This window comes from Esox lucius, chromosome 8 (assembly GCF_011004845.1).
Source record: "Esox lucius isolate fEsoLuc1 chromosome 8, fEsoLuc1.pri, whole genome shotgun sequence".
NCBI classification, from domain to species: domain Eukaryota; kingdom Metazoa; phylum Chordata; class Actinopteri; order Esociformes; family Esocidae; genus Esox; species Esox lucius.
The window spans coordinates 22,042,551-22,114,639 of NC_047576.1; the positions used below are offsets into that span (position 1 = coordinate 22,042,551).

At 39.6% G+C, this 72,089-nt stretch overlaps 2 protein-coding genes across 4 annotated transcripts; both read right to left on the bottom strand.

Moving 5' to 3' along the window:
• Nucleotides 1-5,716: 5,716 nt before the first annotated feature.
• Nucleotides 5,717-34,432, bottom strand: rgs8 (regulator of G protein signaling 8). Of its 3 annotated transcripts, none has more exons than XM_010872295.5 (6): nucleotides 34,161-34,432; nucleotides 13,328-13,390; nucleotides 12,398-12,514; nucleotides 12,078-12,139; nucleotides 7,483-7,649; nucleotides 5,717-6,559 (listed from the first exon to the last, which is right to left on the bottom strand). In XM_010872295.5, the coding sequence occupies exons 3-6, from the start codon at nucleotides 12,508-12,510 to the stop codon at nucleotides 6,365-6,367; spliced, it is 537 nt and encodes a 178-aa protein (XP_010870597.1). In that variant the 5' UTR covers nucleotides 12,511-12,514; nucleotides 13,328-13,390; nucleotides 34,161-34,432; the 3' UTR covers nucleotides 5,717-6,364. The 3 variants fall into 3 exon arrangements, with proteins under 3 accessions (XP_010870597.1, XP_019904357.1, XP_010870596.1); XM_020048798.3 differs by lacking the exon at nucleotides 34,161-34,432 and adding an exon at nucleotides 28,091-28,146; XM_010872294.4 differs by lacking the exon at nucleotides 34,161-34,432 and adding an exon at nucleotides 13,707-13,896.
• A 14,592-nt stretch (nucleotides 34,433-49,024) lies between these two features.
• Nucleotides 49,025-53,950, bottom strand: LOC105011871 (thiamine transporter 2). Its single transcript, XM_010872302.2, has 5 exons — nucleotides 53,773-53,950; nucleotides 52,883-53,639; nucleotides 50,678-50,870; nucleotides 50,363-50,504; nucleotides 49,025-50,119 (listed from the first exon to the last, which is right to left on the bottom strand). Exons 1-5 carry the CDS (start codon nucleotides 53,947-53,949, stop codon nucleotides 49,964-49,966), a joined length of 1,425 nt encoding a protein of 474 aa, XP_010870604.1. The 5' UTR covers nucleotide 53,950; the 3' UTR covers nucleotides 49,025-49,963.
• Nucleotides 53,951-72,089: the final 18,139 nt, after the last annotated feature.

The window sequence follows — 72,089 nt, forward strand, 5'->3', positions numbered from 1 at the left end:
TTGTCCAACTATTTTTTGGACATGATCATCCCCATTGGAAATGGAATTATCTTAATACTCCTGAACATACTCATCTGCCTTAACAAAGATGCATCATTTGACACAGTTGGGAAAGAATATCCTCTTGGGTCAAATTAATGGACATGTTGATCGATATTTCAATCCTCAAATAGTTCACTGTTTACCGTTCCAACTGCACACATGTTGCCATAGGAAAGTCAGAACCCATCACAATCAACAAATAATAGTGGTGTCCCTCAAAGCTCTGTTCTAGGTTCAATCCTATTCCTCATCTACATCCCTTGGTTTCATTATTTTTTTTTAAATGGTGTCAAGTTCTGCTGCTATGTCAACAACAAATAGATCTACATAAAACAACCGCAGATTTTAAAGGTGCACCTGATCATCCATCTGAAATATCTTTCTATCTGAAAAATCCCACCTTGCAAAACAACAATTGGTTAAGAACCCAAAACAAGATTGACAATCAGTAGGAGACTATTAAAAACTGTTAAAGTAATGCATTCCATTACTCAAATGACCTCCTGCTCAACTGAACCAATTTCTTATCACTATTGTAATTGGTGGGGACCGGAGTGCACAGATGTTGGTTATCCTGATCTACACTCAAATCACATCAAGACCAATCCCCTTACCACATATAGTCCTGCCTTTTCACCACATTAAATGCTATACTCTCTAAAACTCAAAATTGAAAGAAAATGCTCAACTGACCAATCACTCCATTCTCAATTACTGCAGATCCTTTGTGCAAGAATGTGTTCACAGTTTAAAGAGTCTATGATTCATGTACATAAATAATAATGGCTAAACAAATGGAATGTGTAAAAAGTTATGTTTTTAGTAATGAACAATTACTACTGTTTTAGCACCAAAATATTCCACTCCATCTGTGGCGGCAATATGGTTCAATTTAAAGTTGGGGAGCCTCAGGTTGCTCATCTGTCTGGCAGGACCCAGGGGAGGAGCGGAAAGGAAGAGGTGGAGGAGGGTTAAGTCCCAGGGCTAACAGATGCTTCCTAGGCCTGGTTACACAATAATTACTGTACCACTCCACGGGGACAGGCATTATAACCTCTCTCCCTGGCAAACCATCACCTGAGATCTCACTTTAATCAAACACACATTGTAGCGCACAGGAAGCGGCATATGTAACATTATGTAAGGTTATGGAGCGATGAGTAATTACCATGTGTGTGTTTCCAGCACTCATAAAAACCTGCGGCAGCAAGGGATGCATGTTCCTTTGAAAATAGCCTGGCAGAAATGTTTTACTGTTGGTTAAATGGCCTTAAAGGGCCCATGAGAAGCATTGCTGAATGCACCAAGTGCGCAGTACCAACTGTAATCTATTAACAGACACAGTGGCTGGCAATTTCATTCTTTGCTTTGCTTGTCTTTGACGGGTCTTGTTGCTATGGTATGGACTTGTGACTGGTTATTTTCATAGCATACAGCTATGTATGCACCTTTGCACCTTTTTCTTTCCTTTCCAAAAAAGTTGAAAAGGAAAGTTTTGAAAGAACAGAAGAATTCAATTTGCAGTGGTTTCTTAATTTGAATCCTTCTGTTCCTCACTCAAAACCTTCCTTTTCGACTCGTAATTTTTTCCGCAGCTGTATTAAGGGATAATGGTAACTCAGGTAGGTCTTGTATAATGCAATGGGTTTTTGTCTCTTTTATTGCAATGTGATAAAATTGTTTCACAGCTTCTCAGCCTCAGAGGAGGGCCATACCATGAATTGGGTCCAGTTTATTGACCACAACAATTAAATCTCTGAGGTATTGATGACATCCTGTGCAGTGTTAAGCCAGAGTTTACCACTTTGTACTGGCCTCTTGTCATATGATCAACCTAGATTGGTAACATATTAGCCCAGCATGCTGATATTTTGTGTATATCTTCAACAACAAAATGGAAAGTAAGGTACATATGTTGATTGCAGGAATCCGATGGGACCCATAGCTGTAAACATCACATGACCATAACACTGATGTGCCAGCTGAAGTGAGGCAATAGCAATCCATGTGTTAGGTCTCCAACTTCAGGATGGAGGCAGACGTGTTTAAAGCTCTAGGGCTCCTGTTTCCCCGTAAATGTGATGAGGGAGGTGCTTGCAATCAAAACAGCAGAAGGCTCTTGGCAGGTGATTGTGTTTACTATTAATTAGGAAGTTACAGAGAGAGCGAGCGAGACAGAGAGAGAGCGAGAGAGAGAGAGAGGACACTGTGGTACATTTGTAAGATTTCTCATCGGCGAAATAGAACATGTGTTGCCTTGCCAACAGTTTGCTTTGGAAATCTGTGCAGCTGGAGTGTGCCACGTGTTTGTCTTACTGCAAATACATATCCAGTCAGTGGGGATGTAGGGATAGCATTCAAGAAAGGATGTCCAACACAAGATGTTCATAGCCTGTTTTATGTAAAAAAAAAAAAAGTGTCAGTACAACCTCTCTATAATGTACAACATTCTATGTTTTTGCCAGACTGCGTAAGCGGAGCCGGCCAAGAAGAGCGGATGTCTCTTACTGAGTGAGTGAGTGCCTGACTACCCACTGTTAGATAGCATAGTGATTGGAAACACCGACTGTCATGTTTGCGACCTGGGTTTGATCCTCGCCATGGACCAAACAAATTAGGCATTAGGATTTGTTCAGGATAGATTAGAATTTCGCTTGCTACAAGCTTTAGTAGCTAGATTTTGATAGTTCACATAGCGTAGGGGTATTCAAATGTCATTGTTGTCTAAAGAAATAACCAGCCATGGAGTGATTGCATATTACATGCACCCACACCTGTTATTTAAATAGTTTAGTGGTTAAAGACGCAGTCTGTCATATAGGAAACCACAGATCAAATCCAGCCTGGGCAACAACATTAATTTTGTTTATTCACGGGCCAACAGGACTAGGCATGCCTGATTCCTTTTATTGTTTCTATTCCAGATTAATCTTTTAACCCTAATTTGAGTAATTCTAGCCTTAAATAATTGCACCAACTCCCACAGAGCCCAGTAGAGTTGAAGATTGGGACATTCAGCCTCCACAACATACTCTGCCCAGACAATCTTCTTTATTTTCACACTGCTCGCTTAACACACTTGGTGGAATCAATGCTTTAGAGGTCATGCTCCCATGATTGACGGCAGTCAGTTAAGCTTGCGGGCACCCGATCCACATGAAGGCATCACTTGAGTGGGATGAGTCAATAAAACCCCTGTCCCACACTGTGGAAAGTGCTTGCTCGATATGCGGTGCCATTTATGGGACTCATATGGGATTCTCCCATTGTATGGCGATTAGGATATGAACCAGTGCAAAGCTGCCTTGCCACGACGGACACCCACTATTCAGATTATCATGATTTAGGTTATCATAATCACCATCAATAATACCTCATGTAGCCAAATAATGGCGCTTTTCCACTGCATGGTACCGGGTCGACTCTACTCGCCTTACCTCTACCCGCTTTAGCAGCTTTTCCATTGCATGGTACCAGCTCGACTCGGCTCTGCTCTACTCGGTTGGTTTTCCATTGTAGATAGTACCCTATACCTGCCCATAGTGACATCACAGGAAACCTGCCATGACTCCACCTCCAACGCGACACACACGGGAACAGCAATGGAGATATCTTAAGCTTCGTTCACACCAGACACGGCAATCTTTATGCGTTCCGGCGGAAGTCCATTCATTTCAATAGAAAGCAATCCGCATCGCTGCGTCTAATCTACCATACTCGGACAGATTTGGTTGCGGTACGGCAGGTGTGTCGCATGAGTTGAAATTTTCCAACTTGTGCGTACAGTATCAGAAACGGAAGTTGATGTGCCACCAAAGAAGAGCTAATATGTATCTGTCCCTGATGTTTCTCCATTTCTTCCTACAGTCGTCTTCTAATAGTAAAAAAGAAATATGTATCTTATGCACTTTAAATGTGTTGATTATTCATACTTTCTCTAGCTCTCTACCACACCTAGCAGGTTATTAGCCTATACAACGTTACGTGACAAACAAGAGCTGCTGTTGCTAGCATGATGAGCTAGCTATAACAAATTAAGAATTTCACAACTCTACAAACCTAGCTGGCATCTTTGCTTGCATGGCTACACTTTTCCACGCAGCATTTTTAACATTTAGGTCTTGGTAAACGTCCGTGGTAGTATCATACAAACAAGGGTGGCTAGACACTAGCAAAATGAGGCTCTCCTCCATCTTTGCGATACTGGTTATGAAGATGCGGAAGATTGATTGCGTTTTTTGCGTAGATTGATTGCGATGTTTGCGTTAAATTACCGTACGGTAATTTTATGACGTGTCTGGTGTGAACGAGGCTTTACACCTAATACCCGCGAAAAGACAACATTTGCCAACGAACGTAAACTCTGCAGTGAACAGAAAAATCAACTTATTTTAAATTGTAAAGCTTTGAACGTGGCAAGTCAAAGGTAAACAAAATCTGGATAAAATGGTCACATCCCCTGTTTGAAAAACTGTGAAAAAGTTGAATAGAATTATCGCCCTGCAGTATAACAGATGACGTAACTGCAATGTTCTGTTAGATTTAAGCCTATACACCCAACATTTCAACGCCAACACATTTAAAACAATCTTCATAACCCCTCCATCTCGATTAAAAGGTATACATAATTGCTTTATTAATTGCCGGCTATAATACCATGCCGACAGACTCAAGAGTAGCATACTGTAGCCTACACAACGCGGTGTTTATACTGGTAGTAGCAAGGAAGCACGCGTGATCAGTAACTTTGGCCTTAATACATTGCAGACTGCATAAATTGTTAGAAAGCTTGGTAGGCTGCTTATGTTTAGCTTGAGATTACTACTTTGACCAGTGCAATGTATGCCAATTAGCCTATAGAAAAACCCAGAGGAAAAATACGAGGTATTTTTGTAGGTTACAAAAACAGAGCGTCTTGTGGGTTTCATGGGGATAAAGAGTTCATTTCAGCGCCAGTGTAGGTCCAAACCGATGGGTTTTGGGAAAATACGATCGTTTCAATTACGAGTCTGGTCCTATGCACTGGCACTGAAATTAACCCATTTCAATGCAAGGACTTCTGGCACAGACGCGGAAAGTGGCGCCGTTCTTATAACAAAACATTATCTGACACTGGACCGCTAACACGTTTAATGAGACATTTTTGTCCAATCAGAAGTCTTCCGTGTTTTCACTGCACATTTTGGTATCGCCTCAGCTCGATTGAAACCACGATGAAGCAGGTACCAGGTACCATCCCAACTTTGGGCCAGTGGAAAGCAAAAAAGGCGAGCCGAGTCGAGCTGGTACCTTGCAGTATTTTTTTTTTATTGACCTACATCCGCCATCCATGTGCTATCCGACCCGTGTTGCCATGTGTCTATGAATGAGAACCCTGGCCTACATTTCCCCTGGTGCTCTTCCCAGCAGTGACTCAACACAAAGCAGGTAAAACTAAGTGGTGCACTGGGCAAGACCACTGTACATCTGGCCTACATATTAAAAGGGCAGAGATCTTGTGACTTGCAAACAACACAGAACTTTTTAATAAAACCAGTTTTTGAATAAACAGATGGTCTTTCTATTTCTTTCTGTCAGTCACATTTTCACTCTGTCATTTTCTCTCAGGTGATGTATTGTATTAATTGGTATTGGTGTGAGTCTGGAAGCCTCATTACGTATGAAACGATTCAGCTTGGTTTGTGGCAATTTCATTGTTCATATTTTCAAATCTTAAGAGGACATTCCAGGTATATAGAAAAATGAACAATTCATTGTATGTTGCATAATGCACATTTCCATTTATATTTTACTTTTTGCTAATCCATATTAAGTTAATATCTTCTAAAATGTGCATCTTATTAATATACTACATTGAATTTTGTATTGGTAATAATAATAATAAAAATATTTATGAGAAAATAATCTAACTGTATTCAGAACAACACGGCGTGCTGCCAAAACACAAGACACCTACTGTCTACTTCAGAATAAATCAGTGAAAGGAAGAAAAAAAAACATTAACAACAACACATTCTCTAATAAGAGATTTACAAATATGCACAGTGTGGATATTTTGTTAAACTAAGCACAAACTTGCTCAACATAGTTCTAAAATGAATTACACACAATGTCTAGGTTGTTTTAAAACATGATGAGAGTTATAGTTTGAATCAAAGTGTGTTGTTGATTGTTACATTGTATTTCTTTCATTTTGTCCAGTGCAAATCACATACCAAAATGTCAATCAAAATTACTCACATCCATCTATAACATCTACATATGGTCATGAAGAAGCATATCACATAACATATGTGGGTTGTTGGTATGTTAGTGGGTGTGTTTAAACAGAGTTCCTCTGATAGTGTGTGTACTGGGTTCTGAGTAAGTCCTGGTAGATTTTTGAGCGGAGAAAGCGTGGGTAAGAGTCTTTCTCCATGAGACTGTGGACCCTGGCCTGGACCTCGTTTAAACTGCATGGGTTGGGCTCCACAACGCTCAGCCTCGCCATCTCCCGAGTATGGAAGTCAATGTTTATCTGTGGGGACAAGAGGAAGTAGGAATGCTTATTAGATATCGAAAGTGTAGAAATACTTGTTTGAGGAAAAATTAGTAAAGAATAAAGTCATTTGTAAATTTACATAGTACATAAGCCCTGAAAAGTAAGATACTTTTTTTTGGTGCCTCGTAATTACATTTATCGAGATAGTGTCTTAAAATATCTATCATAAAGGATACATAAATCATGGGCAAGCTTTAAAATATTTTTTAGGTGCTGCCTCATTATAACGAGACAGTATCTCAAAATAACATAATAAATGAGGAATGAGGAATAGAACCAGCAGCAGCAGCATTCAGTATAGTGACTCTGTAGTTTATTTCTTCAAGAATATACGCCTTAAGTGTGAGTCCAAACAAAAGTGACCGCTTGCAAGCAGTGATAGTGCACAAGTCAGGCCTGGGAGTGGGTAGTTCAAAAATAACACGCTACTTCAGAAGAAAGTCCAAACTCTCCAATAGAGGTAGCGAAATAATCCGCTCACAGATGCACACGCCACAGGGAAACAATGATGAGCAATTTGAGGGGAGTCAGCGGAACCTATAAACACATGTAATTAACTACTATGAACCAGGTGTGAAGATGGTGACCAGACAAAACCAGACCGGGAATGGATAATGAATGGGATCAGGGGGCGGTAACTAGAAGGACGGTGACGGTGACGTCGACCACCAGAGGTGGAGTGAACAAGAGGGAGGAGTTGGAGCAGAGGGAGACGTGACATACATTTAAAGATGCAGCATCCAACCTTTTTTTTTCAACGTACTTTTCAGGGCTAAAAAATATACAATATGTGTAAAAAAAACCAATACATTTAGACACAGTGGTATCCCCACATTAAAAACGTCCCACTGTTTTTGACATTTATTTTGTAAACAAAGTAGACTGACGATGGAGCTCACCTCTCTGGGAGACTTAACATCAATAAACTCATTGTAGATCTTGTTGGCTTTGGTGACTAGTTTGGCAGGAGTCTTGATTTTTTTGTATTCCTCGCAGGCCATCCAGAATTCAATATTCTCATCACTGAACTCAGTTTTGAGAAAAGCCCGGAAGGCTGCCAGGCCATCTACGACACAATAAAAATCCATCTGCCAGTTAGAGGTAACAGAGAGCATGTGTTTGTGGTCTGTCTGTATTTCTGTCTTTCATTCTGTCTGTTTTAGTGTGTGTTACTGTGTGTGATCTGTCTGTATTTCTGTCTGTTTTATAGTGTGTTTGGATGTCTGATCAGTCCGTATTTCTGTCTATTTCATTGTGTGTTTGTATGTGTGGTCTGTCTGTATTTCTGTTGGTCAGCCTGTCTGTTTCTGTGTATGTTTCTGTGTGTGTGTGGGGGGGGGGGGGGGGGTGTATCTTGCAGTATTCACCGTCTCTGGCAGTGTGTGTGACACTTCACTATATATTGCTTTTACACATAAATCTTTTTACGGATAGTAACAGGGCTGTGTACCACACATTGATATTGTCTGAGACGCGATGTGCAGTCTTGTTCTCAGCACAGGAAACTGCTCTACAATTAGAACATAAACGTGTAGCCAACAACCCTCCAATAAGCTTTCTGTCTCTATCAATCAATGATAAGTGATCAATTTGTCTGACATAAATGATAACACAGAGGGAGTTTAAATTTTGCTACCATCAGTGTCATGATGACGTTTTCTCTCTCTTTCCAGTCCCCAACTTCCTCTTTTTCATAGCCGATATTTGCTCAACATCAGCAGGAGAGTAATCTACCAGGCTCTCATTCACATTCACTACACACTGGTTTCAGAAAAATGTGCAGCAAAAATGTAGCCTTGTCAACATTCACCATTAAACACAGATCCCAAAGGCATTGAGCCTTTCCATTAACAAATTTTACAACTGCTACATTATTTTGGATCAACTTGCATTATAGTGTTTTATGTGTTAATGTAGGTCAGTGTTAATTTTGTCACTTTATTTTAGATTATCCTCACAAATGCAGACACATAGAGTTGACGCACTAACGATCCACCTCATAGTGAAAAACATTCTGCAGAGATATATTTTGAGATTTCAAACCTCACGGAGACAATAAATATAACATATGGGTTACATAAAACTCTCACAGTTATGACAACATAATGCATCTCATCTATATGAGAGACGTCCTCAAAAAGTGAGTATGGAATGTTCTTTATCCTCCCCTTTGTTGGTGCTTTAAAATTATTTGCTTAGAATGTTCCTTCATCTTAATGTTCTTCTTAGGAATTGTAGTAAGGAACTACGGGACATCCAGGTGTATTAAACCTGCACACAAGTGGACTCCTTTCAAACACTTATGTGACTCCTAAAGACAATTGGTTTCACCACAGCTCATTCAGATGGGTGACAGCAAAGGGGGTGCAATCACTTAATTTCAGTTTGTATTTGCAATCAGTTTGTAATTAATTAAGAATGGACATTTTGTGTTGATGAGTGGTAAAAACTGTAGATTTAATCCATTTTGATTTTATGTTGTAAAAAATACAATTGAGTGCCACCGTATTGTCACATAATTAGTTGAATGGAGTCCACCTGTGTGCTCTCATTTATCCATAAACTTTCTAGAACAGACCATCCTCAAAAAATCGGTATTTGATGCATGCTGAATATCTGGACCAGAAGACTGTAGATAGGGAGGCCAGCAAGAGTCCCCTGGCAAGTCTTACACGGCAGAGCTGGGAGACACTGTGCATACCGCAATAATGGCCCAGGTGCTTCACAAAACTTTTAATGGGGGAGGGCAAAAAGAAAGCAACTCACATCAAATCTTGGCTAGAGTTTGCCGAAAGTGGGGGAATTTGATATCAGTTGGAAGAAGATTCAGTTTGACAAGACCAAAAAATAGCTTTTTTACATCAGTGCTAAGTGCTATGTTTGGAGCAAACAAAACACATTATCTTGAGAACACCAGCCCTACCATGAAACATGCTATGGGAATGCTTCTCTGTGTCAGGTCTTGGTTAAGGAAAACTTGTGAAGAAAGGAGGCAAAAAGTATGCAGCAAAGTACAGAACATTCCTGGAAGAATGTTCTGCAGTAATTCTTGGAAGATGTATCCTTTTCCAGCATGACAGTCACCCTAAACATACAGCCACACTGAAGCAGCTTAAAACAAAACAGGTCAATGTCCTGGAGTGGCTCAGTCAAAGCTACAACCTCAATCAAATGACGGGATGTGTGGAAACAGTTGAAAATTGCTGCTAATCAAAGGTCCCCAACCAACTTGACAGAGCTTAAGCAATGTTGTAAAGCAATGTTGTAAAGCAATGTTGTAAAGCAAGGTATGGGCTAAAATCCATGGACACGAGAATACAAAAAATATAAATATGAGAACAAACAACTCCAATAGATATGACAGCATAAGTGTCATAGAAACATCAAGATAACACTCCCATAGATATAAAAATATAACACTCATTGGGAGGGCTGTAGCCAACAGGAAAGGTGGGTATGAGTCACAGGGGCCATGGCTTGGCAGGGCCCACTGATCGTAACAATCTCAATGTCCTTATTAGATGAGGGGGCCCTGGCATATATCATTTCAGGGTGACTAGGGTTCCTGGTGAAGGCCCTGTTTATTAAAATGAGTAGCAACTAAAAACACATCATTACAGATAGGTAGTGTTAGGTACAGTACCCAGCCTATTGCAAAGGCCAATTACAAAATGTCTGTTGTTACATGAGCGTCCTGGTAAATGTGATAACTATGTTTTCCTGCTACATCCAATAAAAGCGCAGTCAGGAGACGAGGACAGAGCCGACGTGTTCCCAGACTGACTGCGGCCAGGCCTGGGAACAAACAGTACTGCTTTTGTTTGTTATACAATTATAAAGTTGTATTTGTGAGCTTCACGCCTTCATGTTCAGCAAAACTGGCAAAGTGTTCCCTTTGTCTGCGTATTTCAGGGATAATCAAATTTCTGGTAGAAAGCATACCAGAATAGCTTGATTCATAAGAGGTTATATGAAGATGTGATTCATATCCTGTTTTTACCCCATATTCCTCACTGGTTAGACCTTTTAACTACAGTCTGTAGGCAAAAACCTCATGATATTAGATATGTCAAGGCATGTTTCAAACCACATTCATAAGTGATACAAATCTGAAATCTCAGTATGTGTGTCAGGTCCTGGCTGGGGTGCCTCTTGGCATCTCTGCACTGCTGTTTTGATTGTCCCCAATTTGAAGCAGCTGCCCCACATTGCCTCTAATTGGGGACTCAAATTAAGTTACCCCTTTGGACCTTTCAGTTGTGGATCATTGTTTGTGCCAGTTGTGTTTTACCTCAGTTTGCGGGTTGCCGTGCCTTTTGTTGCTTTTGTCAGTAAAAAAATAAAATGATGTTACCCTGAACTCGCTCTGCGCCTTGTGTCCTGCCTACCCTAAACCGTGACATTGTGCCTTGTGTCTGAAAGCTCATTTCTAATTTATTTGGCCCAAAGAGCTTTTCCATCACCACCTATGTGACTTCATTGTCCGATGTCATTACTTGTTCACAATCAGGATCATTCATGGAGTCTTGTAACTATGACAACTGCCATGGAATGCACACAGTGGGGAATATTACAATGACAATGTAACTGGTGCATAATTTTTTTAAATTAATATTCATGATTCATCAAAACAGGCCCAGAATGTAATTACTTAAGTTTGATGTAGTATTTAATGCTGCTTTATATATATATATATATATATATATATATATATATATATATATATATATATATATATATATATATATATATATATATATATTTTAAATATTCAGATTGAGAAAGGGTTAGTGCCAACCGCTACACACCAGAGAAATAGCATTGCTAAGATAAGGAAATCAGTGGGTGTAGAATAATTTGTTTTTAGCTGAAATGCAGTGGACTGTTGACTATGACATATATTGGTGATGACAAGTGGTTTTGATCTGGGATAATTTCTTTAGGCCATTTGTGTAGGTCTAAAATGTAGGTTACTGATCTGCTGATATGAACATACAAAAAAAATTATTGATACCTCAGACAGCCTTCTTAACCCAATTGAACTTGTCTGTGTGTATTTGCATGTGTGTGATGGCACTTGAACATGTGTTTTAAGTTTGTTAGTGGGTAATCAATACTGAAGGTCACAATCAAATGTGCGTTGAGTCCTACACATACAGTATACACATCAATAAGCAAGGCTTATTACATAAGAACAATTTAAGGGGAGACAAATTAACTGATTTGGAGAGCCATCCTCAGACAGGGAACATAGGGACAATCATCTTGTCAAAGGAATTTGATAGGCAACAATATTGTCTACAAAACAGACAAGGTCTAGAATGGGACTGGAGAGAAAATGTCATTAGTACAGATTCAAAGTTTACAAACTGTTATTTAACAATACAATGTATTCCATGTGTTTTTTTTTGTAGCATAATAAAAAGTCAAATAGTTAAAAAGATTACCCATATTTCAATTTCTGCTTGGCTTTTAAATATATAAATATACTTACACTTGTGCGACAGAAGAACATCAAAGGAATCTGCCCATCGAACAACCTCATCTTTTGACAGCCTAAAGGAAAGACAGAGATACTGAGAGACTTTTTAAATAAAAAGGATTTTGCCCTTTTTCACAACCATTCGTTATGTGTGCTATGTAGCCATAACACAGTGTGTAGCAATTAGGAATCTAGTTTGTGCTTTTCCCAGGATGTCATATATCCCACATTACGTGTATCTCACCTTCCCTAGCATTGTGAGAAATGATACCAATAATCCATATTAATCAGAGAGATTGGCACCATATTATCATATTTAAATGCCTGCTTACTTTAAGCATCGTGGGGCCCTGTCCGGGGCAGGGTGCAGGAACTCAGTAAAGTCATTGTAGGAGTCAGACTTATTAGACAAGCAGCCTAGTCTGGTCTTCATGGTTCTGCCCATATGACTGGAAGAACAGAACCATATCAGAAAACACCACTCATTAGCATAACCACATATCAAATATGTCTCTGCTTCTGATTACTGATAATTTCTAAATACATAATATTAAATGCAGACTGTCCTCTGTGCATCTTTCTTGGTTACAGTTAACCAAACACTGGGCTATTATCATGTATAACTGGATTTGGATCTGAATATTCTTCTAGGAATGTGCTCAGATCTAAGCCTTGTGTTTATTAGCATAATGCTGATGGGAGATTGGATGTTGGAACATGGAAACCACAGGTTTGATTAAACAACATATCATTTTTGTTTAGTCTGCAACAACCTGATCACATGCCTTTTGCCTTCAAAGATTTTCTGCTTACTCAAAGTCACTATATTACACAATCAATCTCATCCATTTTGTCTATGGTGAATTAATGAAATGTCTCATTCATTCCATATTGTCCAGCTGTGGTAGGATCAGACAGACATTCTGATAGGTCCGATAAGGGTCTAAATAAATAGACCAGATGGACATAGAGAACAGCTGTAGTTAAATATGGAGCAGCCAACATGCATAGCCATCGGCTAGCCAGTCGAGAACATCCAATCTAGATATTGAGCCACTACATCAACTTGCCACCAAAGATGAATGTGGATAGTGAGAAGCTAGTCCTTCCAGCATCTATTCACGCTGAAAACACAGATGCCAAGCACACCAACCACTGCAGCGTAGTGACTGCTTAATATGCAGGAATGAGATTAGTGGAAATAGTTCTCCAATTTGTTAAGTTACATAAGTGATACCCCACTATAGTTTGTATGTACTCACTGTTGGTTTTTCCTCTTGGTGTTCTTGGAGATCTCTACGATCACAGGTAGTTGCTGTATTTCTCTGTTGGAGCAGAAAGAGAGTGGGATTCTTAATAAGTATAGTATGTGTTGTTACTGGAATAGTATTCGGTAAATCGAAAAACATGTTTTTAAAAACTACGGATAACACATGAGCGCTACTACATAACGTGCGAAGGACAGGGTGTTGTTCTCATGTAACATCAGCTCAATGACCGTAAGTGTGACAAAAAAGCGACTGCGTGACGACAGAACTAGAAGACAATATTAATCAACACACAACATTGAGATTATTGGATGGAGGAGACTAGAGAAGCTAGTTAGCTAAGCTAGCCAGCTATGCTATTTGCTTAACTCACCGTTTTCTGCACTCGAAACCTTTCGATTCCACAGCTGAACTTTACATAGCGTTTTGTGGCCAAATAGTTTTCTTCAGTAAATATAATTCCATCTTCCCTTGAATTAGTTGACTTTCATCCACTTGATAACAGTAGGCAGAAAATTATATATTGTCATTCTGACTGACTGGGCCCGACCATACCTCTTTGATTGAGGACCGTAAACAACACGTGCGAGGAGCGCATATTATAAAAACGAATTAAAACGGTATACTTTTAAAAAAAAATGTAATGTAATAACGTCATATATAAAACATTTTGATTGAAATTTTAAAAGTATTTAGAAAAATAACATTAAAGTTTATTTATTTCAACGAAAAAAAGTATTTGATGCACTGCCGATTTTGCAGGTTTTCCCACTTGTTTTTTGTTTTAGATACCGTCACTCACAGTTGAAGAGTCCCTATGATAACAATTACAGACTTCTACATGCTTTGTAAGCATCCAATTAATCCAATTATGTCCAGCATCCAATTAATACATTTCGGTCAACTTTGGATAGATGTTTTTTGTATTCTGTACCAATACAAATTCCGTCTCTCACAGTTGAAGTATACCTATGATAAATATTACAGACCTCTACATACTTTGTAAGCATCCAATTAATCAAATCATGTCCAGCATCCAATTAATACATTTCGGTCAACTTTGGATATATGTTTTTTGTATTCTGTACCAATACAAAATACAACAAGTACAATTCCTGCTATATGTAAAACAATAAATATGAATTGGATTCTAAACTAAACTGCAGTTGTCACATTCTTGAAAATGCTTGCAATAAAGTGAAAGTGAAACATTTCCATTTTTAATTTACAGTAATTTAATTAACCTGGTCAGTTGAGAAACAATTGGCCAAAGGTATTCACCTGGCAAGAGGACGGGAAAACACACATAACCACATACTGTGAAGACCAACTCTTCTTGCAATAGGGATTTATATTAAAATGTTTGTTCTATGTTCCAGCACTTTGATTTTGAAAAGTTACAATGACTCTAGGGGTAAAGTGACAGTCACCTTTCATTTGTAGGTATTTTCATCCAAACATGAACCACTTAAATTTGTATCTAGTCAATTAAGTACTTGGTCCCATATTTTTTCTGCATGGAAGACTGTGACCCATAAAAATCAGAGATGCAGTGTTTCTCACCTGGCAATGCTCTATCAGACCTGTACTATATCTTCAGTTCCATATTTTTTATTACCATTTGCCTTCAGTCTTGTCTTCAGAATCTGAAAGACATGCTTTATTGGAGTCAGATGGGCAATGGGTTGGGGATCATTATCCTTCTGCACAATGATGTGCTGTCCAATGTGTTCAGAGGTAATTTGTTGTGTCTGAGCAGACCAGATATTTCTGTACACTTCAGAATTAAACCTGCTGCTTCCTCCAGCCAGTTCCAGTTGCAGTCATTCTTGTCAAAGAAACAACACTACCTGTACCATGTTTCACACCTGGGTTTTTATATTTGGATCATGGGCTGTTGCTTTTTTCTCAGCGTGTCTGAGGTTGTCCCTAGGAATTTGAAAGATTCAGACTGAGCAGCTGAGCCCTCACTCTCAAGGGGGAATGTTTGGAGGTGTTCCGTGAAGTCATTTTTGCTGGCTGTCGCGGCTCCTTATTGGCTGAGCAGCAATGTTAATGTCAAGTGATAATAGATGTTTGTATATTATTTCATAAAACAACTTCCAAGTTCATCTCATCTTCATCCGCTTATCCGGTATCGTGTCACGGGGGCAGTAGCTCCAGCAGGGGACCCCTAACTTCCCTTTCCCGAGCCACATTTGCCAGCTCTGACTGGGGGATCCCGAGGCCAGTGTCGAAATATAATCTCTCCACCTAGTCCTGGGCCTACCCCGGTTGTGTTTATAAATACAGACATGCTAGACCTATTCTGTGCTGTTATTTTAGCTTTGTAAGTTATGTTCCTGTAATATCTCTGACCTTTCTGTCTAGCATTGCTTCCATCTGATCCAGTTGTCTGTATTATCAGGTCCCTGATTTATTCAAAAGTTTGGGTGTTCCAAGTGGTCTAGTAAATCTACATTGTTGAGATTGCCATGATGATGAGAGCAGTAAGCAAAGTAAAAAAATGTTTTGGAACATTTGTTACATACATATTATGATGTGCCTTAATGTGGAAAATTACATTACTGTGAATGCTTTTAAGAGACTCATTCTGCCAGTATTAATATATTCTGATTGCAGGTTTGAAAAGCAGATCTGGGTTTTTATGTTTTCTCTCTGTTCTGCCCAGCAGCAGGCTCAATCTTTTTTGCCTACATTGGGTGGGAACATGTGCCTGCCAGCCTTGCCTGTCTGTCTGCAGAGCTATTTATAACATTCTCTGACAAATCTGTGTTGTCAGGGGGAAGCCACTTGATGTTCTATTCAGCCATGCAGCGGGGATACTCCTGAAGGGCTTCTATAAAAAGGAATCTAAATTTGAATGTGTCAAAAAAATTGCCTCATGCATTTTTAAAATGACAAGATTCACTATCTTTTTTGCCTGGTTGCTAAAAAAAGGATCCTCTGAGCATGCAATCCAAACATTTCTTTTGATTTCATTTTGACACATATTTTGGAACATTGAATTTAGTTGGAAAGCCATTGTATGTCCAATCTCATTCTTCAGATATCTGGTCTAGAACATGCACTGCATCACTTCAAATACATCCATGCTTACACAAATGTTGACTCTGCTCGTGAGATGTCCCAAAACTGTTTAGTAATAAATGGAGAGAAGCCATTGCTGCAATAAATTTTATTTAAAAAATTCCCGAACAGTTTTAAACAATATGGGATCACTGAATTATTCTATGTTTATAATAATTGCTGTGTGTGAGCTATGGCTGTCACAATATCAGATTTTCAGATGGCCAAAATAATTCACAGTAAAAACATTATAGTGGTATCTATAGAAAATCTGAAGAAAGAAAGTGCTGTAAGTCAAATTCATCTTCATCTTTGTTTACTGTTTTTTTAATGTTTTTTGGCAAATTTATTACACTCAAAATATGAGTGTATGGAGGAGTAGAAAGTATGTAACCATAACTGTACAAATAAAAAATAAAAGCATACAAAAAGATCAATTACACTTAATGGATAGTGAAAAGCCTTCCAGATGAACTGATGAACAAAAGATCCACAAGGCCCAACACCGAGAGGAGTTTTAGGAAAAATACAAAACATATTCGCCTAGTGAATAGGCTACGAAAAGGCGTTAATTCAAACACTAGTGTATAGGTCCAGTGTATAGGTCCAGATTCGTAGTTTAAGCAAATGCATCGTTTGATCATGAATATGCTATGGAAAAACCGAGAGGAGTTTTTGGAAAAATGCATTGTTCTTTTAACCATGTGAATAAGCAAAAATGGCACGTCTTTGCGGATCTCTCCTGGGGGTTCTAGTGGGGCTAACAAGTTGTTTTCAATGCCAGTTCACAGGTCCAGTCTCTTTGTTTAAGCACATACATCATTTGTCTATAAGTGACATGAATAAGGTATCGAAAAACCGAGAACTGGATGCCCTTCCAAAATTGATGAATAACGAGAAGAAAACTGGTCAGGGAGGCTTCCAAGAGGCCTACAGCAACATTAAAGGAACTGCAGGAATTTCTGGCAAGTACTGGCTGTGTGCTACATGTGACAACAATCTCCCGTATTCTTCATATGAATGGGCTATGGGGTAGGGTGGCAAGACCGAAGCCTTTTCTTACAAAGAAAAATGTGCTACGATCTGATGAAGCCAAGGTTGAAGTTTGGCCATAATTTCAAAAAGGTATGTTTGGTGCAAAAACAACACTGCACATCACCCAAAGAACACCATACCCACAGTGAAGCATGGTGGTGGCAGCATCATGTTTTGGGGCTGTTTTTCTTAAGCTGGAACTGGGGCCTTAGTCAAGGTGGAGGGAATTATGAACAGTTCCAAATACCAGGCAATTTTGGCACAAAACCTTCAGGCGTCCGTTAGAAAGCTGAAGATGAAGAGGAAGTTCACCTTTCAGCATAACAATGACCCGAACCACACATCCAAATCCACAAAAGCATGGCTTCACCAGAAGAAGATTTACGTTATGGAATGGCCCAGCCAGAGCCCAGACCTGAATCCAATTGAACATCTGTGGGGTGAGCTGAAGAGGGCTGCGCACAGGAGATGTCCTCACAATCTGACAGATTTGGAGCGCTTTTGCCAAGAAGAGTGTACAAATATTGCCATGTCAAGATGTGCCATGCTAATAGACTCCTACCCAAAAAGACTGAGTGCTGTAATAAAATCAAAAGGTGCTTCTACAAAGTATTAGTTTAAGGTTGTGCACACTTTTGCAACCAGGTTATTGTGAATTTTATTTTTTTATTGTTTCCCCTCAAAGATTTCAGTTTGTTTTTCAATTGAATTGTTCAAGTTGTAGGTCATATTAAAGGTGGATGATTTATCTTTTTCTCATTCTTTTACATCACAAGAAACTGGCATTTTAACAGGGGTGTGTAGACTTTTATATCCACTGTATGTGCATGCACTTGTTTGTCTGCTGTCCCAGACTGCACAATGATTGCCCCCTGACAAAGCCTTGCTGCTCACAGACCGTGTCATGTCTGCTGATGTGCTGCCGCTGGATTTGGGTTATTTTTGGCCTATGCTGCTCTGCTGGCTCTGTTTCAGGCTGAGGCTGCCTTTCACTGCCTCCCCCTGCCCTAGGCTGTCTGTCTGGCTGATCTCCAGTGTCTCTGAAGGGGCAAGAATGAGTTTGAATTCATTTCATTGCCATCCATGACTCTCCCTCCATCATTATCTCCTTCACTTTTTTCTCTTTCTCCATTCTTTCTTCCAACTCTCCTCCTGTCCCTGTCATTATTTACACTTAGCAACAGTGAACTGCTAGACTCTCTATTAGCAGTGGTAACTAGACGCACAGTTGACCCAGCTATTAAGCTTTTATTCATGTAAGCATTACATTAGGTTAGGTAATCTGACTCTATTAATAGCCCTGTTGTCCGTTATGCAGCTAGCTGTCTCGATGAGGCCCTTGCTTTGTTAGGCCCACGTTACAGTTAACAAGACTGAGCTCTGTTAAGTCTAATAGTAGTCCTTTGATAAAGAAATGCACCCTGATGCAGTGCTCACCTCCACAGGTATGCCATAAAACCAAGACTTGTTTCAGGTCATCAAACTAACTATCTGTTAACTGATAGAAATGAACTCCTCAAAAGTCCTAGACCAAATAAGCAACATGAATGTAAAGTATATGTGAAATGACTGGCTAAATATGATGTTTCCAAAAAAAATTGCTTCCAAATAAATAGTACCAATGTGTCACACATAATATTTTAAAAACGTTGTTGAAAAGCATGCATCATTTGACACATTCATAAAGTGCATCATAAAAAAACGTTTTGTGCATGGGGTGGTTGCTTATTCGGTTGCTGTTACCAAGAAGGCTAAAATGGAATCTAATCTACTAGAAACAATGGATCTATTTTTGCATGCATGCACAAGCATCCACAGGAAAGCATGCACCCACAAATGCATTCAAACATACAAACACACTGCCCCCTGGAGGTGCAAGTGAGCTGAGGCACTGAACACAAGGACAATGATGAATCTGACCAAGGCTACTCACAGAATAAAAAAGTACAAACTGGCCATACTTGCCAGTCTTAAATTCAAAACCTTTAATTGTCCTTTCAATGTGTTGGTGTACATCCTTCCTCATATGGATCCATGTTTACTGTGACATTTAATGTAAATCGGTTTAATCACCAAAACACAACATAATACTATTTTCTACATTTAACTGTTTCAAAGTTCATTGATTTTGAAAATATGACTGATCATGCAAAAATAAATTGATAATGATCATATGAAGCCATTTAATATCACATAGTTGTTTGGCTTCTTTTTAAATCATAATGATAACAGAAATCACCCAAATGGCCCTGATCAAAAGTTTACATATCCTTGAATGTTTGGCCTTGTTACAGACACACAAGGTGACACACACAGGTGAAAATGTCAATTAAAGGTGAATTTCCCACACCTGTGGCTTTTTAAATTGCAAATAGTGTCTGTGTATATAGTCAATGTGTTTGTTAGCTCTCACGTGGATGCACTGAGCAGGCTAGATACTGAGCCACAGGGAGCAGAAATAAACTGTCAAAAGACCTCTGTAACAAGATAAATGCAAGTCAGTACTTTTTAATCACTTATTAAGAAGTGGAAAATTCTGGGATCTCTTGATACCAAGCCAAGGTCAGGTAGACCAAGAAAGATTTCAGCCAAAACTGCCAGAAGAATTATTCAGGATACAAAGAAAAACCTGCAGGTAACTTCAGGATAAATACAGGCTGCTCTGGAAAAAGACGGTGTGGTTGTTTCAAAGAGCTCAATATGACAATACTGACAATTTGCATTCTTCTGCACGAAAGCTACGCATGGGACACTCTTGGACTTTCCAGCACAACAATGACCTGAAGCACAAGGCCAAGCTGACCCTCTAGTGGTAACAGCAGAAAAAGGTGAAGATTCTCGAGTGGCCATCACAGTCTCCTGACCTTAATATCATCGAGCCACTCTGGGGAGATCTCAAACGTGCGGTTCATGCAAGATGACAAAAGACTTTGCATGACCTGGAAGCCTTTTGCCAAGACGAATGGGCAGCTATACCACCTGCAATAATTTGGGGCCTCATAGACAACTATTACAAAAGACTGCACGCTCTCATTGATGCTAAAGGGGGAAATACACAGTATTAAGAACTAAGGGAATGCAGACTTTTGAACATGGGTCAGTTAATGTTTTTCTTTGTTGCCATGTTTTGTTTTATGATCGTGCCATTCTGTTATGACCTACAGTTGAATGTGAATCCCATAAGAAATAAAATACATGTGTTTCGCCTGCTTACTCATGTTTTCTTTAGAAATGGTACATATATTAACAATTCTCCAAGGGTATGCCAATTTTGAATGTAATATGCTACAGTACTGTACAGTATGTTGCAGTACTTTGTCTAATTCACATACACTTACAGTACACTAACCCTTAACATTGACTGACAATTACATTTACATCAAATCTATCAAATTTTTGAACAACTGATGCAACAAATAATTATGTTGTCAAAGTGAAAAATTATTATTCTAATGTTACTAGATTAATTACAAATATAAAACAGAAAATAATTGATTGCATAAATACTCAAACCCGTACTTAGTATCTTAGTATCTGCCCAAGAAAGGCACTTGGCAGTGAGGCCACCAAATGATGAGATCATAATAGAGGTTTTTGCTGAAGCGCTACGTTTGGTGCAAGCCTAACACTGCGGGGACACTTCCTGAGGACACTATCCCTTCTGTGAAGCATGGTGGTGGCAGCATCATGCATTTGGGATGCTTCTCAGTGTCAGGGCCTGGAAAGCTTTTGAAGATAGAGGGCAAAATGGATGCAGTAAAGTACAGAGAAATTCAGAAAAGACAACGACCCCATACACCACACTGGAGTGGCTGTTAAAACAAATACATTTCCAGGAGTCCCATTGAAAGTTCCAGTAATGTTCGTCAAAATGTTAATGATTGAGTTTGTTGTTTGATGTCAGAAAAGGCTTGTTTATGGTAACCCTCCCACACTACTTTTGGTTATGTAGGCAACATCTGATCATTACCTACATTACGATCAGATATTATGTAGGTAACATAACATCTTTCTGACCTTAAGACCTAACTAACTTCAGTAATTCTCCAGCTGTAAACTGTGAAATCCTTTCATTCTCCTCACTGTGCATGGGGTCGATATAGACACACATCCTATTTCAGGCTGATGGTTAACATCTCCAGTTGCTTTAAACTTCTTAAACATTGTCCTGATATTGGAAATGGGTATTTTCAATAGTTGAGCTAATTTCATATAGCCATTTCCTGATTTGTGTGGCTTAACAAATTTTGGTGCACATTATTACTTTTTTCTCATGTGTTTCCCATTGTGATGGATGACTATGGGAATTTGGGTGTCACTTCAAATTCATACCCCAGTAAAACAGGAAATCATGGCTTTACACTTGAAAACAGAAAAAAAGCTAATGAGAATATTCTTCAGTTAGCTTATATACATATGACTTTCTAGCTAATTGTGGGACACATTACATTCATTTCACATTAATTATTTTCAATCTATTTTACTACTATAAAAGGTTCAATTTTTATAAATGTTTTGAATGAAAAACCAAGAGAAACAGAAAATACATATACATATTTTTACTTTAGTGCAGCTCTTTGGAACTGCCAAACATTTTGTTGTAATTAAGTGTTAAATATGGTTTACATCATTTGCTCATAGAATCATTCAGTAACCAGTCTGACCTCTCATCCCTATGTACCTGGGTATTTTCTGAATGTGAAGGTGATTACTCAGAAGTCAATGGACCTAATCCATGCCAGGAAAAAGCACCTCCCAACAGAGCCATCAGAACCCTCATTTACTTGTGTTTCCTCTATTTTGGCAATTAGGCCAACCTCTAGACTTTCGTAGAAAGCTCCAGTGTTGAGAGTGGCCACAAAGAATGTTTGTTGGATTAGGGGCAGATTCATGGAAGACTGGGAGGGAAGAGTACTATGACATAAGGGTCTAAAGGGGAGCAGTGGAATCAGGGTGGCTGACAGGGATCAGTAATCAGCCATGGTATTTCTAAGATGCTAACCCTGGACTTTTAATCTAACAAAAACCAAGGGACAGCAAACCACAAACATGTGCCAAAACAGATGCTTTGAAGAAATGGAACATTGCCAACCACTAAGCTGCCTGTCTGTCACTGGATCTTTACCGTTGAATAACCACTACCTCTGCTCTAGTCAATGCCTTTCGACTGTCTGTCCATCATCAGGAAGATTGAAACATCACATTGAACTCCACTTGAAAATTGTTGTAGACCTACATGATAGTGCACTCTTATGTAGCTTCATATACAGTACTGTGAAAAAGTCTTAATACACCTAAAAACAAACACAAATAGTACCACCCTGAAAACTGAAAAAAACTTCACTGTAATAATGCCATTATAACAATCTCTATTAACATGTTAATGGCAGATAAACAATGTATACTCTGTATTGTTTTGAAGCCTTTAATATCCTTTTCAAGCATGTATAGCGCAAAACATTTAAAGTTTGTCAAAGCGACTGAGAGTAATGGAGAAATAATACATTCAACATTGTTAATCAGCCTGCTGTTAATGTAAGTTTATTAAGTCTATAGTTTGCTTCACTTACACATGCGCAATTAATGCATTTCCATAACATATACTGTACTGTGCAAAATTCTGAGGCACCTTAAAGTCAAACTAAATAAATTTATTTGGATAGTAAGTGTTTATTTGTAAATAAACAGTATTCAATTAATGTATATATATATATATATATATATATATATATATATACTTATTTTTAAATAAAATATCAAATATTTTTTATTAAAACACTCCCAAAATAAATAGCCTAAGTTCAACTTTCAGGTGACTCAGACTTTTGCACAGTACTGCATGTTTGGAGGAGATGCAAACCCGTGGTCAAAATACACTGAGAATAAAGATCTCAGTCTAGTGCTCTACAACAATGTTTTGTATTATGCAAAATAAAGTTGTCAATTTCTTACTTTCAAGGACATGAATATGTATAATGTGGACATGAAATAGTATGGGGCAATATGGGTCTTTCTACCAACAAAGGACTTGATGTGTGACATCAAACTTAACATTGTAAAATGGTTGAATAGACATTTCAATAGGTAGTTACAAAATCATTCTAGAAAGGAACAATGGAACCATAACCAAACCTAGCAAACTTTCATTCAAATTGTCATGAAACATGGACACTGAAGTAGCCAAGTCATTTTTCATAGTTTATATAATATTCATTTTAAAATAAATACAATATCTGGAGTTCTATCAAGACACTTATTTATAATAATAAGAATCAATAATTAAACAGTTAATCAGAATACTATTTTAGCCATCAAATACTTGCTTCCTCTGTAATTGTTACCTCATTACCTTGCATCACTTGGAAAGAGCATTGTAGTCTTCAGGGAGGAACATTCACTCCTATGACAATCTCTAATGGGTTTCCTTTACAACACATCTTCCCTACTCTCTCTAAACTGATTGGGTTTGAAAGGTGATGGGAGAGACCTCTGACCTATTCAACCAATTAATCTGAAGAAGGTAAAGAGATGATACCACAAAAGATATTCGATTCAGATTCTCCCAAGGACAAAAGAAGAAAGAACTCTATTTACATTTTACACAGTGTCTGGGTAACAGATCAAGCAAGCTACCTTAAACACCAAACATAAAAAAATAAAAGTAAATAAAAGGGTAGCACTTTATTTGGCAGGATGGAAATAACGAGGTAATAGCTAGGTTAGTTCCAGGAAACAGCATAGAAACAAAGAGGAAACAACTGGGTAACAACAAATCAGTATATTCCACCTGCTATGGAAATGAAATCTTAAGATCTCCATGAGTCATAAGCATTTAGTGTTTAGGCGAGTTGGGGCAAGGGGTTGTGGACAGGGTACACTGTAAAAATAAAATAAAATAAATACTTAGTCAGAAATAGCAAAATGCTTGTATCAAGCAAAAAAATCTGCCAGTTGGGTCTGAACATTTTTATAATATAACAAGATTCAGAAAAATCTTGTTATATTCTGAAAAAAAGAAAAATACTCTAATTCATGGACAATGTGATTCATACAATAAGACAATCCAATTTGTAAAGTCTTAAAACAAGAACATCACGGTTGTTTAATTCTTGTTTTCAGAATTTTCTCGCCCTATTAGCATTGTATTTGCTTAAATATGTTCCTCGTGTTTTTTCCTCATTTTATAGATCAAGCATGTTACCTTACCCTACGTGCACACTGTCTACCCCTGGCTACTGCTACAAAGAGGCACGCTCACGATCATTTCCAATGAGAGCCAGCGAAACACAGCAACAGTGGGCTGAGCTTCCAGTTGAGATCTCGACAGCTGAGAAATGTTCAACTAGATGCAAATTTCCAGCAAGCGGGCAGTGACGGAGTTCGGCGATTACCAATAGCAGGGCAGATGTTCTCTGCGTCTTGAAGTATTTTCTCTTTTCTACTCGCTTGTTAAAAAGTCACACGCTAGCTAAATAAAAGTGATGAGAACATTGACCAAATTATTGATTTGGCATCTTCGTAATAACTTTTTAGTGGTCCAGTCTAGCAAATACTAAATACTTCTTAATATTTGCAGAGACTGATGTTTCCCCTATACTGGTTGACTGGTGGTCGCTGGCATAAATGAGGAAGATATACGCCCCACCTGAGCAGGCAGTGTGGATTCTAGGGAAGGCTCAGCGACGGCTGACCAGAGATTGAGCGAATTGTGAGTTTAGCGGGTGTAGCTTTAGACACCAAATACTGCAAAAATATAGTAAATTAAAAGGTAGCACTTTATTCTGTAGGATGGAAATAACGAGGTAATAACTAGGTTATTTCCAGGAAACAACATAGAAACAAAGAGGAAACAACTGGGTAACAGCATAGTGACTACACATCAATAGTTAGATATTTCTAAAGGAAAATAGTAGGTAACCCCTAGAAATTGTAAATGTTGAATTTATAATGAAACAACTGGTAAATTGCAAGGTATTAGAAAGGAAGAGCTTTGCTTTAGTTTGCAGGGGCAAAGTCCAGCTGTTACACAGCAACTACATTGAAAGAGGGATGTTGAAAATAAGTGGAATGAATAAGGCTAATACTGGCAAATTGCATAGTAATAGGAGGACAGCCATTTGCATTGCAACTACGCAAAGTAATATGAAGCTAACAGGTAAGTAAAGGGGATAGTTACAGAGCCATAACTGTAAAAGTCAGACCATTACTAGCGGCAACAACAATGAATATCTAAGTAACCTGTCCACAACAAAGACAACATATAGCACAAAGACAACATATCAATTGTTGAAACTGAGAAATTGTATTGTTTTTGGAAAAATACATGCCCATTTTTAATTGAATGCCAGCAACATGTTTCAAAAAAGTTGGGACAGGGCATGTTTACCACTGTGTTGCATCACCTCTTCTTTCAACAACACTGTATGCGTTTGGGAACTGAGGAGACCAACTGTGCAGAATGTGGTTTGGCATTATCCTGCTGAAATAAGCAAGGCCTTCCCTGAAAAGAAAGTAATCTGGATGGCAGCATATGTTCCTCCAAAAGCTGTATATATTGATCAGCATTTATGGTGCCTTCACAGATGAGCAAGTCACCCATGCCATGTGCACCAACGCACCCCCATACCATCACAGATACACAGCTTTTGCACTGTATGCTGATAACAAGGTGGATGATCCCTCTCCTCTTTGGCCCAGAGGAAACAGCGTCCGTGATTCCCGAAAATAATCTCGAATCTTAAATCATCAGACCACAGGTCAGTTTTCCACTTCACCTCAGTTCATCTAAAATGAGCTTGAGTAGGCACTGGCATTTCTGGATTTTGTGTATGTATGGTTTCTTCTTTGCATGGTAGAGATTTAACTTGCATTTGTGGGTGCTACACTGTACTGTATTCTCAGACAATGGTTTTTGGAAGTGTTACTGAGCCCATGCAGTGATCCTGTCTGTTATCAATGCATTTTAGTCTGAAGATCATGACCATCCAAAATTGGTTTTTGCCCTTGTCCCATGCGTACAGAGATTACTCCAGATTTTCTGAATCTTTTAATGATATTATGTATCATAGATGATGAGCTCCCTAAACTCTTTGCAATTTTACATTGTGCTTTTCTTCAATTGTGGCACTATTTGTCCACACAGTCTTTCACACAGTGATAAACCCCTCCCCATCCTCACTTCTGACTAGCCCTTTCTTTCTGGAATGATCTTTTAATACCCAATCATGTTACTGACCTGTTGCCTATTGATCTAATAAGTTGTGTGATATTCCACCAGGTTTAGGTTTTTGCATTACACAATTTTTACAGTCTTTCACATCTCCACACATTTTTTGTAAATGTGTATCTCTCTAACTTTCCTAAAATTTCTCTCCAAAACAAAATCTGAGGTTTAACTTCTGAGAGGATGTCAATGCTTATTTTAGTGGACGACTTCTAAGAAATTGTTCTGCAAGATATTTCAGGTTATTAGGCAGTTACATTACTCTTGTAGGCCCACTGTTTTGAGAAGACTGAGGAGGTTATATTGGATAGGATTTAGTGATCTGATAATGTGTAATAACTTTTGAAAGACTCCACAGCTTTGAATTGGATTTAAGTATTTATTATTGTTTTCTACATCATTATTTCCATTGATGGTCTCCAGAAGTATTTGGATAGTGACAAAATTAGTTTTGGGCTCTGTATTTCAACATTTTGGAATACTTGGCTGCATATTCTTTAACTGCAATAATTGCCAAAGGTCTGCAACCCACAGACATCACGGTATCGTAAATTGGCCAGATAAATGAATGACTGTATGGCAGAATTATAACATCTAAAAGATGTGTCTGTGATCCAAAATGTTATTGTCTTTGTAATGCATGTCTCATAATTCAGTGCATGTATTAGTATTTCCTGGAAAGGCACAGGCCATGGTGATGGAATAGAATCTGATGAGCTCAGTGTTTATTCACTTTCCCAGGATCCGATCCACTTAACCTAGTCCACTATGACAATCCACTATGACATCTATAAAAAACGCAAACTGATCAAAAATCCTTACGAGAAACATCTTAAAGCTTCCATGTGTTCAGGCATTTTCCCAATGTCTCTAAAAACAGCTGGCATTAAGCCCCTATTAAAAAAGAGAACACTGGATGAAAAACCAAGAGGAGCTTTTAGAAAAAGACAAGGTCCGAAAAAGACTTTGAACGGCGTGTCTTTGCAGGTCTCTCCCGCAGGTTTTTGAGGGGCTATCGAGTTGATTTCAATGCTAGTGTTGAAATATAAATTAAATGTAATATATATGGCTCTCGAACCGTATGACAACAGCTCAATGGACTCACTCTGTCACTGTATAGAGCACATAAATACCTGGATGGAACAGAATTGTCTACAGTTAAACCAAGATAAAACAGAGATGATTGTGTTTGGCAACAAAAGAAAAAGAAACAGTATTAGTAAAGAGCTGGATTCTTGGGCCATAAAAACCAAGGACCAAGTGTGTAATCTTGATGTTCTGATTGACTTAGACTTTTAGCTTTTAGTTTATACATCACTGAATGGCTTCGGCCTCAAATACATTTCTGATATGTTTAAAGAATATAAACCGCTCTTTGATCTGTTAGAAATCAGACGTTTCGTCTAGTTGTTGAAATAATGATCACGTACCTGGTCGTCAAGGGAGAGAGTAATTTAGTTATTTATTGCAGCATTTGATAGTCGATTGTTCATGATGTTACAGGCTTGATACTCGATCGTACAAACTCGAGCTCCTCTCACTCAATCTCATCTCTTCTCTTCTCACTGTAATATTGGTTACAAGCTGATATATAAATTGAAGGGTGTGTCTACCTAGAAAAGATTGGGTTTCCAAGACAGTAACCCCCATGCCAAATGGTCAATATAAACATTCCTGTGGTTATCAGAGCGCAATCTACAGAGAGATAATCTAAACAGAGATGTTTTTGTTGTTCTCATTATCTAGGCACATTCACTTTTCAATGAAATACTCAAAGTGAGTGTATATTGGTATTGAAACACTTACTAAATAAATGGACTAAGTTTGACTTTCAGGTGCCTAATATTTTTGTACAGTACTGTAAAACCATACTGATATCTGTTTCATTACAATTCCCAGGTAATTAGTGTTTGTTTACCAGACAACAGGTTATTAGCAAGGCAAGTCAGTATAGATTTAGAAAGAGGTATTCCCAATCATATTTAGTGTCAGGACATGGTGGTTATTCAAGCTTCAGAAATTACTGTATTGTTGAAAATTTACACTTACCTAAAGGATTATTAGGAACACCATACTAATACTGTGTTTGACCCCCTTTCGCCTTCAGAACTGATTTAATTCTATGTGGCATTGATTCAACAAGGTGCTGAAAGCATTCTTTAGAAATGTTGGCCCATATTGATAGGATAGCATCTTGCAGTTGATGGAGATATGTGGGATGCACATCCAGGGCACGAAGCTCCCGTTCCACCACATCCCAAAGATGCTCTATTGGGTTGAGATCTGGTGACTGTGGGGGCCATTTCAGTAAAGTGAACTCATTGTCATGTTCAAGAAACCAATTTGAAATGATTCGAGCTTTGTGACATGGTGCATTATCCTGCTGGAAGTAGCCATCAGAGGATGGGTACATGGTGGTCATAAAGGGATGGACATGGTCAGAAACAATGCTCAGGTAGGCCGTGGAATTTAAACGATGCCCAGTTGGCACTAAGGGGCCTAAAGTGTGCCAAGAAAACATTCCCCACACCATTACACCACCACCACCAGCCTACACAGTCGTAACAAGGCATGATGGATCCATGTTCTCATTCTGTTTACGCCAAATATTTACTCTACCATCTGAATGTCTCAACAGAAATCGAGACTCTTCAGACCAAGCAACATTCTTCCAGTCTTCAACTGTCCAATTTTGGTGAGCTCCTGCAAATTGTAACCTCTTTTTCCTATTTGTAGTGGAGATGAGTGGTACCCGGTCGGGCCTTCGGTGTTGTAGCCCATCCGCCTCAAGGTTGTGCGTGTTGTGGCTTCACAAATGCTTTGCTGCATACCTCGGTTGCATACCTCGGTTGCATACTGGATGTTTTTCCCTTTTCACACCATTCTTTTTAAACCCTAGAAATGGTTGTGCGTGTAACTGAGCAGATTGTGAAATACTCAGACCGGCCCATCTGGCACCAACAACCATGCCACGCTCAAAATTGCTTAAATCACCTTTCTTTCCCATTCTGACATTCAGTTTGTGGTTCAGGAGATTGTCTTGACCAGGACCACACCCCTAAATGCATTGAAGCAACTGCCATGTGATTGGTTGATTAGATAATTGCATTAAATGAGGTTAATTGCATTATTAGGTGTTCCTAATAATCCTTTAGGTGAGTGTATATATATATATATATATATATATATATATATATATATATATATATATATATGTATACAAACCCGATTCCAAAAAAGTTGGGACACTGTACAAATTGTGAGTAAAAAAGGAATGGAATAATTTACAAATCTCATAAACTTAAATGTAATTCACAATAGAACATAGATAACATATTGAATGTTGAAAGTGAGACATTTTATAATGTCATGTCAAATATTGGCTCATTTTGGATTTCATGAGAGCTACACATTCCAAAAAAGTTGGGACAAGTAGCAATAAGAGGCCGGAAAAGTTAAATGTACAGATAAGGAACAGTCAAGGAAATGTCAACTTATTATGTCAATTTGCAACATGATTGGGTATAAAAAGAGCCTCTCAGAGTGGCAGTGTCTCTCAGTGGCAGAAGTCAAGATGGGCAGAGGATCACCAATTCCCCCAATGCTGCGGCGAAAAATAGTGGAGCAATATCAGAAAGGAATTTCTCAGAGAAAAATTACAAAGAGTTTGAAGTTATCATCATCTACAGTGCATAATATCATCCAAAGATTTAGAGAATCTGGAACAATCTCTGTGCGTAAGGGTCAAGGCTGGAAAACCATACTGGATGCCCGTGATCTTCGGGCCCTCAGACGGCACTGCATCACATACAGGAATGATACTGTAATGGAAATCACAACATGGGCTCAGGAATACTTCCAGAAAACATTGTCTGTGAACACAATCCACTGTGCCATTCGCCATTGCCATCTAAAATTCTATAGGTCAAAAAAGAAGCCGTATCTAAACAGGATCCAGAAGTGCAGACGTTTTTTCTGGGCCAAGGATCATTTAAAATGGACTGTGGCAAAGTGGAAAAGTGTTCTGTGGTCAGACGAATCAAAATTTTAAATTCATTTTGGAAAACTGGGACGCCATGTCATCCGGACTAAAGAGGACAAGGACAACCCAAGTTGTTATCAGCGCTCAGTTCAGAAGCCTGCATCTCTGATGGTATGGGGTTGCATGAGTGCGTGTGGCATGGGCAGCCTACACATCTGGAAAGGCACCATCAATGCTGACAGTTATATCCAAGTTCTAGGACAACATATGCTCCCATCCAGACGTTGTCTCTTTCAGGGAAGACCTTGCATTTTCCAACATGATAATGCCAGACCACATACTGCATTAATTACAATGTCATGGCTGCATAGAAGAAGGATCCGGGTACTGAGATGGCCAGCCTGTAGTCCAGATCTTTCACCCATACAAAACATTTGGTGCATCATAAAGAGGAAGGTGCGACAAAGAACTAGAAGCCTGTATTAGAAGCCTGTATTAGACAAAAAATGGGACAACATTCAATCAATCAATCAATTGAATTTATTTATAAAGCCCTTTTTATCACAGCAGTTGTCAGTTTCAGTGGCTAGGAAAAACTCCCTAAGAAGGCCGAATTTTAGGAAGAAACCTAGAGAGGACCCAGGCTCAGAGGGGTGACCCTGGCTGTGCCGGGTGAGATATTAAGAGTCCAATTGGAATAATTAATACATTTCTCTGGGCTAAACCCAGAGTCTATTTGATTTTAGACTAGGTCAGAACTATGACCAGGTGGACAAGGACAGGGACAGCAACGGGCCCCCCAAACAAGGTAATCCGCAGGTGTGGACCAGGACCTCATCTCCTCCTAAAATTTAAAACTGGAGGAAACTGAGAAAAGTTAGAAGTGCATTCCTCATATCCCCCAGCACAATAATATAGTAGCATAACACCTTGACACCGTAACAGGCAGGAATCAATCCACCCACATTGCCAAGCATCAACCAAAGGGACACCCACCAACCGCAACCCCCCTGAATGAGGGCAGAGTATTGCCAGCAGCGTACAGCCCAATTGCACAAGTGCACAACGGAGAGTCAACAACAAGCCAGTGACTCTTCCCCCAAAAGGCATTGGAGGGAGGGCATCCCAGTGGCGACGAGAGCCCACCTGGCAAGACAGCAAGAGTGGACATTATCAAGCCTACTGGTCCCCTTCACGCCCCCGGGCCAGGCTACACCTAATTATAAACCGTGCTGTAGAGATGAGTTTTAAGACGACACTTGAAAGTTTGCACTGAGTTTGCATTTCTAACCTTAATTGGCTGATCATTCCACAGTAGTGGAGCTCTATGAGAAAAGGCCCTGCCGCCAGCTGTTTGTTTAGAAATTCTAGGTACAATTAAAAGGCCTGCATCTTGCGATCGTAGGTTACATGTAGGTATGTATGGCTGAATCATTTCAGCAAGGTAAGTAGGAGCAAGTCCATGTATTGATTTATAGGTTAAGCGTAAAACCTTAAAATCAGCCCTAACCCTAACAGGCAGCCAGGGTAAGGACGCTAGGACAGGAGTAATGTGTTTACATTTTTTGTTCTAGTTAGGATTCAAGCAGCCGTGTGCAGCACTAATTGAAGTTTATTCATTAATTTGTCTGGATAACCAGAGAGAAGAGCATTGCAGTAATCTAGTCTAGAAGTAACGAAAGCATGGATAAATTTTTCTGCATCAGTTTTTGATAGAAAGTTTCAAATTTTTGCAATGTTTCGAAGATGAAAATAAGCAACTCTTGAGACATATTTTATATGTTCTTCAAAGGAGAGGTCAGGGTCAAGGGTAACGCCAAGGTTTTTTACAGTTTTTTGGGATACGACCATGCAGCCGTCGAGGTTCACAGTGAGATCTGCTAACAACGCTCTTTGTTTCTTGGGTCCTAAAACGAGCATTTCTGTTTTCCTTGAGTTTAAGAGCAAGAAATTCTCTGTCATCCACTTCCTAATATCTGAAACACATGCTTCCAAAGTAGCTAATTTAGGGGCTTCTCCATGCTCCATTGAAATATATAACTGTGTGTCATCAGCGTAACAGTGAAAGTTTACATTGTGATTTCGGATTACATCGCCCAGAGGGAGCATATATAGTGAGAACAATAATGGGCCCTGAACCGAGCCTTGAGGAACACCAAAGCATACCTTTGACTTGTCAGAGGATATGCCATCCACACTAACAAACTGATATCTTTCAGATAAATAAGATTTAAACCAGGCTAGAACATGTCCACATAGCCCAATATGGGTTTCCAGTCTCTCTAAGAGAAGGAAGTGATCAATAGTGTCAAAAGCAGCACTAAGGTCAAGAAGCAACAGGACGGATGCGGATCCTTTGTCTGAGGCCATTAGAAGGTCATTTGTTACCTTCACGAGTGCAGTCTCAGTACTATGATGGGATCTGAAACCGGACTGGAGTATTTCATAAATGTTATTTGTCTTTAGGAATTTTTTAAAGGATGAGTTGTTTAAATGATTACCGGGCTACAGTAGCACATAATGTTTGTAGCTACAGTGCAACAGCATTTTAGATGAGCAACTTGTTTATGTTAATGCTTGGCGAGCAATTATGATGAACACAATAAACTTTCAAGTATGTTTTTCAGAGATAGCTAAAACACAGTAACTTAAAACACAAACTCTTTTGATTCTATGAAAATAATGCCCTACCTTTCCCGATTTAGATGAAGAACATCCACACAACCATTCTGAATATTTCTACTTCATCACTGGAAGTTGGGGTAGAAAAGCATGTCTTGGATAGGTTACTTCTCCCTCCTCCCCACCTTTAAGTCCTTATTGTCATACTTCTTATCAAAATCTTAATCAGTGCTACACACATTAAGATTTGCAGAGGTCCACTTAGATGAATGCAGATAGGACCCTGCTTTTCCACAGTAGTCTTGTCTACAACAGTTCACATCGTCCAATGTGGCTTTACTACCTGAAAACTGGGTCTACTGATATCTGGCTAGGGGCCAAGTGAAACTTCTTGCACAGGAGCCCATGATGAGGTAGTTACAATTAAACATTTCAGCTTAACATGAAGATAGCAATGTGTGCGTGTGTGTGTTTCTGTGTGACAGAGACAGAAAGAGAGAGACAGGGACAGAAAGAGAGAGACAGGGACAGAAAGAGGTGCGAAACATGTAGGTGGAATGAGTGGGTGCTTCAAAGTCCCTCTCCATCTGTGGCTCTTCCACTGTCTGACATTTACTGCTCCCACAGACACATACAGACACATGCAGACACACCATACACTTGCCTTTGTAAATAACCAATATTACCTAACAATATTCACAGTTTCTAACACTCGCTTATATCACTAACAGTGATTTGAGATGATGACAGCTGTCTGTCCTGAAAACAGAAATTGTCCATATTATCTACTCTGATGATCTGACAAACATATATTAACTGCGGATGTACACGACAGCAGCCTACCTCCTATAATTATCTATAATGGACTTATATAACATAGATATTATTTTATTTACCTGCTCCCTGTTGTGCATGAGATGAGCACAAGTGGACACAATCTTTCTTCCTCCCCAGCATACGTTTAAGAGAATCAAGATGCGGTTTATCCAATTCCGTTGTGTCTATGACTGTGTGTGTGTGTGCATGTGTGTATGGTTGTGTCTGCAATTGCACTCGTTTGGCGATATCTCTGGTGGTACTCTTACAACTGCAGTGAGAAGGAGGCTCGGAGCCAAGCAGCTCAGCACTGTGAAAGTGTGGGCGAGAGAGAAACAGAGGGAGGGAGATGGCGTTAGAGAATGGGGAGAATGGGAGAAACAGAGGGAGGGAGATGGTGTTAGAGAATGGGGAGAATGGGAGAAACAGAGGGAGAGGCAGAGAACGTTGCAACTGCGCAGAGAAGTGTGTGAGGGCAAGTCTATCCCAGCTGTGAGTTTTATTATAATATGCAATATGTAGTTCTACATTTCTTACATTGAAATGCTAGCCATTTAGCGGATGCTCTTGTCCAGAACAACTTACATATTTTAGTGACTGAATGAATGTTAGCATCTGTTATAAAAAAACAAAAATCGGGCCATTTTGGCGTGAGGGGCAGACTTAACATTCAGCCAGGACACTGGGGTTAACAAGTGCAGGGGGATCTATGGTGATCACAGTGAGTCAAAACATACAGAATTCCTTGTACAGGTTAATGGCCCCTTCACTGCCCTGGGATATTGGGTTTTGATATTTTCTACCTCTTTACTCTCCTTCAAATGTTTCAGTGATTTTGGCTGTGCCTCATTGCAGCAAATCCTCAGCAGATTAAAGATTGAGATGCATCCTCTGACGCATATGTTGCCAAGCCCTTCTGCTTCTTTTGAACACATGCTGGCTAAGCTGTCTACAGGGAGACACCAAAGTTGATTGCACTTAAAAATGACACGATTTCAAATCACCCAAATCTAAGTGAGAACAAACTGCTCATTAATCAAATAAAAAGCAAAAACTGCAGTAACAGAATTAAGCCCATGGCTTGATGTTTGAACAACTGCAAACGTAATATTTCGGCCATATTTCAACATTGTGTTGAGATTTTTAGTATGCCTTGTGGCCCATAGAAGTCAGTCACTTGCAAATGTTAAACCATAGTGGGGAAATAGTAGGGAAAACCCAATACAAGTGTCTAGCAGTAGGACTGAACAGGCAACATTTGAAGACCGATCCATTGGCCTAAACACCCAACCCCATCCACAACATCCCACCAAGACGTGAGCCTACTAGAAGGACCAGTAATAGATGCTTGCATTGCCAAAAGCAGACGTTTTAGTTTTTGCACAGTTCAAACGTAATCAGACTTACAATTTGTGTGTGTATCTATATAGCAGGCGGAACGCGGTCTTCTCTTCTGGGGACCACACAACTCTGGCTGGTTGACATTTTTTGGGGGTGTTAAATAGTGCTGCACGATATATCGTTTCAGCATCCACATTGCGATGTACGCATCCCCATTAGTCACATCGCAGAACTTGCGGATTAGTAAGGTAAACATACACTGAACAAAATTATAAACGCAACACTTTGTTTTTGCCCCCATTTATCATGAGCTCAAAAATCTAATACTTTCTCTATGTACACAAAAGGCCTATGTGAGCACTTCTCCTTTGCCGAGATAATCCATCCATCTCACAGGTGTGGTATATCAAGATGCTGATTAGACAGCAGGATTATTGCACAGGTGTGCCTTAGGCTGGCCACAATAAAAGGCCACTCTAAAATTTGCAGTTCCATCACACAGCACAATGCCACAGATGTCACAAGTTTTGAGGGAGCGTGCAATTGACATGCTGACTGCAGGAATGTCCACCAGAGCTGTTGCCTGTTAATTGAATGTTAATTTCTCTACCATAAGCCGTCTCCAAAGGCGTTTCAGAGAATTTAGCAGTACATCCAACCGCCCTCACAACCGCAAACCACATGTAACCACACCAGCCCAGGACCTCCCCATTTCCAGCATCTTCACCTCCAAGATAGTCTAAGACCAGCCACCTGGACAGCTGCTGCAACATTCCGTTTGCATAACCAAAGAATTTCTGCACAAACTGCCAGAAACTGTCAGATGGCAGACAATGTGTATGGTGTCGTATGGGTGAGTGGTTTGCTGATGTCAATGTTGTGGATCGAGTGGCCCATGGTGGCGGTGGGGTTATGGTATGGGCATGCGTGTGTTATGGACAACGAACGCAGGTGTATTTTATTGATGGCATTTTGAATGCAGAGATACCGTGACGAGATCCTGTGGCCCATTGTTGTGTCATTCATCCATGACCATCACCTCATGTTGCAGCATGATAATGCACAGCCCCATGTTGCAAGGATCTGTACACAATTCCTGGAATCTGAAAACATCACAGTTATTGCATGGCCAGCATATTCACTGGACATGTCACCCATTGAGCATGTTTGGGATGCTCTGGATCGGCGTAAACGACAGCGTGTTCCAGGTCCTGCCAATATCCAGCAACTTCACACAGCCATTGAGGATGAGTGGACCAACATTCCACAGGCCACAATCAATAACCTGATCAATTCTGTGCGAAAGAGTTGTGTTGCACTGCTTGAGGCAAATGGTGGTCACACCAGATACTGACTGGTTTTCGGACCCCCCTGGACCCCCCCAATACAATGAAACTGCACATTTTAGAGTGACCTTTTATTGTGGCCAGCCTAAGGCACACCTGTGCAATAATCATGCTGTCTAATCAACATCTTGATATATATGTCCCACCTGTGAGGGGGATGGATTATCCCGGCAAAGGAGAAGGGCTCACTAACACAGATTTAGACAGATTTGTGAACAATATTTGAGAGAAATAGGCCTTTTGTGTACATAGAGAAAGTATTAGATTTTTGAGCTCATGATAAATGGGGGCAAAAACAAAGTGTTGCGTTTATAATTTTGTTCAGTGTATATGAGTCTAATATATATATTTTTTTCAAATGGAAAATTAGCATTATATCTGTCTTATATAAGGTAATTTCCTCTGATTAATGGGTTATTGGATACACAGTTTATTATTATTAGTATTTTAAACACGGAGTTCGTTGTTGCACTTGGTTGACCTGCAGGCTCTGCTTGCGCGTGAGAAAATGATGAGCGAGGAACAGGCAAAAAAGAACGAAATGGAGAATTTGGTTGCAAAAAGAAATGCATCGTCAATTATATGGAAATATTTCGGCTACAGGATAATGTTGACCAAAAACAGGTACTTTGTCGAGAGTGCCTTGCAGTTGTGGCCACAACACGAGGAAACACGATCAATGTGTTATTCGATCATTTAAGACGTAACCACAAATCTTCGTATGACAAGTGCAAAGCATCTCAATGCCGTCCAAAGCAAAAACCTGTTTCGGATGCATTTGCCAGTACACCATACGAGAAAGGTTCCAAACGGCAGAGAGAAATCACAGATTCAATAACATTTCACGTCGCCAAAGTACAATTAACATGGTTACCAAAGAGGATTTTAAAAACATGATCCGGTTGTTTGACAAGCGCCCTACATAATCTGACCATACAATTTATTAATGGACATCCACCTGAAAAGTCGTGTTTGCAAACTGCATTTTTCCCAGAGGATCATACAAGTGAGAACAGGAATGAGAGAAGCTTTAGCTGATTGGGGCCTAGATGAGAGTCGTCTAGTCTGTACAACAACAGACAATGCCGGGAACATGGTGAAGGCTGCACCTGAATAAGTGGACCAGATTGCAGTGCTTTGGCTACAGACTATCTTGCAGTTGGTAAGTTATGCTCAATTGCGCATTCTATTTTACTACTTTTGCTATTGCTGTACTATTACTGTTAAATATTAATACCTAGCAACCTGTTCCTAAATATAAAAATGTTCTAAACTTTCTTACATTTTAATTGTGGAGGATGGGGCTAGAGGAGAATGAAGGATACAGACTGTCATGTTGATAGCCAAAGCTCTTTCTGAATGCATCCTGAATTTTTTCATATCACAATATATTTTGCAGAAAAACAAAATATTGCACTGTCAGTTATTTAAGAGGCAGTATCGTGCAACCATAGTGTCAGACTGTTGTGAAGACATCGACAAGTAATTGGGCACAAACTGACGGTAGTAGCTGGCCAAACCCAAAACACATGCACCTGGGTTTTTTGTGGCAGGTTGGGATAAGGTCCCGGGTCCAACTGCTTACCAATTCACCACCCAGTGCATAGAATAGCAGATACTTCTGGAAATCATTGCAAAACTGGAGAGAGCCTGGCAGGAAGTCTTGGTTTCTGTGGCAACCCTGCTGCTTGACATTACTGCCTCTTAAAGCTGCCACTGAAGAAACTTAGTAGATTGCACAAGGGGGAGCAGGAGCACTCATATGCATCAGGAACCTGCATGGAAGGGGCTGCAGTGGAATTAGTTCTTAGGGTTACCTGGACGTTGGAAGAAACACACAGCAGCAACTCAAATATATATATATATATATATATATATACAGTGGGGAGAACAAGTATTTGATACGCTGCCGATTTTGCAGGTTTTCCTACTTACAAAGCATGTAGAGGTCTGTCATTTTTATCATAGGTACACTTCAACTGTGAGAGACGGAACAGAAATCCTGAAAATCACTTTGTATGATTTACTGCATGACATAAGTATTTGATCACCTACCAACCAGTAAGAATTCCAGCTCTCACAGACCTGTTAGTTTTTCTTTAAGAAGCCCTCCTGTTCTCCACTCATTACCTGTATTAACTGCACCTGTTTGAACTCGTTACCTGTATAAAAGACACCTGTCCACACACTCAATCCAACAGACTCCAAACACGGCCAAGATCTCCACAATGGCCAAGATCAGAGAGCTGTGTAAGGACAGCAGGGATGAAATTGTAGACCTGCACAAGGCTGGGATGGGCTATAGGGCAATAGGCAACCAGCTTGGTGAGAAGGCAACAACTGTTGGCGCAATTATTAGAAAATGGAAGAAGTTCAAGATGACGGTCAATCTCCCTCGGTCTGGGGATCCATGCAAGATCTCACCTTGTGGAGCATCTCAAGGTCCTGGAGTGACCTAACCAGTCTCCAGACCTGAACCCAATAGAAAATCTTTGGAGGGAGCTGAAAGTCCGTATTGCCCAGTGACAGCCCCGAAACCTGAAGGATCTGGAGAAGGTCTGTATGGAGGAGTGGGCCAAAATCCCTGCTGCAGTGTGTGCAAACTAAGGTTTCTGTACCAAATATTAAGTTCTGCTTTTCTGATGTATCAAATACTTATGTCATGCAATAAAATGCGAAATGATTACTTAAAAATCATACAATGTAATATTCAGGATTTATGTTTTAGATTCCGTCACTCACAGTTGAAGAGTACCAGGATAAAAATTACAGACTTCTACATGCTTTGTAAGGGGGAAAACCTGCAAAATCTGCAGTATATCAAATACTTGTTCTCCCCACTGTATATAACTACACAGTGTTTTTCTAAGCTTCCCAACTACTGAACATGTTTCGTTGTTGTTGTTTTTTTTAATCCTGGCATAGCAGATACACTTCCTGTCCATTCTCCATCAACAGGAGGTATCGCCAGTGCCAAAAGCGATATACATACAATACAGGAGCTAACAAATAACGAGGGCTTTTCATTGCTAAATAAATAAAACATTTTCATTATGGTCAGAATGCTCATCCAGAAGAGCCTTGAGTGGTAGCAGTGATTAACTTAAGTACTCAACATTTCTGCCCCCTCCCCTTCTTTTTCCTCAAATCTCCATCAGCATCAGCCCACAGGCGGAAGCAAGGATTTTTTGTTACAAAGAGTGAATCAGCTGCACGCAAATCAATTGGACCACACAACGAAGAATTCCACAAAGAGAAAGTGATGTGAGATGTCCACCCACTCTCTAGACCAAGGACACACCTTTGATAAGCCTTCTGCTATAAGAGCTCACTTAGGGTGCTGATATTACTACTGCAATAAAAAATAAAAAGACTTCACTACCTCTGCTGGAGATGACTTATCGACAAGGAAAACGTCCCTGGCAATTACGTGAGTGTGAGTGTGTGCTCGCACGTGCGTGTGTCATCCCCGTTTTCCTTTGTTAAAGCATTCAACTGAAGGGACTCCTTTGTAATGAATTCTTCCGAATTGATTACATCTCATCTCTCTGCAAGTCTTTGGCTCACGTGGCCAGTTTCTGCTGGGCACATATATACCCTGTTCCTTACATGCTGAGCAGCATTGAATACAGTAGCTCTGCTCTGTTGGGAGCACTGTTCCTTACAGCCTCAGCAGGCAGATATTTATACAGATCAACACAATACTAGCTAACTGTGGCCAAATATATCAACCCACAAAGCACATGCACATTCACTTAGAGTATATTACAGTATTTAAAACCCTTAGGGTAATTTCACAGGCATCAGTATAAATTAAATTACACACATACTAATTATTTACAGAGTATACAGTATATTTAAAGTGTTAGTATTTGCATGTGTTTTTACCATATGATTTTCATAAAAAAATGCTCCCACATTTTCTAATTATCACCGGATTATGTAACAATTTATTACAAAATGCGGGGAAATCTTTTACATATTACTTTAAAGCTGTTTATTACAAAATGTGGCAGATTATTTCAAAATGGGGGTGTTATTACATAATGAAGTGAAAATGTATTACATTTTGTCAAGTTATTACATAATGCAGTATCATAGAAGGGAGCACAAATGATCACCATGTGAGAGAAATCTGAAAGAAATGTTAGATGTTAGAACAAGAACGTTAGAACACACAAGCAAGTCTACTGAACATCAGAATATTTAAAGTCATGCATTTAAACAGTATATTGTGTAAGCCACTTTTCACATTGACAGACATACATAGTTATCTTAAGATGATCAGATTTTAATGGTTTCAAGTCACAATCTTGAAATCAAGCCTGGGCAAAAATGTATCCTACCCTTTGCAATTGTAGAAGCCATGGATACTTGTGTAGGTTAAACAAGGCACAGGAACAACGTGGAGTATCCACTTGTACAATTTCCTTTTTTAATGTTATCCAGTTTTTACACAGCTGGAAAATAATCTTGCTGCAAAAGGTAATGTGAATTGGTATGTGCATTATAATTCATTGGCATTTTTGGTGGAACTTGATACATTTTTGTTAGGGCACATCTGTTCTGAAATTGGAATGTGAAATTCACAAACTTTCTGTTGGCTTTTTAAATCTTGAATACTACACATATTCTAAAGCCTTTATAAATCTTGGAAACACATTTATCCTCATTTGAAGATGCCGTATTATCATTTAGCTATATTTGTTTAATTCTTTGTCCAATCACAACTCCAATCTCTCACCTATTTGTCTAATTATCAGACTTTGACTGTTTCACACAGTTTCCTATTTTTTCCAAATTACGAGCTGTGACATTTCAGATGAGCCTCCTTGGCGGTAACTTATAGTGCTAAAGGGTATAATATATCTTAGGGTGAAGTCAGACATTGTTTTTTGGATCAATGTTACTCAGTGGGTGGACAGTGGCTTCCTCCGGGTATATTGGTAAGTCTTTATGTGGGGAAGTGAGGAAAAACCCTGCATGCGCCAGAGTGATAATATCAGTATAATTATTATACGGAGGCTGCTGTTGTGGTGTTGAATAAATGCCTGCCCACACACTCTCAATTTTAAAGAAATAACCTTTAAAGACCACGTGGCGTGGCCTTGAAACAAACAACAAACTTTTTCCACCCCAATCTCTGCAAAGGCAGCTAATCAAGCTGTAATTGGCAGACGTTTTGATGATGAAGACTTCTTCCCACAAGTTGGGGTTATTTACAGCCATTTATGTTTTAGCTTTTGGCGGCCCAGGCCCTGAGTGAATAAGTCAACTAAACTGAGGGAGAGGATGGGAGATGGAAGGTTCCTAGATGACTAGAACTCTAGCCTGCCTGGCTAGTATTACAGTTGTGAAGTTCATCAAATTCATTTCAAGCTAACTAGCTACATAAACAAATGGCCATGTAATTAGGTTGTTCCAGCAGAAATGGTAGTGTCTGAGGTAATCAGGCCATTTAAAGAAGTCACAGCATTTTCAGCTAGCCTCAGCTTTGTATGGTAGGCCATCTCAAATTGGTAGATTGTAAAAATATTTCCTGAGCTAAGTGTGCATTGCACACATAATATGCATTACACATTTTTCAGTCTAGAGCAATGATCCTAACACTAACTTTAATAATTATCTAGCTCAAATCTATTGGATATTGCGGGCTGTATCCAATCACATTTTGGCTTTTCATGTGCTTGTGCTTGTCTTGCTGGCCACTTGTGGGCGTGTTTGTTTAGCTGTTCCAAAATGTGGTTGTTTTGTTATCGTTTACATAGACTAGCTCATGTAGCTAGCAGTAGTGTGAAAAATCCCCTGCTTCTGCAGAATAGGTGTCATGTCATCACTTTAGGACCAACACACATGATTTCACAAGTAGTTTGATGTGAATGCACTTTTTGGAGCACATTATAATAAATGTGAACAGAATGCAGAATTTGTACATACCTTTAAAATATTGATTACATCCCATGTAAGTGAATGAATTAATAAACAATATCAAGTTGAAGAATTAACTGGAAACTATCATAGGCTAACAGAGAAATGTTAGCATAACAAGCTAGAAATAATACAGTAGAAAGTTTCAGTTAACTTGTTTCTATAGCGAGTCTAGAAAATCAACAGCCCCTTTCAAAATGTTCAACATTTGTCTTTCCTTACAGCCTTAATTTGAAACACATAAAATCAGACTTCTTCCGTCTTTATTTACACACAGTAACACACATTATCCAACTGAAACAATTGAAACAAGAACTCTGAATGAATTAACAGTAAAACCCTATTTGGATAAGTGAACACTGTCAGGTCCTGGCTGGGGTTGCCTCTAGGCCTGGAGGCACCTCTGCGCATATGTTTCATAAGCAGCTGCTCCCTATTGACTCTTATTGGGGATCCTATTTAAGTTCTTTAGTTTAGCTTTAGTTCTGCTCTCATTTGTTGGTCTTTATATGGAGTTAGCTTTGTGTTTGCTGCCCAATCAGTTCACAGTTTACTCTCCTTTATTGTTTTCTTTGTTATGTTGACAAGAAGGACATTTAAAGGATGTTCCATAGCTCTGTGCCTCGTGTCCTGCCTACACTGAACCGTGACAAACACCCCCCTTAGAATTGCAAACTTGCAGACCACCTTCCACATCACCAAACATACTAATTGGATTCCTTTTGTGATCAGTTTTGTAACTTTAGTAAAAATAAATCCACTATGGGCAGAAGGGTACTTTCAAAGCTATGAGATAAAGTTGTGGAAAGGCACAAATCAGGGGATGGATATGAAAATATTTCAAAGGATTTGTCTATCCCTCATAGCACAGTTAGGACCATTATTTAGAAGTGGAAGGTGTATGGCACCACCCAGATCTTGCATAGATCAGGCCGTCCCTATATACTGGATGACTGGGCAAGTAGGAGACTGATGAACGGCTACCAAGAAGCCATTGGCAACTTTGAAGGAGCTTCAGGGCTCTGTGGCAAAGACTGGTCAATGTGTGCATGTGACCACAATATCACAAGCGCTCCATATGGAGGGTGGCAAGAAAAATAAAACACTCCTCAAAAAGGCAACATCAAGTGTCTTTGAGCTTTGCCAAAAAGCACTTGTATATTCCAAGGCCATGCGGCAAAAGGTGGTGAGGTCAGATGAGACATTATTTTTTTTTGTGTGTGTCATGATTTGCCAGTACGGCACTACCCAGGCGTAGAGCTCCATTTTTTTATTTTTTTATTATTTCGCTTAATTTTATTTTTGCAAACCAACAGGCAGCCCACAAACAATGTAGACTAACAATACATGGAGCATAAGGAAGGAATGAACACAGCACCAAACTCGAAAAACAGCACATGAACATAATGTATTGAGGGAAACATGAACAGACAGGGCAGACACATGAAATACCTGGACAGAAATATGACGGGACCTCACACGAGACCTCACATTTTGCCTGAATGCAAAACCATGTCAAGTTCCAAATGGGAAGATGGTTCACATTTCAACAGGTGAATGTCCTTGAGTGGGCTAGTCAGAGCACTGACCTAAATCCCAGAATCTGTGGAATGACATAAAGAGTGCAAACCATGCAATTTGACAGTGTGAACCATCATGCCAGGAAGAATGGGCAAATATTGCACAGTCTAGGTGTGCAAAGTTAATAGAGACCCATAGAGACTCATGGCTGTCAGTCAAGGAAAAGGTGGTTCTACCAAGTAGTAAATCAGTGGTGTGCACTTATCCAAATAGGGTATTTCACTGTTTTAAGTTTATTTTTATTTTTTTATTTTCACTTGGATATTGTGGGGAACTGTGTGTAAATAATGCCAGAAAAGCTATCTGAAATAAGGATATACTAATCACCCAAGTTATCAGATCCCATCACAAACTACCTGAAGGGGTTTCATTATTTGATCTTTTTACTGTGGAACAAATATATATAAGACTCTTAATTGAAGATGTGAACTCCAAGACATCACAGGATGTTGTTTAGAATGAACAGATATATCGAGCTGAAGCCACCTAGCCAATCTTCTTCCTTCCCCACCCAACGGACATACTATCACACCAGAATGGCAATGACTTTGTTACGTTAATTAGCAATTGTAGATCAACCATGACCATACATTATTCTACACCACTAAATGTTAATGACTTATTTAGCCTTAATCAACTACTCCATGTGACAAAGGGTTAGTGGGTTGAGGTTACTGGGTTCCCACCCAGTCGTAATTGTTTGGTAGAAGGGTGACACATTTTCCCAGTGGCCTATGAGACGGTCGACTGTTGGGTCTTGAGAAACGTTTATGCAAATGTTAGCTGACACATGTCCCAAACTCTGGGGCACATCCCTGTGTGGATGGTGGTAAATGCAACTCACATTTTCTACAATGTCTGTATAAAACACTGATGCCACAAACATTGAAGTAAATATTTATGTGTATAAAGGATGACAATATAAAATATTACCAAAAACTGTTGGGAAAAAATACATCAACAGACAGGCATTTCCTATCTGAAAGCAGTAAATAGGTACCAGATTCTGCTTTCGGTACGACTGTTAGTGAATGATAGCAACAGAAACATATTGGCATCATATATACACAATCATAATGGATTTCAACAAACTGCTGCATGAAAAAAGTACATCTGATTTAGTTTAATTCTATTAAGTTGAGAATTTTAAATGCATATTTGGCAAGTTTAACTCGATGTCCTGACCAATTTTCTATCAACATGCTTGTCCTATGAATTTGCTCTTTTTCTATTCCATGTGGAATCTGAAATTGTCCTTACCTATTTTTTGAACCTAGAAAAAGAGTAAGAAGGAGAACATATTTCAGACATTTTATCTGTTTGCGATGCTCATTTCAAAGGGAAAATATAGTTTCAGGTTCAACGTTTATTTGTCATATGCACCGAACAACACAGCGTCATCCAGCACAGTGACATTCTTGTGACATGGAACCCGACAAGTAGGTATTATAAATATTACAAGATCAGTGATGTGAAAACTTAAGTTTGGTTATGTCCATTTTCTGCAACTAAAATATTAATTGTTGTTAAAATCATTTGTTTCAGTTAGTGCATCCTATGACACGATCATCCTAACCATTACAATGGACGAAACACTTCAAAACTGTTTTACTGGAAAAGAAAGTAAAATGTTGGGTGCAGACCCCTTCTCTAACTTTATTCATATTATCAATGAGCACACCTCGTTGCAATCACATATCACAAAATCGAAAATTAGGAAAAGTACTATACAAATGGTAAACATGCAGTATTTATATAAGGCCCGCTGATGTCACTACTGTGCACCATGTTTAAAAGCTTTGAATAAAGAAACGTTCAATGTTGCCTGACATTACTTGTCACGTATACTCACACAGCACAAACACGGATATATGATCACCGGCTGTGATTGCAACTAGCTGCAACAGTCAGGCAAGACCGAGATGCTTAGGAGTGATGTGTCGTTCAAAGGCACTGAGCATGTTTCAAAAACATGAAACCAGCCAGTCACACAAAGACAGTGTGGTTTGCTGGAACAGCTACAAAGCAAGTCTATCAGAAAAACTTGAGACAGCGAGTTCCACTGAAATTAGCAAAAGGAAGGGGTTTTGTGGCAGTGCATGTTGGGGAGACAAGGAATACCATTCGAGGTCATGAGGAAACAGTTGAAAGCCACAATAAAAGCAATTTCCTAGAGTGCACAACATCGTTTGAGGCAGTTCGATCCTTTCATGCAGAGGTATACACCCCCAGCAAACATATGTCCCCTTCGCTGAAAGTTAGTTTTCAGGTTGCCTTGACTATAACAGTTAGCAGCTGTAGCTGTGAAAGGTCTTTTAGTGCCTTGCGTTAGCTCCATATCTGAACTCAGGCCCAGGGGCAAAGCAGACTCCAGCACCTGGCTGTAATGCCAGTTTGTTTACACCTCATGATCATGATGCTGGTTGTTAATAAAGAAAGTGACTTTCTTACTTTTTCATTTATTCAATATTTTGGTCAACCTATTTGAACATCCATTTCACGCTGTAACATAATTAGAGCCCAATTTTTTCATTGTTCTAGGGTTCGAATTGAGCGTTATAAACAAAGAGCTGTTTGGGAGCCAAATGCAACATATATTTCGTGTGACCTGAGCTACAAGAGCCAGCTCACTATAAATCCTTGATCTACCCATCACTAGTACATATAGACAGGTGACATAAAGGTAAAGTTTGGTACTGAGGGGTTAGTACTCTGCAATCCTACCATAATATACCTCTGTGTAGTTCTTGATGAACAGTTCATGCTACCACAGTCTGATCACGTACTGCATTGACATTCTCAGTCACCTGTCACGGTCATCTTTTTGACCCCAATTTCCGACCCTATTTTCTGATGTTGTTCCCATAGATTTAAATGCAGATGTAACTTTCTATTGAAACACTAGCCAGTTGAGCAGTATTTGTGAATGAAGCTCCTGCATTCCGTGCCCCTTAATGAACCCTTTTTCAAAGCTACGTTGATCTTTTCGTCTTGCCATCTTGATCCAATATCGAGGTCAACTTGGCCTGCTCATATTTTTTATATATACCACAGATTATGATGTTAATTGCTAAATTCTAGCATGCATTACACCTGTATGGAAGTATCTGAATTTGTCATGTTTCTCCAGGGTTGACTAACCTGATTGTACTGTACATGTCATAATCCTCTTTAACACACAAGGGAAGCCTTCTTGTTTTTTATTTCTTTTTTTTTAAACACCATTTTTTTTTATATATGTTGTGTGTGTATTTGTGTTCATAAACAGTTAGGTCCGGAAATATTTGGAAACTGACACAAGTTTCATAATTGTGGCTCTACGCCACCACAATTGATTTAAAATGAAAGAACCGAGATGCAACTGGAGTGCAGACCTTTTTGGCTTTAATTCAAGGTGCTGTAATGTAATTGGACAAATAAACACAATCATAAATAACATTTTCATTTTTAAAACTTTTGTCGAGAATCCTTTGCAGGAAATGACTCCTTGATGTCTGGCACACATGGATATCACCAAACGTTGGGTTTCCTCCTTTGTGATGCTTTGCCAGGCCTTTACAGCAGCGGTCTTCAGTTGTTTTGTTTGTGGGTCTTTCTGCTTTAAGTTTTGTCTTCAGCAAGTGAAATGCATGCTTAATTGGGTTGAGATCAGGTGATTGACATGGCAGAATATACCAATTCCTTGACTAATTTTTTTGTAGTACGTTTCACTTGCATTGAGATCTCCTTTGATCGCATGTTGTGGGTTCACAGCATTAGCTTCCAAATGTGAGTGCCACACCTGGAATCAACTCCAGACCTTTTACCTGCTTAATTGATGAAGAAATAACGAAGGAATTACCTACACCTGTCCATGAAACAGCTTTTGTGTCAATTGTCCAAATACTTTTGGTCCCTTGAAAAAGAGGGGGCTATGTATTAAAGAACTGTAATTCCTAAACCCTTCCTCCAATTTAGATGTGAATAATCTCTAATTAAAGCTGAGGGACTGTACTTTAATCCCATTATTTAACTGTAACTTTAATATATCTTGGTAAACAGCCAAAGTAACAAAACTTGTGTTAGTGTCCAATTATTTCTGGACCTAACCGGATTACGAATTTGGTGGGGACTGAAAATCCAAAGGTCAGGTTTGGTGGGTTACAGGTAGATTACAGTTAGGTTTAGCTTTAGGGGTTCGTCTTCTGCTGCCAGTCGACTTCATAGGCGAGTTGGACGACAGGGAGCTGGTTGGTGAGGATAATGGTAGTGATGAAAGAAAGGACTTTTTATCACTCCTCAGCTCTCATTGGCTACTGGATGATTCCTCCACCAGTCATGGATTATAGGTGAGGAATCTTTGAACTTCACCTGACAGGAAATGTTACTATTCCCTGGCATTTATCAATTTAAAATAACCTTATTCTAAAAAAGGGCATAGTAATATAGGACAGTGGTTGAACTTTAAGTCAGAACAGTATGAAAAAGAGATTGACATCAATTCAACCTCTTACGTAACTGGTAAAAGTAACAAGCCTTACTTCACTGCTAACGTATAGTCTGTAAAATCTATAAATAGGCTTCAGTTATAATCGATGCTAAACACATTTTTACACTGACTTACAATGGTATACCTACAATGTTTTTTAATTCAAAACCTAATTTAAATGGAATTTGGCCACAGTCATAGTAATTAATGTACATTCTAATATAATTAAAGGGAATTTGACCTATATCCAAAATAATTAATCCACAACATCATTGCAGCGTGTTTGTATAAAACAGATGGGAAATTATATGATGCATCTCAAGAGAAAATATACACATACATACAAGTATTATTTTTCAGGGGTGTAAACATGAAATAATATTGATCATGTTAATGAGGTTACAGTGCAATCTAGTGGCCACATAGAGATATTGCACATATTGCTGTAATTTAGGTTGTGTATCCAGTGCATCAGTTTCTTCTCCATTTCCATTGACAATTACTTTTTGGACAGTCACACATTTACTTTTTGGCCCTGTATTTTTGCACATTGGATTTTAAATTATACATTGACTGGTGTAAAATTGCAGATTGTCAGCTTCAATCTAGGGGTATTTTCATCTACAGTATATCAAACTATTTACACATTTTGTACCTACTGCAGTTCCCCCATTTTAGTGAACATGAATCATTTAAAAATATATTTGGACTGAACATTATTTCCCTTTAAAGAATTAATCTGTGGTACTTGTGTGCATATCGTTAGCATGCAATGATTGCCTGAGGTCTGGGACATAAACATTACCAGATGCAGGGTATTTGCCCTGCTGATGCTTTGCCAGACATTTATTGCACCCATTTTCAATTCCTGCTCATATCTGACCTTATTAATCTACAACATGTGAAACTCTTAATCAATAAGGTGGATATTCTGTGATTGACTTGGCCATATGTTTATTTACACTTGTGATTTCATCCTGGTGCTGCCATTAGCTTGCACATCATCGGTGAAGACAAATGAGCCAGTTACAGCTGCAGGAATACACGCCCAAACCACAACACTAACTCCACTATGATCTGTGTACACAAAGTGCTGTCATTTCTAAATTATTAATCAAATATGAATTAACGCTGACATTCTACATTTTACCCCCTTGGAATACAGAGCTAAAAGAAATAAATAAATGTCTCACTGTCCAAATACTTTTGACTTTGAGTGTCAGGTCAGAGGTGAGACTTGTGGCAGGTCAGTTCTTCTATCCGGTAAGCCCTCAGGTGTGACGTGCTCCACCAATTGGTTGTGGAAAACAGTATAAACTCCTCTGCTAAGAAACAGCACTGCTAAGGCAGAAAAGTAGCTGGCATAGATAAAGAACTGCCGGGGGAAAGAGACAAGAGGAACACTCATACAATGTAAATTACATTAAACATAGGTCTTATAACACACAGTAACAGTAACCAGTGTAACTAACAACAAAGTAGTATTCTTATGTAACCCAGAAAGTACATTTTCCAACAGTGTTTAGGAAATTTCTTTTAAGATTATGTTTAAGAGATTATGTGTGAGTAAGTTGGTTGCATGCGTGAGTGGTGGTCAGTGAGTGTGTCTTAGAATTACCTGTGAGCAGATGGTGAGTTCCAGGGTCTTGGTGTTTACAACTATGGCAGTGAGGAGACTCTGCAAGACTATTCCCACAAAACTGTTGACACCAAACACCAGGGCGTAGCGCTCCCTGCTTATACCTCGGGCTATCTGGAACCTGCCAGAGACGTACAGTTGGAATCAGTAGCCATAAAATCTATCAGGCTTCTGATTTGTATAGTAAAACAACTGATCGCCTGACTCCTTAATGAATTGCTGATGACTGACTGTCCGTTACTTAAACTCTGACCCTTAATATATTTTGCTCTATATATCTAAAAGCACTCTTACGTGCAGATGGTGATGAGCTCCATATAGATGGTTTTGAATAGTGCGTAGCAGATGTAGCAGACCCAGATGTTGCTGGTCATGCTCATCAGGTACAGAACCCCAGCAGACAGAGCCGTAAACACACCCAGTACCAGCTCTCCCCACAGCGTCCATTCCAGAGCCAGGTGGCCCACAGCTATAGAGGCTACTGATCCTGGAACAATGAAACAGTACTGTAAATACAAAACATCCTATCCAATCTCAGTCATCTATTAGAACTGTCGACAAAAGGCAAAAACATTTTGAAACACACTATTTATTGTTTTATTTTGTTTCTACTGAGTAGTCTATACAGCTCCGGAAAACATTTAGAGAACACCTTTTCTTTCCTTTCCAAAAAAGTCAAAAGGGAAGGTTTTGAGCGAGGAACAGAAGGGTTCAAATTATGAGACTACTGCAAATTTAATGCTTCTGTTCCTCACTCAGAACTTTCCTTTTCAACTTTTTTGAAAGGAAAGAAAAAGGTGCAGTGGTCTCTTCATTTTTTCCGGAGCTGTATATAAACCTCCACCTGAGTGGAACACCACAATGTTGTGGAGGTGAGAAGGTATTCAGATGCCACTGCATAAAAAGACCCAACCCATGTGTACTCTCGCAGGTAGATATGTGTGGACTGAGTAGCAGCCTGAAAGCAAGGATATGTTCTGCGAAAGAAGCAGTCATGTAGTAAGTTACCCTGATTTAGAAATGTAGAAAGGTACTCTTCTGTACCACTTGAGCACATTTGACACGACACCTATGAAAATCTATAAAGTAACTGAGTTTATATTTGCGGTATGCTGGTAGTAATGGTATTGAAATTGCATCTGAATACAATAAGGATTCCTGCTGACTAATGTCAGTAATTTGATAACAGATATTTCCAAGGTAATGCAAACTGTCTCCCTTCATGCTTTTCACCATTCTTGAATATGTTTCCCTGAATTTTCCATAACATTCATACAGAAAAGTGTATTGTCATTTGAGTTTAAGACTTGGATCACACTGAATGTTTTTAAACATGGAAGACAGTTCATTAGTTATCCAAGCCCAGCATTTAAACATCGACAATACAACACAATTACCACCGTCTTGAGGGAAATATAAAAATGTGAATGGACCAAGTTAAAGACATACCGCGGAACCTGTAATTGTGTGTCAACTGGAATAATGTGAAGACAAAGCAGGATGTAATTTAAATCCTGTAATTGGCCGTGGTTTCCAGGGACATAGGGGATGTTTCAGAGTGATAATCAGTGGAAATCCATATGAAATGCTGTTCTGTGACTAGTTCCAGCTGGTCTCATCCATCTAGAGGATTGACACCAGAGGTAATTAGCAATTCTAAGCATGACTGTGCTTACTGGTCGCTGTCTATTGGGTATTGGGAAATTGGGTAAGTTTAGTGTGTATTGCTAGTCACTGTCTTTACAGTAATGTTTGCATTGCTGGTTTAAACATAAAAATATATACTAATATATAGTAACATAGAAGTTTAGAAAGCACAGTGAAAAAAAGGAAGACACTATAATAAGCACGCCTTAGTGAAGGAACCCAAAAAAATTAATTCTGTGATTCTTTATTAATTTGTATAGGGATTTATACCTACAGTATATACTTAATTTATGTCCTAGTAATCTATCATCAGAATGTTTATGGTTAACATATGTTTCTGTAAGGTGTGAATGCAGGGTCAAAAGGGTTGCTTTTATTTGCCTAGCTTGCTTGATCCTCGAGTTAACACCACTCTGTCATATGAGATGGCCCCAGGAACAAATTGGAATGTGTCCCTAATTGATTAGGGGTCTATTCTGCACGACTTGTCTTGGTATCTTCATGTTAGCTAACAAACCCCCACATCTTTAGTGGGATATTAACCAGCGTGAGGTTTGAGAAAGCTCTCTCTTGCATTTTGCTTACTTTGCATGCATTTCTGCTCTTGCAACTTCTTATTTTCCAGAGGACTTGTATCTTTCATACTTGTACTGGAATTGTAATACTCTCTTCATATATTAAAATAATTTTTTACGTAAATACATTGACTATTTGGAATTAATCTAAAATGGGTCAAAATCCTGCTCCTTCAGTTGCAATAGTTGTCAGGAGAGCTAGTACAAAAAACGTGGTCTTTAAATTAAGAGTGTTACAGTTATGTTGGGTGTGTGTTACAGGGAATAGTTATGTTACCTGAGAGTGTAGCCATAGCCTCCACCCCTCCATTGTATGCTGTGAAGTTATACGGGGGCTGTTTGGATTCCCAGAGGAGCTGCACATATAATGTGATCTGGTAATAGCCACACTTCCCCATAGCTGACCACACACAGAAGAACAGCACTGTGACGGAGGAGTAACACTCCTTACAATCCAGCGCCAACCTCCTCAAAGCAGTCGCCACCACCCGCCTCCCCCTCCTCAGGCAGCGCACAACCCAAACCCAGGACCCACGTGAACTGGACGTGACATTCTCCGATGGGTTGTAATCCATCTCACTTTCCCTAAGGAACAGGCTCTTCTCGGGCATGGGCAGGAGAAGGGCGGCCAACAGAGCCAGACAGACGGAGTTCAGAGTAATGACATTGAGCCAGTACAGGGATATCCCTCCCAGGGACACCAGGAGTTGGCCCAACAGGCTGCCACATGCGTAGCCCAGTAGCACAGCCCCTCTGGCATAGCTGGTTACCCTCTGGTAATACTGTGGATGGACCACGCTGTAGATATAGGAATAGTAGGCTGTGTCAGCTGCCGTGCCCATACTGTAGGCAAACAAGGCGCACTGAGTCAACACCACGCCAGAGCTGAAAAGTAACAGGATAAATGCCAGGATGAAGGTTAACGCCTGGAGGACAATGAGAGGCTTGTATCTCAGGACGTCTGTCACCAGGAAGACTGGGATGAGGAGGAAAAGGTTGGAGTAGGCCCACGTTGGGATCACCTGTTTTGTAACCTGTGGGAAGATAAGAAACTGTCAGGATGTACTGTAAAATTGTACATCATTCATTTCTAATATTTATCGTTATCATAAAAGACCAGTGGTTATATGATTCCTGAAGCTCTGTGTTTAAGCTATTGTGCTGTACCTGTTGGGTGGTAAGGTTCTTGTATGGCCCTGTGAGGAAGTCTGTGAGGAAAGGTTCAGAGGGTCTCATCATGGAAAAGAATCCGTAGACGCAGAGAAAAACTGTGGGGAACACCCAGTTCCTCCCCCGAGACCCAGGCTGAAGGCCCACACTCCAATCCCTACAAAACCACATCATCTCTCTGCTTTTCCCCAGGGTTGTCTCTCCACGGCTGGCCTGAGTTCAGTCTAATTCAGACTGTTTAATCTGAGGTGGTATGGAGGTGGAGATAAGCCCAAGGACAGATCCACTGTAAATTCTACTGGGTGCTCCACCTGATGCCTGGAGAGCTGGCCAGACCTGAAGCAATAAGAATAAAAATGAGGGGTGAACCTCAGGGGTGGATGTTGTCATACATCCAGGAGTGGGAGACCATATTACTCCTGACTACTAATTCATTTACATCTCCTTGACCACTCAACCACTTCTCGGTTCCAGGGTCACTGAGGAGTGAGGACAGAGGAGAGAGGATTTGGACAGGACTAGAAAACAATTGAGAATAGCCCCATGTGTGGCATAGATATCTCCATTACTCTCAGAGATGGTCAGAGTCCACTATTAGCAATGTGCAACACATTCTCACAGTGAATTTGTGTAAAAACCTCCAACAAGTAATTTTGTGAGTTTTCTGTAGACTCAATTTGTTAAAAAAATTCACAAATTCACACTGGTGACGTCAACGCCCAAATTCAGAGGTACACAGAAAGGGAAACGCTGCGCTTTGTAATACTACTGTGAAGGTTATAGACAACAAAGCACTTTGCTTTCTAAAACTCCATTCATGTTATAGACAACAAAGCACTGTGCTTTCTAAAACTCCATTCATGTTATGGACAACAAAGCACTGTGCTTTCTAAAACCCCATTCATGTTATGGACAACAAAGCACTGTGCTTTCTAAAACCCCATTCATGTTATGGACAACAAAGCACTGTGCTTTCTAAAACTCCATGTTATGGACAACAAAGCACTGTGCTTTCTAAAACTCCATTCATGTTATGGACAACAAAGCACTGTGCTTTCTAAAACTCCATTCATGTTATGCACAACAAAGCACTGTGCTTTCTAAAACTCCATTCATGTTATGGACAACAAAGCACTGTGCTTTCTAAAACTCCATTCATGTTATGGACAACAAAGCACTGTGCTTTCTAAAACTCCATTCATGTTATGGACAACAAAGCACTGTGCTTTCTAAAACTCCATTCATGTTATGGACAACAAAGCACTGTGCTTTCTAAAACTCCATTAATGTTATGGACAACAAAACGCAGGATAGTGGGAAGGTTAGGGAAAAAAAATACTACACCTAGTATACTACAGTAAAGTCTGAGCTCTGGCCCACTTGTGGATAACATGAACTCTTATCTGTCTTTCAACTTCTCTCCTTCCTGATGTTTACCTTCTGAAGGTGGATAGGTGGAAGAGAATTGGAAGAGTGAGTAGAGACGGAGGGGGCTGAAGGGAAAAAAAAACGAATATTTATATATATATATATATATATTGTACATCAGGTGTTCACGTGTTTGAAGATGAAATGTGATTTTTCACATCCCACTTACAGCAAGTGGGATCACAGCAATGAATACTATAACAGCCATGTCCGCAAAAACCATAGTGAATATAAAAGTATGCTTCAGTCTGTAAAAAAAATAAAACAATACAGTGATTAATTATAAAAACACTTTCTCATATACCACAGCTTTTAGCCAATCAGCCTTCAGGACTTTAATGAATGAGTTTATAATATACCACAGTCATGTCTGCAAAAGTTTGAAAATACTAAACTCTTTTGTAGTTACTGTTCCTAGCTTTTGTATGGAACAAATCCTAAGTGAAATAACTTCAATTATTGCTTTTTGCTTAAGATTGTCCTTGGATTTTGGACTTCATACACTGTCTTAAACTGTACATTATTAAACTAGAACACTAGGTCAATGTATTCATTTCAGACACATTTCGGAAATGGCATCCCTGACTGAATGTTCCACCTTGCACAAGTCTTTGCCACTACTGCCATTCATTTGGATTACTTCCCTGAATATGTGTTTACTGCCACTACTGCCATTCATTTGGATTACTTCCCTGAATGTGTGTGTACTGCCACTACTGCCATTCATTTGGATTACTTCCCTGAATGTGTGTGTACTGCCACTACTGCCATTCATTTGGATTACTTCCCTGAATGTTTATGTACTGCCACTACTGCCTTTCATTTGGATTACTTCCCTGAATGTGTGTGTACTGCCACTACTGCCATTCATTTGGATTACTTCCCTGAATGTGTGTGTACTGCCACTACTGCCATTCATTTGGATTACTTCCCTGAATGTGTGTGTACTGCCACTACTGCCATTCATTTGGATTACTTCCCTGAATGTTTATGTACTGCCACTACTGCCTTTCATTTGGATTACTTCCCTGAATGTGTGTGTACTGCCACTACTGCCATTCATTTGGATTACTTCCCTGAATGTGTGTGTACTGCCACTACTGCCATTCATTTGGATTACTTCCCCGAATGTGTGTGTATTCGTCTGTCCCTCGGTCTGCCTGTCTTTCTGTCTGTATGTATGTTTTGTGGGTCCCTGGCAGTGGCGTACATTTGTATTGTTTATTGGAGCGGTCAGGGTCACTGGATCCCAGGATTTTCACTCTTCTCCAGTGGGGGTCATATTGACCTGTCTGTAATATCGCACCCCCTCATTCTACACCCCTGGTCCCTGCCATTTGACTTCCAGGTAGTTTTATTGGACACTAGCCGACTAGCTGGGCTGAGCCTATGAAAGAGCAGGTTAGAGTCAGACTCCCATAGATGGAACATGACCCGGACCACGGGAGGCAGATATAGGTAAACATGCTCTGGCCCTTCTGATCCACATATCATACATGAAATAGACGGCATAGACCTGTTTGCCCCTACTTATCAGACGTCATGCTATTTATATTACTCTGTATCGACCAGTATCCCTGCTGCCACTGGATACCGTGTGCGGCTGACTTTGAAACAAGCAGCGGGTGATATAGTTGTGCTTGTGAAGTCCAGATAAATGTGTGTGGGGGAGTGTACACGTGTGTCTGAATGTTTGAACAGTTGCTGGCTGGCTTCCCTGCATAACAGCTACCCGACTGAGGCTCACTGATAAGACATGGAAACTAAAACATGTTTTTTCGCACATTTACAACACTTGCTTTTCAATTTTAAATGCTCCTGCAGAATTACTACAAATGCTACATGCCCATTATAGTTAAGAAGGCCAACATTGGTTGGAAGATAAACATTTTCCTGGTATGATAACTTTCGCATGTTTAGAAAAAAGCAGTTAGACATTGTTAACTGTTCAAGCTGTTATTTCATTGTTCTACCTCTCTGATCTGCCAGACCCAGCTTAACCTCCGTTGTAAAGAATCAGCTCAGACTGGTGGTAACACAAACCATACAGGTGCTATTGAGTGCTTAGCATTTGGCAGATTGAGACTTGAGTGTAGAAACAACATAACCATCTATCTTGATGAGAGCCTTATCGATCCCTTGACAGAGAATGCTGGATCTCAGAGGCTTAGCAAGACTGGCCAAAAACAGCCTTTTTAAAAAGCCATTTAAGCCAGCAATCTCTCTCTCTCTCTCATTCTCCTTTAATGTCATGAGAACAGAAATCCACAAGGCGGTGGTAGCAGTTCATAGTAGAATAGGAAGTTATGAACCATCGCAATGCCCCTGCATCAGTCTGTGACGTGAGAGGGACGTGATGGCTGTGACAATCTTAGACCCAACTTATAAAAGCTGATAAAAAAGAGAAGAGAATAAAAACAGAACAGAGTGACAGACAGGCAGCATCCGGTTTACAGCCTGCTGTCATGTGAAGCCATCTGTTTCTGCTAATTAATTGCACAATGACCATTGCAGTTTATCGTCTTTTCATAGACACTTTATATACACTGGCCATATGTTTTTATTTTAAATATATTTATTAGTTAGTTTGTCCCATATGTTACATTTGTCAATGTTTTTGCTGATTATATTTTTCATTAGCAGGGGATTGACAGTGTAACGTATTACATAAATGTGAGAAGTAAAATGAATCCACCTTTGTAGTTGATAAGAGACAGGTTGTATCGACTGGTCTGCTGAGCTATATGTGACATGGGCAAATAACAACCATAAGCAGCTGCCACATAGGGGATTCCAGTTAAGCTCTTTTGACATTTTGCTTGATTTACCACAGGGTCAGTTAACATTTGCAGTGAATGACGTGAATGGCAGAGCTCCTGGATTTCACAGGCTCTGCTTTACTCACTGTATTTATCTGACTGGTGAGGTGTGGAAACTAACAGCTCTGACCAGGCACTGGAGTGCACACACACTCAAGTGTTCCCGTCTGATCGATAAGTGTTAGGCGGTGAGGGATTTTGTTTGATTAATGGGCCACTAACTGCTCTGGAAAAATCACTGAGATCCTGTCTCCCTCTCAACCTGTCAATCAGCTGGAACAGGAAGTCAACCAAAACACAACTGGAACATTCTGTCTCCTCACCCACAAAGGAAAATTGTTAAAACATTTGAGTGTGAAAATCTGGGGACCGGCTTGTGTTAAACAGTGATTGTACATCAGATAGCACTGAGAGACAGGCATAGTAATGGCGGTGGTCGACTTTATGTGTTCCTGTGCAGTTTAATTTACATCACCTGCTAGAAGGTCAGAAGGGACCAAGTGCTGGAAGGAAAATAGCACTGACATCCAAATGTCATTAAGCACGGACATCTTCACAACATTATCTAGTTAACCTGTACCAAAACAAAGCATGAACATTCAAATCTCAACACATTCCTAGCCTGCGGTAGCTATACTAATGGTGCGCCCAACGGACTAGACAACCGTTTGTGGACATGCCCTTTGTATGTAGAGTCTTATTAATAGCTAAATGAATCGGAAACAGATCTGATATGGCTATGTTAAAGCCCATTAGGACATATCTACTGGGTCCATCAGTAGTGATGTGTTGAAATTCATTAGAGCTTATTAGGGTGGCATGGAATGCCTTTGCTCCTATCAGATGGTGTGGATTGTCTTTGATTTAATCAGTCAAGGTCACTGGCACGCTGTGATGATGTCATAGCTAAGGGCTCTTTGGAGTGATGGGTGTTGTCCAGCGATTGCCACAGCCCGCTCCGAGGATGGCTAATGTCCTGCTGTAGCCTGTCGTCCATAAGAGATTAGTTCTCAGACAGACTTCAGCAATCGGCTAATCAAATTATATTCTCTGCCCTCTTTATTTCAGTTTGGTGGGTTACACAATCACAACATTACTGTTGCTGGGCTGCCCTTTAAAATACACATAGGGGCCATCACACATTGACATTCTGGTTATAATATCTAGTTATATCCAATATTTTTGGACTGATAAGCAACAACAACAAAATAATACATTAGCAGTTTGCAGTTTGTGGCAAAGCTAATTCACCATTTAGTAATTTTAATAAATGTTAATGGGAAGTGTTCAATAAGAGTGGCGCAGATAATCAATGTTGCATTCGCAGGCAACCAAAAGGGCCACTCACCATTTTAATTATTTTAATGAAAGTGAAATGTGCAATGAATCACTTAAGGTCAAACTGAGCTGCAGGCAGATACATTCTGAATAAAAAAGTAATTAATTAATTGTAGGCTGGGCTGAGAGAGGCTATAGTTTCTGATGACCTTTTTGCCTCGTTAAAGTATTCATCAGTAACATTTCTTTTAAGGGGACTTAACCACAATGTAGTTACACATGTATTTAGGTAATTGTTATTACAATTTATTGTAGTGAATTGTTATACCACACAGAATTTACACTGTAATAACTGGTGGTAATAGTAGTCTATGATTACATAGGTGTAACAACAGATGCTTGTTAGGGAAATATTTAGTCTTTCTTCTCAGCTGTATCTAATTTTGTAACATCTGTCTCATTATTATATATATATATATATATATATATATATATATATATATATACATATATATATATATATATATATATACATATATATATATATATATATATATATATATATACATATATATATAATCTTGAGAACTGATGCGCTACGTTTCCAAGATTAGAATGGTTGAAGGCTCAATAAACTGTTATCAAGAAACATCTTGGCTTTAAATTGAGTTTACAAAAATCAGATCAGCTATAGGACAACCATATGGGTGCTATTCCATGTTATAGGGTAATTAAAGCTTTTACTTAATGTTTATGTTGAGAATTAAAACCACCTTAACCTCCTTGCCATCCAAGTGTACTAGTGTCTTGGATAAAGAAGCTACTATATTTCAGATAGCCTATCTGAAAAAGTAGAATATAATTATTGTGTGGCCTGGGGTGGTCCAGTGACCTGGGGTGGTCCAGTGGTGTAGGCCGCTTTGTACAGTTTGTACATTGTAAATGTACTGTAAGTGAAAATCTAATGTAAATGCACTGTATATGTATTGCAGCAACAGGGTTTGAATCTTGAAACTCTTCCAGCAAAAACTCTCCCCACTGTTTTTCCCCCACTGTCAATGAAAGATAGAAATCCATATAAATCTGTAAAACACTGCATAATGCAATGTAAAATTCCCATAAACATGTTTTACCACATTAATGTTGATGGTTAGAATTAAAAACCTTGTTTATTAACTGTAGTTGGAAAAATCTGTCAAACAATTTTTTTATACAGCTTTCTTTAGACTCAAGTAATCACATTCTGGCACCTACCTCATGCTGTCAGGTGTGATACATGAAGCTTAGACTATTTTAACAAAATATCCAAGTCAAAAAATGTCAGGTATGCACCTTGACTTGTGTATTTATCACTACTAGATAATGTTGAACATTTGCTAACTAGCACACAGCAAGCGCAAGTTGACTTTCACTCCGATCTGCCCTAAACTCATCCTTATTATATCTTGATGTACGACCTAGAAAATTACCACAGAGATAATACATTGTTTTGATGACAGGCTTCACTGTACTGCAGCCTCTGTGTGGCCTAGAGAATAAGTGCATATTCACAAAAATAAATTGCCTATATTACCAAAGGGACATTTTCTGAATTGATGGGGTGTATTTTACAAAAAAACTACAATCACAGTGTCACCAGAAAATATACTCCCAAGTATTAGATTTGAAGTAGTGTAGTAGCCAAAATAATTAATAAAATAATATAAAACCACATAGATGTCACAGTGACACAGGACAGCCTATTCAAAAGAGAGTGCAAGAACAGCATTAACAATGTGACACATTGTTCTTAGCCGTCACAACCCTGTTTGTTGTGTTTGGCACACTATGCTCTCAGCCACTTCACAAACTACTGTAATACTGCATAGGATTCTATACAGTGTGTCATTGACCCATTAAGGGAACACAAACAAATGTCAAATACTTGTAAACCAATTATTATTCTTGGATTAGTTTTATTTGTATTTAATTCAGCAACGATTGGTGAAATGTATTTGCTTGGTGAGTATGATGTCACTTTGACAAAATTTAACAACTGTTTAAAAATAACATTTGATGTACCTAACCTAAACTGGAAATTGAAATGCAGCCAAATAAGAGCAAAACCTTTCCTTTGCTACCACTTCTTCTTTTGTTAACTGAAGTATAATGCAGAACCCAACAGGGTTGAATTCTCAGGGGACATTTTATTTATCACATTGTGTAAGGAGGATCATTTACATTTTCTATATAAATAAAGAATTAATAAAACCTGAATTTTCAAACAGAACATACACACACCACAATGTTAATAGATACATTAACAATTAATGTCAACACAGAGAAATGCATATCATTTTCCAAACAATTTTACTATTAATATTTCACAGTTACACATATTCATTCAGCATTCAAATGCAATTCCTGAATTCAATTTCTATTTCATAACAAATATGTAATAATTAATTAAACAAATATATAATAAATTACTAACATTGATGTAGCTTTCAAACTATGTAGCTAACTATTTTAACAATAGCTAACTATTATTAACATTAACCATATATTTTAATTATATTTTACCATGAATTGTTGAAAATATGAGACATGATTGTCAACTTAATTTATGCAATTTTTATTTTTGTACACCCATTTTGATCCATATTACAGTAGCTCCTTGAAGCAGAGCACTACTCATTGAAACAATTATTCCAGAAGGGTTGATGTTAAGCCCACTGAGATAAAGTCTAACGACTACAGTAGTTACATTCAGGACAAAGTCAAAATTGAGCAAATACAACACAAAGGCTACCAAGCTTTTTATTTTATTTTTCAACCAGTCAAACAGACACACAGATAGAGCACCACAATGACATTTTTTCAGACTGTTCTGTTTACAATAATTACAGGAATCATCTTGGACAATTTCTGTGGTGCAACACAGCTCAATGTTCAGTGTAGTGGAAGGTGAAAATGGACAACAGAGAGAGGGTACATTGGTTGTTGGAAAGGAAAGTCAAGACATGGACAGAGGTGTCGTGGTGGGCGAGTCACACTAACAAAGAGTGAGAGAAAGAGATAAACAGAGTGGTGATATGAAGGCATGATATGGAGAGGGAAAATAAAATTAAACACACAAAAATGTGAAACATGTGAAACATGAAATGTAGTACTGAGGCAAAGAGCTTAATCATGAAGAGGATGACTGACTGACCGAATTGTGTGGTGAGCTTTCTGGTGGCCAGAGCTGATGAGGCGTAGCCCAAGTGAAAGTATTGTGATGATGTCCACTGGCTACATGACTAAAGATGGTTCAATCTACAAGATCGTATCCGTAAACCACATACCTGTACATCTTCCTCTTATTAAGCGAATCAATGTATTGTCCCTCTACTGTACCTCCTTGGGGATGAATACAAAGACTTCAATTTTTTGACCTCACCATCTATAGCTAAGCTATACATGTTTTGCATTTCATGTGGTTTGAGATTGTTAGGTGCTATAGAAATGCAATAAATTGTTATGATAAGGATGATTTATTTGATTTATTACAACAAAAATGCCCTGCACCATGTTTCCAATCCCATGCTCCATAGCATAGCTCAAATGTGTGAGTTTGTTAGTTTTTTTACAAAAACACACCACAATACATATGTACCAGTATGAATCAATGTTTATTATAAATAAACAGAGAAACTGATCTTGCTCTTAGAAGGGCAACTTTATTAGCCATGTTCAGCACAGCAATAAATATCAAGATAAAATAGAGTATTTTTCCCAACAGTGGGGGGAGGGGGGGGGATTGCACACTGACATCAATGACACGACAAGCTCAAAGAGATGATAAAAACATGTTTTTTAATGTATTGCAACAACGTCCTCCCTGTGCACCAGTCTCTCTTGCTTGCCAACAGTTTTTTCTTAACATTATTCAACAATACCTTCTTAACATTATTCCCTAATATTAACCTAGGTACTCCCCCTCAGTTAATCATTCTCTAAAACTGTTCACGAATCACCTCCCAGGCTCCTAATAAAAGAAACTAGCAATCTGAAGATATTGCAAAAAATTGTGTGGTTGAATTTAAAACACAATCCTACTCCAAAGCTAATGAGCACAAGCAAATTAACAACATCATCAAAAATAGGATTTTTTTTATTTAAGATGGTTCTCTTCATTACTGCTTGAAGTCTGGAACACATGGACATCACCAAACATTGGGTTTCCTCCTCAGTGATGCTTTGCCAAGCCTTTACAGCAGAGGTTTTCAGTTGTTGTTTGTTTCTTTCTGCCTTAAGTTTTGTCATCAGCAAGTGAAATGCATGCTCAATCGGGTTGAGATCAGGTGATTGACTCTGCTATTGAAGAATATACCACTTATTTGCCTTAAAAATTATTGGGTTGCTTTTGCAGTATGTTTTGGGTCATTGTCCATCTGTAAAGTAAAGCACTGTCCAATCAACTTAGCTGAATTTGTCTGAATCTGAGCAAAAAATATATCCCTCTACCCGTCATCCGTCTGCTTCTGTCTTCTGTCACATCATTAATAAACACTTGTGACCAGTGACACTGGAAGCCATGCATGTCCATGCCATCACACTGCCTCCCCCTTGTTTTACAGATGATGTGGTAAGCTTCGGATCATGAGCCGTTTCAAGTCTTCTCCATAGTTTTTTCTTCCAATTATTCTGGTACTGGTTTAGTTTAATCTATCCAAAGAATGCTGTTCCAGAACTGGGCTGGCGTTTTGAAATGTTTTTTAGTAATTTTTTGGCAAAGTGAATGGTTAAGGCATATGAATGGTTTGCACCTTGTGGTGAACCCTCTGTATTTGCTCTCGTAAATTCTTCCCTTTATGGTAGACTTGGATAATGATATGCCTTCACTTGGCTGGATGTGAGTGGGTGGATGTGAATGTAACTGAATGCAATTCTCAACTGAGGATAAAGAAAAACCCATGCAATTTAACAACTGTTTAAAAATAACATTTGATGTAGAATTAACGTTCACAAGTCTGAGACCCTGCAACGTATACTCACCTAAAGGATTATTAGGAACACCTGTTCAATTTCTCATTAATGTAATTATCTAATCAACCAATCACATGGCAGTTGCTTCAATGCATTTAGGGGTGTGGTCCTGGTCAAGACAATCTCCTGAACTCCAAACTGAATGTCAGAATGGGAAAGAAAGGTGATTTAAGCAATTTTGAGCGTGGCATGGTTGTTGGTGCCAGACGGGCCGGTCTGAGTATTTCACAATCTGCTCAGTTACCGGGATTTTCACGCACAATCATTTCTAGGGTTTACAAAGAATGGGAAAAACATGCAGTATGCGGCAGTCCTGTGGGCGAAAATGCCTTGTTGATGCTAGAGGTCAGAGGAGAATGGGCCGACTGATTCAAGCTGATAGAAGAGCAACTTTGACTGAAATAACCACTCGTTGTAAGCCACAACACGCACAACCATGAGGCGGATGGGCTACAACAGCAGAAGACCCCACCGGGTACCACTCATCTCCACTACAAATAGGAAAAAGAGGCTACAATTTGCACAAGCTCACCAAAATTGGACAGTTGAAGACTGGAAGAATGTTGCCTGGTCTGATGAGTCTCGATTTCTGTTGAGACATTCAGATGGTAGAGTCAGAATTTGGCATAAACAGAATGAGAACATGGATCCATCATGCCTTGTTACCACTGTGCAGGCTGGTGGTGGTGGTGTAATGGTGTGGGGGATGTTTTCTTGGCACACTTTAGGCCCCTTAGTGCCAATTGGGCATCGTTTAAATACCACGGCCTACCTGAGCGTTGTTTCTGACCATGTCCATCCCTTTATGACCACCATGTACCCATCCTCTGATGGCTACTTCCAGCAGGATAATGCACCATGAAATGGCCCTCACAGTCACCAGATCTCAACCCAATAGAGCATCTTTGGGATGTGGTGGAATGGGAGCTTCGTGCCCTGGATGTGCATCCCACAAATCTCCATCAACTGCAAGATGCTATCCTATCAATATGGGCCAACATTTCTAAAGAATGCTTTCAGCACCTTGTTGAATCAATGCCACGTAGAATTAAGGCAGTTCTGAAAGCGAAAGGGGGTCAAACACAGTATTAGTATGGTGTTCCTAATAATCCTTTAGGTGAGTGTATGTTGCAGGTAGACTATTGCTTTTGATGGATCGGTACTAGTGCCTCTCTACTTCGTCAAGAGAACATTGATTTCTTCAGCTCTGAATGCTTGTTTTCTCTTGCGTTCCATTTTTATTTCAAACAATTTGCTCCGCGTGGCACCACAGTTCCTCTTCTTATCCGGCGCTCCACCTGGCAGCATTGCACCCCGAGGACGCGCCTGTTTTCACTCAGTCATTTATTTAGAATGTATTGTATTAGCCACTGTATTAGCCACTGCACAGCACAGATGATTGTTTTCTGTCATTGAACGTTGCGGACTTCAGTATTATTCTAAATCTACAGGGTACATAAAGAATTCAACTTTCTAGGTTTGAGTTTCATTTCCTTTTTTCCACTGCCTTATTTTTGCGCACGCTTGCCACTCGCACCGTCACATTTGAGTTTGTTTCAACTACGCTTCATATTCTCAGTTAACCAATTGTGTTGATTGCTATGTGACTTAAGTAACATATATTCTATATAGCGTCTGGAGGAACTGATCATTTGATGTCACGTGATCAATTTCTGAAGATATGATTTTGGTTGGCCACCACATTGGTTGGATGTAATGTTTCGCCCCACCCTAAATTTCACTATTTCATAAAGTTTTCCATTTTCTTATTGATGCCCAGGTACTAGTAGAATACATTGCCAGCGATGTTATATACTTCTGATAAGTAATCAAGCTCTTCGAAATGCAATAGGCTATATTTCAAAACATATTCATGGCCTAATTACATTCCAAACCCCTAACATGGCCTTACTCCTTTCCAAACGGCCATAACATAGCACTTACAATGCATTTTATAAAGAGCAATGTACGTGATGGTTCGGGACTCAGGCATAAGTCAGTTGTAACAAAGTCCATCATAAGGCTACGTGCATCATTAAACCGTCATAAGTGCCACGTTATTGGGAAACCGGGCCCTGTCCAGTTACGGAGTGTATGTGTTTGTGAATCAATGTCACCTGTTTTGGTGCAAATGAAAGTGACAACAGAAAGACAACCCCCATAAAGGGAATGGTTTTGCAGGTGGTGGCCATAGACAATTGTCCTCTCCTTATACTTCCTGACGGATTCTTCACTAGTTTTGCATTTTGCTAGTGTCCTTGTCACTACTGGTAGCATGAGGCGGTACGGGCAGCCCATTCAGGTGGCACAGGCAGCCCAGCTCCTCCAGGATGGCAGATTACACACAGTACAGTCTCAGAAGCATGGAGTACATACCAGAAAACGGGTAGTTACACGAGGAGAGCTGGACAGGGCTGTAGAAGGGCATAAACTTAGTAGCAAGACAGGTATCTGCTCCCTTGTTCGAGGAGGAACCCTACAAAATGACCTCCAGTGGGCTACTGGTGTACATGTTTCTGACCAAACTGTCAGAATCAGACTGAGGATGGCATGAGGGCCCGATGTCCTCTAGTGGGACCTGAGCTCACAGCTCAGCACCGTGCTGCTCAATTGGCATTCGTCAGAGAACACCAGAATTGGCAGGTCCACCAGTGGTGCATTCCATTCTCTTCACAAATGAGGGCAGCTTCACACTGATCACATGTGATGGATGTGAAAGAGTCTGGAGATGTCGTAGTGAATGTTATACTGCCTCCAACACCTTCCAGCATGACCAGTTTGGCGGTGGGTCAGTGATGGTTTGTGTAGGCATAAACTTGGAGAGTCGCACAGACCTCCATGTGCTAATCAAGGGTACCCTGACTGCTGTTAGGTACCGGGATGAAATCCTCAGTCCCATCGTCAGACCTTACACTGGTGCGGTGGGCTCTGGGTTCCTCCTGGTGCAGGACAATGCCCGGCCTCATGTGGCAAAAGTGAGTAGGCAGTTCCTGGATGATGAAGGCATTGATGCCATTGACTGGCCCTCACGTTCCCCAGACCTGAATCCAATTGAGAACCTCTGGTATGTTATGTATTGGTGCATCCGACGCCGCCAAGTAGCGCCACAGACTGTCCAGGAGCTCACTGATGCCCTGATCCAGGTCTGGGAAGAGATCACCCAGGATACCATCCACCATCTCATCAGGAGCATGCCCAGTAATTGTCGGGAGTGCATACAAGCATGTGGGGGCCACAGTACTGAATCACATTATGAGTTGCCGTGATGAAATTCATGCAAGTTGGAACAGCCTGTGATTTTAACTGTTTACTTTGATTTTCGGTGTATGCTTGAATCCAGTTCTCAATCGGTTGGTGATTTTTTTTCTCAGCGTATTACATAATGTACAATAAATATTTTGATCTTTAATATATTTCATTCATCAAGACCAGATGTGTGATTTGAGGGTTCCAGAAATGTTTTTGAACAGTGTATATTTTTTTTTAAACAAGCTTTGCCTACTGTGTCTTAGTCTGTGCTCAAACGGCAAGTTTCCCTTCCTCCTCACGTTTTCAAATCAAACACGATTGTAATTTGCCTTGTATAAAAGCGACAGCTAAATCACATATGTATTATATACTGCTGGGGAAAAAACGATGGATTAAAGTAACCCTGACTTGTAAGTGCATTATATGATGTGGTGAGATGACAGCAGACAAAGGATTCTGGCTTATAAAGGAATTGAGGGTGGAGGAGGGTGTTCAAGTAGTTCAGAAAGCCTGGAACTTAGTTCACTGGCAAACTGAAGCAATGGCAGAAATATGGACAAAGAGAGAAAAAAGTGAGAGTGAGAGGATGGTGGAAAAATTGAGTGAAAGTTAGTTTATTAACTGGCGAGCTGAAGGGATGGCAGAGGTATCGAGGTTGGCAGCTAGGTTATAGTGGCTGCCAACAGAGAGGAAGCGGAGGCTCACAGGGCACAGCATGGAGCAGTTAGAGTAGAGCAGTTAGAGACTGGGATTTAATCAGTCCATTCATAACAGAAGTCCATAAAATGTTGTGCAGGCATCTCGCTTTTTCAACACCTGAACGGCATCTACTTTAGTGCATTAATCATTAAAATGACCAACACAAAATCAGTAGTTTTTCTCCAAAACAAGACCATGGGACAGTTTCATTTTTATTTCAGTCCATTACTCATTGAAATGACCACAAAAAACAAAAGTTTTTCTCTTATGGAAGACTGATTAACTTGAGGTAGTAGCAAATGAGGATTTCTTTGTTGGTGCTTTTTCCTCTTCTAAAGCTTAAACTGACAGATAATTGTCAAGGAGGGCAGTCAATAGCAACTGACTTTTCATACATAAAAGAAAAGGAAATTGCCTAATTTTGCAGCGGCTCATCCTTTTGATTATTATGTGTAAACATAAATAGTGGATACTTGGATCATTAGGAAAACAACATTATTCCTGCGTTCTTTCTCCAGCAGACACCAATATACTCTAGTAAATGCTAATAGATTTATGGTATTATTCTTCACAAAGTAGTTCCGCAACCTAACATCAACTAACAGGTATTAAAGCAGAGCTTTTGATAGCATCAACAGTTTGATCTTTAGGCTGGTATTCACAGTACCCTTATCAACTCAGATGTATTGATATATGTTCACAGTCATACCTCACCACCTATTATATTATTGGAAAACATTCCATTTCACATGTCTAATACCTAATTAGTACAATGGCGACGGCATGTTTGTGCCGCATCCTTCTACAACAAAATGTGATAATTGTGGTAACAATATATTATGGAACACTATCTTTTCTTGCTAGCAAAAGAAGATAAAAACATGCAATATACACATAGAGTACAGTAACAAGATAGATCCAGTAATGGCAATATTTCTGTGCCTGCCTGTTTAATGCTCCTCACTTTGTGAATGAGACATTTTTGAATTAATATTACAGTTAATTGACAAAACCTGAGAATGATAGCTTCAACAAGCACAGACACATCAAAGCACAAAACTGTACGTCCACCAAAATCCCCCACGACATAAACGCCTCCCTCCGAAAGGAAGCCCAATATTTCAAATGCATTATATATATGCTCTCATAGACTTAATTGAAACTGAAAATGTTATGTTCCACTCCAGTGCACTCCTAATAGGCCTGTGCTCAGTGACCAGCCTGGTAAGTCAATTACAAGGCAGAGCCGCCACACTGGATCCACCATGACAACCGAGCTTAGCCAGTGAAGAGGCTGCTCAGAGTTTCAAAACACACACACACACACAGAAAGAAAGACAGTTCAGAGCAGGAAAGAGGATAAAGGTGATGACAGCAGCTATTTTTAGATCTTTAGTTACCTTTAAGTTTCACACAGATCTATTAGGATCAGCCAACCGTTCTCTGGCAGATTCCAATTTTTTTCTCCCTTTTTCCATCGCCTTGCCACATAGCCATTATACTGCATCCCATCTGCTCTGACACAAAACGACTGATTGGCTGAAAGCAATAGATACTAATAAAATTTGGGGAGCTGTTCGGTTACACTTCAGTGCAGCGTTTGATATAATTGAACATGATTTGTTATTGCAAAAGTAACTTTCTTACTGATTACAAATCACTGACAAATGTGTTGTACTTAAAACACGTTCATTAAATGCTTATTCTTATGTTGCAACTCCATTAGAAATGGTTTGTGAAATATATCCTTAGAACGACTTCAGCGCATTCATATGTATCTTATATAATAACATCAATGAGGTTGGTAATATCATTACTGGGCCAAAAGGCTAAACCATGTTTTGAGAAAATATATATACTGTACAACCTCATTCCCCTACTGGCCCCTAAATGGCTGCCTTCTTCATTTTTTCATCCTTCTTTTCTCACTGAGGCTAATGTCACATGAATCCACAGGGCTGAATCCTTTGGTCAAATGTTACATATCAAATTGTATGGTTAAGGATGGTATCAGAACTGCCGTAACCCACTAACAGCCCTCATCCACATTATTTATACTGCACAAATTAAAGGTGTCCTATGCAACTTAACGCCACCTATTGGCAGTGAGTTGTATATCGGGTTTATAACTCCATTTGGATTTGACACTATCATCACTAACTACGAGCATACTGACCGGTCTGAAGCAGTATCACCTCTAACTGACGATGTTGGAACAATGAACACAGACTTTTGTTTCAAACGGGATTAAAGTTGATGGGCCCTTTCCATTACTACGGAACACAGAATAAACAAAGAAAACTGCTAAACCAATCAAAATGTAATCTGGGCAATTTATTGCTTTCAATACATTGCCATTACTTCAGAGAGTCGTTGATGGCTATATAGCGAACATGAAACCCTTATTGTGCTAGCTAGCGCTAGCTGGAACAATAATATGCACACTTCGACCAGTTTGCACAAGGCTTTATCTAGCTAGAAGGCATTATAATTGCATCTTCCGAGCAATATTTGCTTATGCCTAAGGTTTAGTCAAACAAAATACAATGCATGTTAATTTTTTCAGAGAACACCAGATTGCTGCTAGACATACTTATGGGACTGGAGAGCCAGTGGCTTAAATATTTTGATCAGCAAGAAGTGACAAATGTACACCCCAAAAGCACATAGGCCTAGATAGCGCAGATACATTTTCTATGTAATCTGCTCACTGTCACTGCCAAATTCACAAGCTAATTTCTGCCGAAATTTAGTACATGTGCACTGATGTGCACTAGCACTGGAGGCCAGGCGAGCTCAGCATGAACGAACAAGAGCTTGCGTGCGCCAAGCCAAGTAAACGTTTCATTACTAGCAAGCATTTTTTTATGAGCTATTGTCAATTAGATATCATCATTGACATTAATATGGGCTAACAACATTAACTGCAGCAAGTCAAAAAGCTAATAGCCAGGATTATCATTCTTGTAAATGAATTCAAAGCGATTCGAAACTATACATTTCAGGTACTGGCTGGGCGCCACAATCAGGACCTGACCACAGAGGTAGGTGCCTCTGGGCATCTCTGCGCTGCAGTTTTGGTTGTCCCCAATTAGCGGCAGCTGTTCCGCATTGCCTCTAACAGGGGACCTTATTTAAGTTGCTCTGTTTTTTCTTGAGTTGTGGATCACAATTTGCACCAGCTGTGTTTGTTTTATGCATGCTGCAACAGTTTCTGTTTGTGTCTCTCCTTTTGTTTCTTTTGTGAATTGAAGATATTAAATGGATGTACCAGCTCTGCACCTCATGTCCTGCCTACCCAACATCATGACAGAATGATCCATCGCCACAGGACAAAGCAGAGCTGGACGCTGGAGGAACCCCAAGGAGATAAAGAGCTATCCTCTGAGGAGGAGTACCTCCATTGTCCAGCCCTGGCTCCAGAACAGGATCCAGGGCAGTGGCATCGCCGGTGGGCTCCACGTCGGCGATCTAATGGGCAGGCCAAGTAAGGAGCCCTGAAGACTCCCCATAATGTTTTTGGGGCGGGTCTATGGGGGCTGCCAGAGGGGCGGGGAGGTACCCTGCTGCTGCACTTGTGGGGGTTCGGGGAAGAGATCCTGCAGCCCTGGGAGCAGGAGCGCCTGGAGGACGACGACGAGGAGCTCCTGTCTCCCGACTCGTGGGGGCTTTTTGAGGAGCCCCTGCAGAATGGGGACCGAAGGAGGGACGAGGACCAATGAACACTTCGGAGGATAGACGGCCACCAGAGGGCTTTTCCAACTGGCCTCTGGAGGAGCAAGCTAGGTGGTGGAGGGCTTGGCAGTGAGGCCTCCCAACCAGGCAGCCACT

Bases quoted from the DNA above. Each gene is read 5' to 3' on its own strand.
- LOC105011871 (XM_010872302.2), bottom strand. From the start codon at position 53,949: ATGATGTGGTTTTGTAGGGATTGGAGTGTGGGCCTTCAGCCTGGGTCT. The intron at 50,871-52,882 runs GTAACATAACTA...TCATTGTTCCAG, and splicing joins GGCTATGGCTACACTCTCAG to GATCAGTAGCCTCTATAGCT. The intron at 50,505-50,677 runs GTAAGAGTGCTT...CGTCTCTGGCAG, and splicing joins GAGCTCATCACCATCTGCAC to GTTCCAGATAGCCCGAGGTA.
- rgs8 (XM_010872295.5), bottom strand. From the start codon at position 12,510: ATGGGCAGAACCATGAAGACCAGACTAGGCTGCTTGTCTAATAAGTCT. The intron at 7,650-12,077 runs GTAAGTATATTT...ATTGTGTCGTAG, and splicing joins TGTTCTTCTGTCGCACAAGT to ATGGCCTGGCAGCCTTCCGG. The intron at 6,560-7,482 runs GTGAGCTCCATC...TTGTCCCCACAG, and splicing joins ATGTTAAGTCTCCCAGAGAG to ATAAACATTGACTTCCATAC.